The following is a 51,365-nucleotide window of genomic DNA, read 5'->3' as shown; positions in this document are numbered from 1 at the left end:
GATGGGAAAGGGTTCCAAACGTATTCTCGCTACTTGGAATCAAGGTTTAATATTCATTCTCGCCACACGGTGGCAAATGATGTAAACAAATATTTTTACATTGAAAATGAGAAGTTGAGGGGCCAATTGGCGGATCAATTTCTTTGTCTCACCATTGACACTTGGACATCGATCCAAAATTTTAATTATATGTTTTTGATTGTGCATTTTATTGATTGTCATTGGACATTGCAAAAAAAGTTATAAAATTTTGTAAAATCACCGATCATAAGGGTGAGACAATTGGAAAGGCCTTGGAGGCCGCAATAAAGGAGTGGGGATTGACTTAAGTTGTTACAATCACAGTCGATAATGCCTCGTCTAACGATTTCGCATTGGGACATCTGAAGACCTATCTTAGATAGGCAAATAAGACACTGATGGTGGTGAGTGTCTGCATGTGAGATGTGCAGCACATATTCTGAATCTGATTGTCACTGATGGTTTGAGGGATCTTCATGACTCGATTGCTCGGGTTAGACTGCTATGAGATGGGTGAGATCTTCTCCTTCGAGGTTGGAGAAATTCAAGGTTACTGCGAGATTTGCGGGCCAAACATTTAAGAATGGTCTCTGTACTGATATGCCTACACGATGGAACTCAGCATTTCTGATGTTGGAGGCGGCCCAAGAATATAAGCTAGCATTTGTATTATTGGGTGACGAAAACATCCAATATGTTAAATATTTTGATGATCACAGGGGATTGGGAAACCCGTAGATGATGATTGGGAAATTGTAACTATTTTTGTAGAGTTTTTGAGGCTTTTTTACGATGTCACCACGAGGCTATCTGGAACTTTGTACCTTACATCCAATATTGTATGTCAGCAATATGTAGGGTAAAAGAAGAATTAGATAACATGGTCGCGAGTGGTCACATTAGGCTGCAGGAGATGACATTGATTATGAGGACAACGTACGACAAGTATTGGGGAGATTTAACTAGGGTAAATATTTTGTTTTATGTAGCTGTCATCTTTGACCCGAGGTATAAGTTAGATGACATGATATTTGGATTGGGCCTTGCATACGGGCAAGTATGGGCTGAGCTTATTGCAGCAATGGTTCGAGAAACCCTTAATAGATTATTTGATGAGTTTTCTACCCTGCGAGGTGATAATATTGCGGCACCTACACCTACCCCCTCAGCCTCAGGCTCACATTTTCCTAAAGTCAAGGTTGGGAAAAGACGTAGATTGGAGTGGAGTGAGAGGTATGAGCAGACCCCTTTTCTCCGGAGTTCTGTAGAGGCTCAGTCAGAGATAGACAGATACTTAGCAGCAGAGATTCTACCATTTCACGAGATTTCGATATATTAAGTTGGTGGAAGGTAAATGCCGTGAAGTATCCCATCCTTGGAGAGATAGCCCGCACACTTTTGGCCATCCCTGTTAGCACTGTAGCCTCAGAGTCGGCCTTTAGCACCGGAGGGCGTGTATTAGATTCATTTCGGAGTTCATTAGCTCCTGCTCTTATGGAGGCTTTGATTTGCACACAGAATTGGATCAAAAGAACTCAAATTCATGTTCCGGATGTTCTTGATTATGAGGAAATCGACGTCGATGAGGAGGGTGATGATCAGCCTGGATCTGGTATTTATTTTAATTTAATTTTCTAATTAATTTCTTATTTTAATTTATTTATTTTCATTTAATTGGTATTCATTAATTTGATTTCAAATTTAATACTTATAGTTATACATGAGACGGCGTCTACGGCTACCTCCAATGCAGTATGACTTTGTATTGGACCCACCATTACCATGGTTTGCACAATTTCTCCCTTAATTATTTTTTGTATTTAAAATTTTGTTTCATCTTTATAACTTTTTAATTTTAATTTATTTTATTTTTAACTTATTAATATTTCAGGTTTTATAACTTATTAACTTTTATGATCTTGATTTTCAATCTCACGGCAATCGACACAACTCACCATTCAGTGAACTCACCACTACGGCTCCACCCCAAAATCAAATTGATCAAATTGAAAAAATTTGATTTTGTTAATTTACAATTAATTGTAATGTTGCTACAATAGTTAATTGTACAATTTGTAATATTTATTTTTTTAAAGGAGTTTGTAATAGTATAATAGTTTATTAGTTCTCTTAATTTGTATAATTGTAAACTACTAATTTCAGCTTAGTGCCTTAGTGATGATTATTATTTAATTAGTTAATAGTTGAAACTTAATATCTACTTAATAGTTTAATCTATGATTCTATATATATATATATATTATTATTTTCAGTTTTTAAATCTATATATTTTTTAAGTTAAATTATGGGCTCAAAGTGGCCCAAAAACCGATTATGGACCCAAAGTGGCCCAAAAATCGATTCTGGGCCATTTAGAGTCCAGAAAATTGTATTGGGCCGAAGGCTCACAAAGGGGATGCGGGGGTGCGGACTGATGGAGGTCCACCCCCACACCCCAGCAGCGGGACAGGGTACCCCGCCCCCGCCCATGCGGGGGCAGGGTACGGGGAAAAATTCCCCACGCCCGCATATGCGGGGGCGGGGGGAAGGGCGGGGCTACTAATACAATTCAGCAGGAATACCTCGAGAGGAACTCAAGACATTGTATTGAGCATTGCAGGGATTAGATCAAGCATGTCCTGTGATACCTCTGTATTTTATTATATTTTAATTGAATGAGTATTTTAATTAATTTAAATATTGGTGCTATTGTTTTAAATTTATTAGATTTCTTGTTAGTTTATTTTTATGATTTTTAAATTGTGAAATTTATTTGGATATGCTTCCTTAATATTAATTATTGTTTTGCTTTTAAGATGCTCTTTAATTTAAATTATTTGTTTGTGGGCTTTAAAATTATTGTGTTGTTGGATTTTTATTTTTATTTTATTTTAGCTAGTCACTGAATTTAAATTATTTTATTCAACTTACTGTTTTGAAATTCTTTTCGTTAGATCAATTTTGTGACCCAAGTTGTGAGGATTGGACCTCATTTCTTTCCCTCACTTTTGTTTTTCCCTTTTTCCTTTTTCCCTCTTTTTTTCTTTTCCTTCTTCTCTTCTTTTTCCCCTGCTTTTTTCCTCCACACCTTTTTCCTCCCGCACACGTAGCTCTCCTCCCTATCTTCTCGTCTATTTTTTCGACCACCCACAGCACTGCCGTGCACCGTCCATTGCCGTCACTGCCCCTCCCATTTTCTTCATCTCTGGCTAGCCACCTCACCCATCCATTTTTAGCTCCTCTCTCGCCGCCGTCAACCCCCACGCGCAGCTCCAAGTCGAGGCACCCTTTGTGCTCTAGCGCTGCCATCGCGCCGCCATCGACCACCATATTTTCACTACAACACCGGTGACCTCCCAGCTACCTAACCCACCCATCCTCAGCCCCGATCTGCCACCGATAAAGCTCCTCCATCTCCATTTCCAATTTGAGCTTTGTGGACTCCAACCGCCATCCACACCGCCACCCCCGGCCAACAACCACCACTACTAGCCTCACCAACACATCTAAGCTCTTTCCTAGCCGTCCCAAGTCTTTGTTTGCCCCCGTTCAAAAGTTGGATTTTTTAGACCTACGACCCTGTCCATTTTGCACTGTTACATTGTTGTGCCGCCACTTCTAGCACCTCAGTAATCCTTCGAAAAGTATATTATAGCACTGTAAGCATATTTCCAAAGAACTTTTGAGATTTAAATGTATTTTTGTACCAACTCATATTTACTGTGAACTAGTTGGTTGTGCCGGACTGAGTTCGAGGAGTAAGAGGGTCGGTTGGATTGGAGGATGGAGTTGTTGTGTGATTGGGTTATGTGAGGATTTGTTGGTTGTTGGATATTTGTGTCATGTCATGTATATTGCATATTTGCACGCATGTTCATGTTTGTAAATGAAAACTGGATTTTCACATAATTGCATACATGTTCATGCGTATATTTGAAAACTGAATTTTCATGTGAGAAATGGTTTTTGAGTGCACGTGTATCACGACCCCAAGCCGAGATGGGGCATTGTCTCGGTGGAGCTCCTCTAGTCACTCGTGAGCGGAATATACTGAGTGACGTCCCCTAGGTTGTCGTTAGGAGACAACGGGATCAGACGGGATTGTAACACTCTCGTGCCGACTCCGTGGCCCCTCTTGCTGGCGGGGGCTAGAGGATGCTTGGTCACGAAAGCGCTGGGCGCGGAACTGGGCATCGCTCGTTACGAAATCACTCGCACGGTCGTTACCCATAGTGTGACAAAGGGAGCCAGGGTGTGTGGATAGTCCCTAGGGGAGATCATGATGCATACGGTAAAAAAAATAGTTTAATGGGCTATTTTCTGAGAAAATGACGTGTGTTAGATAAAAGGATTTTATGTTAATCATTTTTTGAGAAAATGATGGATTATTGTTTTGGGCCATTTCGGGAAAAATGGAAGGAAATGTTTTAATGGAATGTTTTGGGCCAAAATGGGATTTTGGCGTGCGTTGGAAAATAATCATTTTCAGGAAAAATGATGTTTTTGGGTCTAATGCATATTTCATCATATGCATGCATAATAGTTGGTTGCATTAATACATTTTTATATCATGAGTTGTTTGGATTATTACTTACATGCAGTACCGTTTTATGGAATCGCCGATTTTGATGCAGATGATGCTGATGTTGAGCCTGAGGATTTGGCTCTGCCGGATGAGTGATTTGGGATCACTCGCTCGTGTTTGGGATTTGTTTCCCGCTTGTTGAAATATGTATTTTGGTATTATTATGTTTTATGGGATAATTGTATTACTCTTTAAACGCTTTGTGTTAAGTGGATTTGTATTAAACAAATTCTGGTACTTAGTCGACTTATTTGAATTATCCGCTGCATTTTTGTTGTACACTTTCTACATGTTCACACACTTGGCACTTATCGTTGGGATGCGTGACTCGTGTTGTCATCATCCGGGCTTCTCGATTCTCGAGTTTCCATACGTGGGGGTCGGGGCATCACATGTCCTATGAAAAATACTTGAGATTATCAGCCCTGGTTGGAAGAGCTCGATCTAAGTCTTTTGGAAGTATCTTGGATAAATTCGGACACAGAATCAGCAATTTCAAAGTGAAGTCTCTCTCACATGCAGCCAAAGAAATTCTTCTTAAAGATGTTGTTCAGGCCTTGCCTACTTATGGTATGGCAGTTTATAAACTCCCTCATAATCTGCTTAGAGACATTAATAAGGTCATGCAGAATTTCTAGTGGGGGCAGCAAGAAAATGAGAGGGGAACTCAATGGGAAAATCTAAGGCAGTAGGAAGGATGGGTTTCAGAGAGTTGGAAAGCTTCAATTTGGCCATGCTAGTTAAACAAGGGTGGAGGTTACTCCAAGATCCTCATTCACTTGCTTCCCAAGTGTTAAAACTGAAGTATTTCCTAAGGGTTCATTTCTTTCAAGCTAAATTGGGTGGAAAACCTTCCTATATTTGGAAAAGCATCATTGCTGCTCTATCTCTGCTAGAGAATGGCACTTCTTTGAGAGTTAGAAATGGAAGAGAGGTTCATATTTGGAAGGACAAGTGGATTCCAAAATTCACTACTTTCAGAGCATTGGCTAGCCATTGCCAATTCCAAATCTTGACTAAAACTTGAGGTTTTGGTTAAATCCTAAACCTTTGAAGAGGTTAATCCATATTGGACTAGCAATTTCAAAGTCAAAATAATAATATAATATTATATATTTTAATATATTTTATTTATTTTTTATATTTTATAAATACACTCCATATATTAATTAATAATTTAATTTTTATTGTCCAAACAAATTATTTAACATGAAGAAGAAAGGAAGAGAAAGGGGAGGAAGGGAGAGAGGAGACGTAGGAGTGAGTGAGAAAAGTGAGAATATTTTTTAATAAAATATTCTTTTAGTTGGTGAACAGTAACTCACCAAATATGGCTTTGGTTTTCTATTTACTGTAACTCATAACTTGACTTGAAGTGATTTGGCTAATCTAATGTAGCTAAATTTGGGAAAATTTAGTCAAAATTTGGACTTAACTGGAATTTCGCTAGTTCAATGCCAGTGCTCTCAGAGTTCAAAGTGCAGTTAAAGATCTAGATGAAAATGCAAAAGTCCAGAGTTGATTGATCCAGATACTAAACACTGGAGAGTTTCTCTAATTGCAGGGATTTTCTCAAGGGATGAAACTGAGAACATCATGAAGATTCCAATTAGTTGTACCAATCAACCAGACAAAGTGATATGGAATTGGACTTCCATTGGTCAGTTCATAGTAAGAAGTGCATACCATTTTCAAAAAGATTTGAAAGAACTATTAAAAGGTCAATCTTCAATCTCCAACAATAGAAGTGCAATGTGATGAATTCTATGGAAGATGAATATTCATTCAACATATAGGATATTTTGTGGAGAGCTTGCTTCGAGGGTCTTCCCACTAATTTGAACCCTTTAAAAAAAAGGGTTGTTGACAATCCAAAGTGCCATATTTGCTTTGAAAAAGAATCTGTAGTTCATGCTTTATGGTCATGTCCAGCAGCACAGGATGTCTGGAGCCTATGCTCTAAACAAATTCAGAAGAGAGCCTATTGGAAGAAGAATTTTCTAGAACTGTTTGAGGTCTTTTGTTCAGGATTCAAGATAGTAGTTGTGGAGGAGAATGTAGTGGTAGCAAGGAGAATATAGCAGAGAAGGAACGGGTTCATTTTTCCAAGTGAATTTAAGCTTCCAAGTGTGCTTGCTCATCATTCTAAAGAGGTCCTAGAGGACTTACATGATGCTCACTCAAAGAAGGCCACTACTACTGTAACATCTAGCAATCTGGTTCCAAAGTGGGAACCTCCCCCTTTGAACCTTTTCAAAGTAAATTGGGATATTACAACAAACAAGAATAAAGGTATTATTGGCATTGGAGTTGTAATAAGAGACAGTGAAGGTTCAGTGTTAGCTTGCTTACGAATGAACATATCTCGTGTTTAATCCTTTATTGGCAGAAGCCACTGGAGCCCTACATGCAACTCTATTTAGTCAAAGATGATGAGTTTTACAAGTTGGTCTACTCATCATGCGAAAAGGGAGGCTAATAGTGTAGCTCATACTTTAGCTAAATCAGCATTACTAGCTATTGATGTAACAGTGAATAAGGAGGAATGTCCTTCATGTATTGTTTCCCTGCTTTAAGGGGTTTGATGAATAAAAGTTCTTTTCAAAAAAAAAAAAAAACAAAAAAATACAGATCAATCAAAGGATCGCATCATATATATTGGAAAAAATACAGCAAAAGAGGAAGATGGGTGGCAGCAACGATTAGAGATTGTGGAATTATATGTATAGAGATGAGTATCAGAAATGTTTAGTTTCCAGTTAAATAGATTTAAAACAAAATAAAAAATGTTATTATGCCTCTTCTGTATATCGTTCACTTCGCCTCATGATTGACATGACATCACATTTTGTGGGATATATAGCGAACGTAAGATTTCAATCTTTCTCTTTTTGAATTATCAGATATTATTTTATTTTAAATATTTTTTTAATTTTTTAATAAACCACGTCACACCATCAATAGAATAAAGTAAACGGTATAAATGAACTGCATAATAGCAAATCTCAAACAAGAAATATATAGCGCCGTATAATACAATCTGTCATAAAGTATCAACTTAATTGTAACACTTTTTTCTTTTTGTAAGAACTAGAGTGATCATTTGCATGATTGACGAGTGAAAATGTGAATCGGAGTTGTAAAAGCACCTTACGCCATTTGCACAAGAGTTAGAGGATGTTTAGAAATAATTTACATCTCATCTTATTTTATTTTATTTTATTTTATCTTCTTCATAAATATCGCTCAAATATAAATATGACTTTCAAACTAATTATTACAACATTTTCAAACTAATCATTACAAATTTTCTAAACTTTCAAAAAAAAATTAATTCAATATTTTCAAATCTCAAAATAAAAATTATATTCTAATAATATTTTTTATTTAACTTATTTTTTTCTCCCACTTTTTAAAACATAATAAATACTCAAATTATCTCACTACTATTTCTTATTACTATTTATAAAATAAAAAATAGTAAAGGCCACATTACAGACGAAGAAAATAAAATAAGATAATATAAAAAACAGACTTTCATTGTTAATTTGAACCACGTCATCCTGTTGAAAATATCTGACTATTTTAACTTTCAACGTGAGCAGTACAACATGCTCTTTTAAAGCATTGATAATAGACTAGTCAAATATTAATACAAGTCTAAACTTTAACTAGATATGAGAAAAAGTTTCTACATTGGACTAGTCAATAGTTCAAAGTTTAATATTTGAGCTACAGTAAATCTTAAGTCATCTCCAAACATGGCTAGCTACTATTCATAATGGGAAGTAATATTTTATTATTTCATCACTTCCCTCTCTCTTTGAATGGTAAAACATGCATGGTATGCACATTATTTATTCTACTAATTGCAAATATTGATAGAGTTGATATATTATTTCTACAAAGCATGAAGATCTAGGAAATATATGAATTGTATTTACAAAATAAAAAATAAAAAATATATAATATTATATTATTATTTTAACTTTAAGATAATTAGTCCAATGTAAACTCATTTAGTCAAAAATTGATAGTATATCCAAAAATTAAGATTCTAGTTAAATTTTGCTCTTACACAATACACAGCACCCAGTTCAAGCTCCTCATGGTCAAAGATACAAGATACTTCTCCAATTTAAAGTGAATTAAAATGATAAGTACAATTTTAAACTAGCCAAGTCTCACACACTGATAAGTAAAGTTTCTTAAAAAAAAAAAAAACTCATTTTTACTTCCATCATGAGTTCTAAATATTATGTATCGCTTTTAAAAAGGAAAAAACCTAAGGAGACTTGTGCATGGTTATAACTAAAATTATCAGCCGAGGAGAAAATCCTTCGTTGAGGATATGAGATCAATTTTGCATTCCAAGCTAGATTACACAATCACTAATACTATATCCCAGCCCGAGAAAGTTTCGGATGCCATTTTTTGACGTGCTGCAATCAGGGAACCAAGACGTACCTGCGAGACAAAGAGCAAGCTGGTATAGTACTGGTATTTCTCAACCTCAGGAAAATAATAATAATTTAGAGAGGAAGATTTGTTTGGATCTTAATTTGAAATCATGGTTAATTTGGAATTTAAATGTAAATCCAAATGCAAACTTTCAGATTTCCCTCAAATATTTAAACTTCCATGCATGCATGTGTGTATATATATATATATATATATATAGAGAGAGAGAGAGAGAGAGAGAGAGAGAGAGAGAATTTTCTTCATGCACGTTCGTGTTGGAATAAGGAAAAGGATATCCAAGCTAGCAGATATTAGTGAAAACAAAGAGAACAGACATGTTCGTTCGCAGTCATATAGTTTGTCTTTGTCACCCGTTATGATCCTCAGCTTGAATTTTGCATACACTCTTCTATTAGAAAAAAGAGTATCTGAACCATCAAGCTTGAGAGAGAGAGAGAGAGAGAATCTTAGGATTTTTTATCTGAACGGTCCTACTTCTCTTGTCATGTGTTTGACGAGCGTCAGCCTCCTATATCCAAAGTATAAAAGTTTTATTAGAGACAGCCCAACCTACTTAAAACTGATATACACGCCACACAACTCCAACATTAATGTACGTACCATTTATGCCCCCCAAGAACGAACTGATCGGAGTAGTGTAATTCCTCATCTTTCAGGGCTGAAACTGAAAGTTTGTTAATCCTCCATGTGAAATAAGTACGTGCTTTGAGGTTCATTTATAATTGAAAAACACTCCCCCTTGAAAGTCCCTTTGATAACAAAGACTTCAACCCCAAAAACGCAAGTGTCATCAACAAGATAACCATTTGAAGGATCCTTCAGAGTATCGTGCGAAAGTAGATGTGCGAAACCCAATTCAGTCTTCAACTTATGAAAGCGTCTTACACTCCCATGTGCATCTATATATATAGGTCATCAAAATTAATTAGCAGAAGTGACAGTAGTTAAATACCAAATCCCAATTCAATAATATATACGCAGAAACTGCATGTCACTACAAAAAAAAATTACTTATTTATGATCAGTTATTTTTTATAAAAATAATTTTTTTTATTAAAATGAGTTTATCTTTATTGTAAATAATCATTATCGTCACAAATATTCATTTTTCTTATAATTCACACGACGAACATGCTTTAAAATTATTTGTAACCCATGCAAGTCAAATAATATTTTCATAATATATAGAATAATACATGACAAATAAAGATTGAGAAAGGGTACACAAGTTACGCATACTACTTTAACAAAAAAAAAAAAAAAACACACACACACACAATTAGAAAAATGATGTATGTACCTCTTTTTTTTTTTTTTTTTTTTTTTTTAAAAAAATGCAGTAAATTTACATATTCAAAAAGTGTATCATTAGTTTTGGAAGTTACCTTGGATACACAAGTACTTGTCTCTGATTTGATCAAAGACAGAGAATTTTATGTACGTGTTAACCTCCCAGCCATGTGAAAGCTCATCTGTATCTTCAATTGCCAGGCACAAAGAGATGTGACCCTTCTCTTCACCATTTCTATCCTGATTTGGGTGGAGTACCAATTTCCTAAAAAAAAAAGAATGGGACCATCTTTTTTACTCAAAAACCCAACAAAAAAAATGAAAACAATTAATATCTGAGAGGAGATCGGAGAATCTACAAAATTAACGCACCATTGGTAGCCGCCAACTTCAAACTGGGCCGATTCACATAATTTATCAATTGTCTTTACAATGGAATAATTCTTGATTTGAAATGTATAATGCGCTGGCCTGTGGAAGATTTCTGGTAGCTGATGATCTTACGACTCCTAAGATAGAGAAAAAAGAATATTGGCATACAAAAATAAATATATATGCTAATTAATATTCCAATAATTCTATGTCCAGTTACATATTGATCATCTGTGATTGATCAATATGAAGATGATCTATTGAATCCTCAATTTAGCCAACGGTTAAAGAGGTTCCAACCAATGGAGGGAAATGTTTTGGCAGTGATTAGTATAATAATCTATATATCCCGTATTTAGCATATCGATGTAAGATATATATACAGAAAATTGAGTAAGATTTTGATTTTGTGTACGTAGTTTATACATGCTGCATGCACGTAATTAATGAACACGAACAGAGGCTAAAACAAATCATTCTTGCAAAAACACAATTTAAAAAAACCTGTTCCTTGAGATGTACATCGAGCATGCTAAAACTTATACATTTAAATTCGCTTTACAGAAATATATATTTGCATTTGTGGAGAGAGAGAGAGAGAGATCAGAGAGAGAGAGAGAGTACCATTTGCATCAATATCGGCATGGCTAGTAGAATGGCAACTTTTATCTTCCATATTGTTCTGTGCGTGAACTCCTATTTTTCTTTGTGGTCAGTTGAATTAATGGAGAACTCGATCGTCTGATATTTTGAGGAAGCTCAAAAGAAAATGACCCGTTATGCAATATGAAGAAAGGAGTTGGGTTTGGGTGTGGGTACTCGATGGCCTTTTGTGTTATATCTCTCTCTCTCATAAAGCTCAAGGGGAGAAAGGAGATCAACTGATATATTAATTAACAGTACTGGAGATCGAGCTGCATGGAGTCTGCGGAGAGGGGCGTACGTGCTTCTACGTACATTGAATAAAAATTAAAGAGACCGAGATTATTAATGGTTTTGGAATGAAGTAGTTCTGATCAGAGACTTATAATTTAAGATCAATTAAAGAGATTGAAGCTGAAAGGGTGTATTATATATAGAGATCAGAGCAGTTTACCTGCTGGCAGCCCTGGGGTAGAGTGATCATCGAATTCATGATGATCTGGAGCCTCGAAAGTTGTAACAGTAACCGCAGAACAAGGAGAAGATCATGACTTGCTTGTTTATATTGATCTCGAATCAATAGTGTAATTTAATTGTATTTTGCACTGATCGTTTATTAGATATTAATTAATGGAAGCTCAAAGGACATGAGGATTCCTTGATTCATGCATGAAGGAGTTGCATTAATGTATCTGCATGCATGCGGCCGGGGTGACAAGTCTGATGAACATAACGCTTTATTTTTCTCAAACCTGCAAGGTAATAACTTTCAAGCTTCCCAGTAAAACTGATCTTTTTTATATATTTAAAAGTTAGATAGTTTTATTTGAAAACTTTTATATTACACGCCATCCGTATCACATAATTTAATTTCTCAAATTTAAATTTTAAATTTATCTTTTAAATCAAATATTTATAACACATAGATGATGTGTAGCGTAAATTATTCGAATAGAGTTATTTTTCTTTTCTTGAATATGTAACACTTCTTTCATTTACAACGTGAACTCAACATATATATTGGTATTTTTTACAACACAATAGCTGTTTGGTCGTCGAGAATGTGGTTATCAAATTCATGATGGAAATTATCGTTGTGTATTTTTTGAAAATACAGGCCTTAGGCTTTGTTTGGATCTTGAACTACTCTCAACTCATCATTACAAATTTTTCATATTCCAACACAAAATATAATAAACAATTCAACTTTTTCAAATTTTAAAATAATAATAATAATATTAAAAAATAATATTCTAACAATATTTTATCATCTCGACTCAATTCAACTCATTTCAACATCTAAACACACTCTTAATCTTTTGCGTATCGAAGCACATGAAGATTGTACTTTCTTCCAATGTAAAAAATTTTGTTTCAATGATAAGTTTATATAATATATATATATATATATGTAAGAGGCATACTATATGGACTTTAGGGGAAAATAAAAAGACTTAAGCCCCGTTTTAAAAGAAAAATTATTTCATCTCATTTCATCTTATCATTATAATTTTTTAAAATTTTTTTTAAAAATATTATAAACAATTCAATTTTTTTAAATTTTAAAAAAATAATATTTTAACAATATTTTATTTAACTTTAATCTATTTAATCGTTCTAATTTTCTAATGAATTTATTATGGAGAAAGTAAGGACAACAAAACTTAGCAATATGGTATGATATTTATTTGACATAAACGACATTTTTTTTTGAAGTGATATCAATGACATTAGTCATACAGATAAGGGCAAAGTATCGTTACTTGAAGCCCATTGCTGGGTTCTATGAATCATGGGGCCAACCAAAACCATCACAATTACGCGAAAAGGCGCAATATTTGCAGCTAATGGAAATCCTAATCCGACAAACCACTGCCAGTCTGCCACTGGTTAAGGTTAGACGCCGCCTGTTTTTTATTTTGGCACTGGCGCAATACACGAACTAGCAACACGTGCTGCGTTCTCAATGGCGATCTCGAGAAGAATGTGCACGTGTCGGTCTCTGACGAAACTTTAAAAAAAGTGGTGGTGTAAAATTACGCACAATATAATTCGTCGTTGGGAAATTCGAGTGACTAGACCAGTTGGTCCGTGAGGCGTGAACACTTCAGCTAAGAAATACAGACAGAAAAAGAGAGAGAGACCGTGAGAGAGAGAAGATGACATTGGGTCTGATCAACGCCAACCCCGTCGTTCACGCTAAGAAGGAACGGGTCGCTCGTACCGAAGATCCTCATGGAGACGATGCCGTTGATCCTCTTGAAATTTATGATATCCTTTTTTCTTTCTCTCTCGCTTTTGTTTTTTTTTTTTTTTTTATTATTATTATTGGGTTTTCTCTTGGGTTTCTATTTAGTTGCTGAGCTCAAGGTATTGGAATCGGTTCTGTGATTTTTTTATATGGAAAGAAAAAATTTGGAATCTTTGACTCCGATTGGTAAATTTCGTGAGGGATATAAGAGATCCAGAGCATCCGTACTCCTTGGAACAGCTCAGTGTTCTTTCGGAGGAATCGATCACCGTCGATGAGAAGCTCGGTCGAATTCTGTAAGCATTTCTCTGAGTTCCAATTTCATTTTTTGATGGCGGAAGTCAATTTCGGCGAGGAATCGAATTCCACTGATATTATTTGGACCTTGTTGATTTTTAAATTTTGGTGAATTTAAACTACTTTATTGTCTGAAATTTATTTATTTTTTGTTTATTTAAGGATAACTTTCACACCAACCATCCAGCACTGCAGTATGGCAACCGTAATTGGTCTATGCCTGAGAGTGAAACTGCAGCATTGTTTCCCTCCGCATTATAAGGTCAGTTTGAGTATTCAATTGCTGAGGCGAACTCAAATTTCTCTACTTCTTTTTGTAAGACCTTTACCACTTTTAAGAACATAAGAACAATTTGTTGATTTGTTATAGTCGCTGTACTCTTCTCTTTACTTGTCCCTAGTTTTAATAGTAGTGGGTGGTTCATCATAAATGCAATCAATACAAGTTCTTTGAATGCAAGTATGTCTTCCGACTTTACTTACAGAAGTAGAAGATCATAGCTTTAGTTGGATCATCTTTATAATATGGTATAGGTAAATGGCCTCTTATCTGATTGTGGAAAGTCCTGTCTTATTTTTATTTTTTATTTTTGTCCTCTGATTGCTGTTTCAGGCATAATGTTGAAGCTATGGTAATTTTTGAGAGAATAGTTTGTAATTAATAATCAAGAGAACTTTTTTTTGATAAGTTTTAATAATCAAGAGAACTGATGGGGTATCATCTGCATGTCTCAAAGCAATCCCCTTTTAGCATTGGGTTTCTTTTGAGAGAGAGTTGGAATGATAATAAAGGATCACATAATCAGAGTCTTTCGAAAACTTGTGATATCACTATCTTGCGGTGCACGGGACCAGGGTTTACTCTGTAGGGATGGGTCCAAAGGGCCTGCCTTGGAGAGGTTCCCCAACATAAAAAAAAAAATGTCACTATCTGATATATTATTCTTGCTATTCTCTCATCATTTGGTTGACAATACATATTTTCAGGTAGACATCAAAGTATCTCCTGGATCTCATGCAAATGAAGAATCAGGTGATTGCTGGACATTATGTTATTCAGATTTAAATAAAATTTTGTTCTTTTCCAAGAAGTCGGGTGCTATAGAAATCTAAGCCATTCTCCTTGAAGGGCTTATTGACATGCAAACGCTCCTATATTTTATAAATCTGGCATCTTGTGTTGTATCATTGCAGGAAACTGAAAATTCCATTGAGAAACTCTCAAGGTCATAGCGGAATTTGTCAATCCATATAATCAACCTTTTTTTTTGTCAGACTAGATATTGACCCTGAAGATGTCTTTGCTCAGATGCGATTGTGACATATTCAACCTTCACTGAAAAATCATGCATTATTACTTTATTTTATAGTGTATATGCTGCAAGAGAATTAATATTCAATCCTGGGTGTTATTAAGATTTCCTCGGTTATTTTAATATTCAATCCCCAAAGCTAATACAGATATTGTGTAATATGTCCTTTTGGTAGTTAATAAGCAGTTAAATGATAAGGAACGAGTTGCTGCTGCCTTGGAGAATCCCAACCTTCGCCAACTTGTGGATGAGTGTCTCTACTCCAATGAACTTTGACCAAGTACGCTTTTGCACTGTACAGGGTGAACTTCACCAGTTGCCAAATGCAATAAGAACTGTTCTTTCTTTCTGTATTATGATCTACATTTACTTAATGTTAGAAGCTCTTTGCGTATGTGCTTACTATTTGTTGGGTCCGATGGATGTAACCTAGAACTGCATGCTGATAGCAGACTCCTTAATGCACAAAATGCCCCTATCAATATAAGACTCTGATTATCATAAGTGGTTGACCATCTACAATTGCAAATAAGATCATTCTACACTCTACACGCTGCACTAGTCTATACCTTAAGATTTCGTTTTCTCGTCAGTTTTAAGGTCGTTTGTAATTTAACAAGCAGCTAAAGCCCCAACATGATTTTACTGATACAGCTTTCTAGTCGGATTGTAAATATGAATGCCTTAGGACCCGTTTGGATACAGAAACAGTTTTATCTTATCTGATTTCATATTATCACAACTTTCATTTTACAATCCGTTTCATTTTACAGAGACAATTTCAAATATCAAAATAATAATAATACATAAAGAATAATTCTACATACAATCATGAAATGTGTAAATGTCGCGTAATCGTTTTAAAAAAGAGTATGATTTACTATTAAAAAATTAATTTTTTTCACGTAAGTCTCATATTTTATTCATTTTTTTCAAAACGATTAGGTAGCAGTTGCAGAATTCAAGGTTACAAATATATTTTCTCATAAAAATTATATTCTAATAATATTTTATTTAACTTTCATTTAAAATCATTACATCTCATCTCACTATCTAAACGGAGTCTTAAAGTTTTGCAGTACATAATTTGACCTTTATAAACCACCACTTGATCGATAATTCACGAGTAAAATCTCAAGGTTTCTGCCAAAAAAAAATACATACAAGCGATACCCTATACATTTTGTAGCTCGTGTCAATGGCCTGTCATGAGCCAATACTCGTGTCGATGAGTCGAAAATATGACCAGAAAGATCTTTCACCGAGACAATAGTAACTAATAGATTTGTATTATAGGAAATGATAAAACATTAGTTTGCTTTTTTGGAGGTTGTTAACATTAGGAATAAGATTAGAATAGAAAAAACGACATTTTTATTAACCCCAAGGGGATGAACAAGAGCATCATTCCTGTTCCCGGCATAAGGTTGATACGAAAAGTCTGCATCTATAGAAACTCAGCTAGCAGGAGATGCAATGCGTTTGCGCTCCTCAATGGCATCCATAATGTGGTTGGGCTTCTCATCGAAACCCCAGAACTTAGCAGTTTTTACATCATCCTGGGCCATCAATCGGGAGAACTCCTCGTGGTCATATTTTAGGGTGGCTTTTCCTCCAAACTCGCTCGGAAGGTTTTCTATATCAAAAAATGTCTTCATGAGCTCTATACTATCTTTAATTTTTGGATATACAAACTTCACCTTCTGAGATGTCTTTGTATCCACGAAGTACTTGACGGCCTATAAAAATTAAAAAGCACAAAGTTAATCAATGCAATAAGGAAGATTAAATTGAAGGTATAACTGCCTCTATTCATCCTGCAAGCAATGGATATCTCCTCAAAAAAGGAATTAGCAGATTCATGTCCAGAATTGCAACTAGAAAAAAGGAGAATCAAAAAGGGAAAAGAGAGGAAAAATTACTCTCAGAGAGAAAAATAGTGGGAAAAAAAAAACTGTTCCAATGGATGGAGTGGCTACTAGATTGACAGTGGGAGATTTCTTTGTCAACACAGCAATTAGGTATGGCACACTAAGTGCATAAATAGAGAAATTAAGACCGAGCTAAAGCACACAAGTAATGCAGGTTCTAATCAATCCGAGTATGATACGAATTAGTGGATGCCTCCAAAGGGAGGAGAAGCAATGCCAAACGCAAAATGTACTTCGCCCAAGATTGAAGAGAAGTTCTCCAAGAATGACAATAGATTTATATATTGGCTTGCTTCCATGCCATGATTGAATGAGCATACCTTAGTTTTTCATGAAAGAAAGAAGAAGCAGTGATTGTCACACTTCAATCCAAAGATACCAAAAAGCGAAACGTTTATGTAATGGAAAACGAAAATGAAAACCAAGCAGGTGATCAAACCTTCCAAAATGCCTGAAAAATCCTTGGTGGACTGTACAGAAATACAACAGCAAGCCTCTCCGGATAGTGGTTTTGCAAGATGTAAATAATGTCACGGGCTGTTTTGACAGTGACATTGGTGTTCAATGAGAATCCAGTGAAATCTATCAACCACGACATTTGTTCTTGATTTTCAGGAAGGTTAAGGATAGAATTTTCCAAAAGATAGACTAGATGGCGAACATTATCTTCTCCTGATGTGGTGTTCTGACCAATAAGAAAAAAATGGTTAAGAGGCTGATGCACAAAAAGCCAAGAGATAGTGGCACACCTTATGAAATAAAATTGTGGTACCAACCTGCATCCCTGGCCTCATTATAAGAACAGTCCTTCCATCTCGATCATGAAAATCTGCTCTGGACACCTTGCCAGTCTCACCTTCATGGGCTACTTCATGCTGCACAATGACATTTTTGTAAGGGGAGGCTTAAACAAAATGAAAGGTCGTGAAAATATTAACATGATAACATCAACAAGCGCTACAAGTCATAGCCTCAGTCATCACATACATGTCATGCAGAAGGTGATACATGTATTAAAGGTATTAATTACAGGTTATCGCAACCAAGATTTAAATACATTTTTCATCTGAATTGTGTCATTTTGGAACTGACATGTCTACCAATGTTGAACTTGAAACAGTACTAAAATTGATTCCATCACAAAAGTTTTACACCTCAAGCAGGGAAAGGCTTATCTGCAGACTGCAGGGCAAATAATGTTTTTGAAACAAACAATACTGAGATTAATGAAAACAGTAAACAAGATTGCCGGGAGCAAACATCTGGTTTCGAAATAATTCTGTCTGTAAAGTTATGATTAGAAGCAGAAGATAACAACATCTATATGCCAGGACATTCTAACATTGATTATCTATTAAACAAGAACACAAAACACACCAAGTCAAAGCAGAAGTAATTAAAATAAAAGGTCATAAAATGGCATTAGATATTCTTCTAGTTTTTCTATGTTGTCGAAAACATTTAGTCAATAATTTATCATTCTCACCCAACGAATTTCTTCAGGCTTATAAGTAGATCTCCACTTGAGTGTCTCTTCCAACATTTTCTTTGCCTTATCAACATTCCAGTTCCGAGCTTCTAAATATCTCCTCAGGCATGCATCAGTGCAGAACTTCAAACTACGTCCAGATAGAGGTCCAAGAGCAGCCCTGAGTTCACTGACCTGTTCGTAAATATGCCTCAGTAAGTCGATATGTTCAACATGTTACGAGCAATCGCACTCATTTTGGATAGAGGCACCGTAATAGAGAGAAAACTTGGTCATATTCAATAAAAAGGAACAAGAAAAATCAAATATGTTTTATTTTAAAAAATTGCATTCTGCCCTAGAATGTCTGTCCAAGTAGAAGATTACTTTCACATCTTTCTGTGAGGAGTCATTCTCCTGATGAGTCTGAGAGTGCCTTCTCAGAAGATACATGCTGACTGCCAAAGGAGTTCACCTACAGGAAATAATATTTGACCAAGTCAACATAAAAAGTTCCTGTACAAACAGTTTTACTGTCTTTGGCCAATGTAATAATTGTGTCCACAATATACAAACAATCCGTAGCAAAATTGTATTTGGGACAATGAGTTGGAGAGAGTACTGAAGCCATAAGGTTAGACAACATAAAAAGGTGTTAGCTGTAAGCAAAATGCTGCCAGATACTGAAATATCTTATCTAGCGAAATACTATATCTCCATTAACCATGTGTACAGAGCACACTTTCTGATATCATTCATTTTCCACCATCAGCGATTCGATGTCATTTCACTCAGTGTTGTCCATATAACATTATCTGGGATTAGACCAAAATTTTTGCATCTGTCCAAATATAAGTCCTCAAGTCATCAACCATGCATAAGGAAAGAAGGAAGTTGGTGAGAACACGGTCTGGCTATGAGGAGCCCCCTCTCTTGACTAGCCACATCCGAAAGCAATCCACTGGCTGTGAATGCTTATTTTAAGGTCTCTTTGGTCAATCTTTCTTTCTTCTTTCTAATTATTGTAAGATAATAATCAGGGCTACTCCTTTTACTAATTAATTTATCAGCCTACTCGATTTGAATCCATATGGGTCACAGAATTTGGTTTTTCTTCATTGCAGCGGATCCAGTAGGTGCCATTCCGGCCTCTGTCTCTCGAGAAAACAATGATAAAAAGATCCTTAAGTTAACAATCAAGAATCGCAGCGAGAACCAGAAAAGCAACTAATAAACCCCCAAAACTATCCCAAAGTGGACCCGATTAAAAAAAATGCAGCCATGAAAATCACACGAAACCAAACCTTTTCGGCTTATTTATCATATAACAAAGACGCTTTCCGACTCAACAGAGACTTTTAAAATCCAATTCTCAAAGAAATATATAGACATCCTTGAGCACCAAAAACAGGTGCTTAAGCAACTTCCTGACAACTAAGAAAAGATTCAAAAGATCTAACCCATAAAACGCATAAAACGTAAAACTTTCAACTCTATGCTTGATAAGAGAAACAACAAATAAATAATGATCTAGAAAAGGCAAGGACACAAGAGTAAGTGAAGATCCATTCCGAAAACAGAGACAAGAGGTGCGCATGCAGATTAACATACAGGAAAAGGCTCAAAGGATTGTGTATGCATATGCTCTTTCAATACGAAACTATTTGCTGGTAACGTACCTGGCCTGCGAAACAGAGGAGACTGAGAGCTAGCTAGCTCCTTACGAAAACTTTATTTTAGACGAGAAGATCAGAGAGAGGCGGGGTGAGGTGCGTGCCGCGCGCTTCTTTCTTGGATAGTTTTTTATTTTTATCCTCACGAGGATGACGCCGGCATTGAATTCTCTCGCCGAGCTAGCTAGGGGCGTGGCTCGTGAGAGGAGCGGAGAGGGAGGATCATTTGCGTAGGTCTTGCTTTTGATTAAGTAGTGTGGGTGGGAAAGCAGGCTACATAACTGGTTCTCGGTGGACTTCAACGTAGGCTTGAAGTTTTGAGTAATGATATTCTCAACATATTTTATAATATATATTTAAAAGTGAAGGTATTTTTATAAAATATTTTACTAAATTAATTTTTATTTAAAAATATAATTATGTAATGTGTTATAAAAAGTAACGTATTTATCATTTTTTTTTAAGTTTTATACTTTAAAGTGGGGTATAACCAACCGCATAACCTCTCCACTCGTCTCCGATTTCACACGAAAACATAAGGAAGAAAGAAAATAGAAAACTGATATTTGTGTGCAAGTTTTCCCAATTTTTTTTTTTTCAGATCGGGTAAATCTTGAATTCATATAAAATTTTTTTTTTTTACGGTAGATTTTATTTTATTTTATTTCATATAAAAATATGTTTGTTAATTCATGCATATATTTTTATGTATTTTATTTTGCACATAACACTTATTAGCTTTTTAATTGTGTTTTTCACTTTGATTGATCAGTATTTCGTCATCTTTCATTTAGCTCGGTGTCAACTACCGCATCAACATCAACCAAAATTAAATATAAATCACACAAGTGTCAAGCACTAAAAATACAAAAAGGAATAGTGTTAGGAAAAAAAAAATATCGAAAGAAACATGCAACAACTACCTTTTGAAAAAATAAAATCAATTTAAAACGATAGCAAATGAATGGACTTTTAACCAGTGTTTTAAATTTCGTACCGTATCGATTGGTATGGTTGAAATTTTTCGTTTCGGCCGTCCGGCCGGTACAGGTACTATACCTATTCCGTACCGGCCAAAATACCGGCCGGGCCTCAATTTCGGCCTGTACCGGCCTATATTTTGGCCGGTACCGGCCGATATTTCGGCCTATATTTTTTTTTTTTTTAAACTACAAGCTTATTTTTTAACTCTCAATTTAGACTAGACTATTTATAATTTATATATATATGTATTTGTATATAATTTATTTATATATAGACTATTATTTTAGAATATAATTTTTATATATATTTATATATATAATTTATTTATAAATTAACTATCCTGAAACGTTATCCTGAAACGCTATTTCAAAACAGTACTGGTATCGAAATATTTTATTCCAGTACTTTAACCGATACAGCGTCTGATACGGTATTCAAAATATTACTTTTAACGCACAAAAACAAAGAATGGGCTTTATTATAAGAAAAATAGCGACTAGTCTAAGGAAAATGAAAGATAATAATGAAAAGCGTTTTTTCTTGGATAAAGCTAAAGTGTTTGGCGCTAGAATAGATTCAAAAACCAGAATCTATTTTTGGTTTCGTTAAGCTGGTTGGGATCAAGATAAAATTTATGAGGAATATTAGACCGGTTTGGATATAAGAAGTATTTTATTTTATTTCATCATTATAATTTTTTTAAATTTTTCAAAATTTTAAATAAAATATAATAACTAATTTAATTTTTTCAAATATTAAAATAATAATAATATTAAAAAATTATATTTTAATTATATTTTATTCAATTTTTATATTATCCTGATTCACCATCCAAATGATACATTAGTTATAAATTTAAAGTATATAACTCTCTATCTTTTATGATAAAATAGATTTCACTAAAAAAGTAATTTTCTTTACACTTTTTAATAAAAAATAAATATACTATATTTAAAATGTTTACAACTCATTAATCAATGTCAACTTCTTTCTTTTTGGAGACTTTTTCTCTGAGTGATCAATATTCAACGCGTCTAGCATCGTAGCAGGTGAGGAGTTTTCTAGACGGGCTCTTCTATTATTATTATTATTATTATTATTATTATTATTAATCAAAAAATATTATTTACATTCAAAAAAAATTATAAAAAATTTTATTTCTTCACGTGTCAATTATGATATATTAAAAATTATTAAATTTAAATTTAAAATTTAAATTTAAAAATAAAATTGATAAAATAAATTTTATAAATAAAAATATAAGCAAAAACTATAAATACATTTAGCACTATTATTATTATTATTATTTGAAAAAAACAACATCATCTTTTTTTTTTTTTTTGAAAATAATTTGTACAAGTTCTAAATAGATAAGTTTCATATAAGTCTTTATAAAAAAGTAGACTTCATTTTAAAAAAGTGTAAAAATAATGAGACTTATTATTTTATAAAAGACTTATATAAAATTTATCTATTTATAACTTGTATCCAGCATTATTATTTTTTTTTTTTTTTTTAAACAAACGTCCTCTGTTATTGAATTTGAGATAGAGGGTTTCACCTTCCATGAGTTGACATCTCAAGATCTCCAATATCTCCAGCGTGTCCTAGACTCCTACAAACATGTCTCACGCAGAACTCAACAAACATTATAATATGGAATTTCCATTACCTCGTGGGAATTCTTTTTTACGTGAAACATCAGGATTGACTAATGACAGTATTTGGTGAATCAGTCATTAGCTGCTCTTAAGTTCTTTTAAGTGATGTGTCGATTACGTTATCCGAACAAGAAAATAATAAAACAATATGGAGAAAGATTTACACATAATATTTTTTATAATATTTTTATAATTATGTTTTAAATGAGAAATATTTTTGTAAAACATCCTATAAAAATAATATTATTTTATAAAAATATCTTCATTTTATAACATTATTGTGAAATATATTATATAATGTGTTGTGTATATCATTACTCAAACAATATTAATTTAGGGCCACATCAGTTGAAAGTGGGTTTTTGTTTTTTTATTAACCTTAGAGCATTTACAATAGCTCATATAAAATATTTTTTTTTATAAAAATATAAAAAAAAAATTGATCAAAAGACTCTTCTAATAGATTTTATATTTTGATATTTATTTTATATTTTGTTACAGTAATCTTTTAAATGTAGAGAATATTATTCACAATTTTAAAATATTCTTAATTATTTTTTTCTCCTTTACAAATTCTTTAGTAATTAGAAAAAATATTTGAAATGAATATAAAATATTAAAAAAATAATATTTTAAATGATATAGAGAAAAAAATAGATAAGTTAATATATAACAATTAATATGTAAAATAAAAAAAATTTAATGATATATTTTAAAGAATAAGATGAAAAAACTATTGAAAATGTTCTAATTAGTGTTGAAAGTGATCTTGATGGAACTTTGAATTAACTCAGCTGCAAAAATATGACCAAATTCCCGAATGAAAGCAACTGGAAGCCTCGTTTTCCAAGCTGTTCTAGAAGTCAAATCCTCTTTGCGTTTGACCCTAGACTATGCTGTAATACGTGGTGATTGGAATTTCTCGTAGATGCCTTTTAATAATGCTGCGTTGGTTTTTCTTCCCACTGGGCCCTGCGCGTAGGGGTTGAAAACGTTAAATTGTAAGGTCCAACAACGGAGCTGCCACAATCTTCATTATACGGTAAGCAATAAATCCAGTCAAACATGCACATTAATTCAAAATGACAAAGTATTTATTTCGTCGTATTTATTCTTCTTCGATTAGGATGCAAATTATGGCATTAATTATTAAAAATAAATATTAAATAAATCCATATTTTCGATTTACATATAATTAATGTCAGTTTTTTTTTTATTGCACTTCGTCGAAAATAAAATTCTAAGAATAACTTCCTCAGCACTCTTTCATTTTTAATGCATATTAGGTAAGGTTAAGAAGTAGTACTGCAGCATGCCGTCTTCCACCAATAATATTGCAAAACTTTAATCTCAAAATATTATATCGTCTTCCAACCACAACAACAATTATTTAGGACCTATAGCATATATCTTATATATATATATATATATATATATATATATATAAAGTTGAGATTCGGGTGTTATTGGTAAGCTTCTCTTAGGGATGGTTTGTATTCGGAAGTCATCTCAAGTCATCTCAAGTCATCTCATTACTATTTATTACTATTCATCAACTTTAACTCACAAATTTCACTACTATTCATAACTCATTTCACTACTATTCACAATCCATCTCAACTCATCTCAACTCATCTTCGAATCCAAACGACACCTTAGAGTTAGGACAAAAATGGAGTCTCTAACTCGAGAAGGGAGTCATACAATATTTTATTAAGCAGTTAATACCGTTCAAAAAATCTACACGAGCATCAATAAATTATCTATTTGTAGGTATTATATTTTATATATTCAACACACTTTTCACATTAATCATTTTAAAAAATTATCGATGTTTTGACTATTTTTTTAAATTATAATGAGAAAACTGTTAAATATACTTTAAAAAAAATTTATAAAAAATTTACTTTTCCTGTTAAAAATCATGAAAATTGAAATTTAAAATCTGAATTTAAAAAAAAATAACAAAATAAATATTATAAATATAAACATAAATAAAATTATAACTACTTGTAGCACTTGTATGCAGGCTTGCAGCAGTATCCTCACAATGTTCCCTATACGTGTCGTCGCGTGCTTACTGCTTAGTCTCTTATTGGGCTCATATACAATCCTTACATTGGGCCCTATAAGCATCCTCATGCGTTTATTTTGTATTCATACTTAGAACTTGATTCATGAAGGAGTCCAAAAAATCTTAGCGACTTAAATTGGGTCGTACGATAGATGGCTTGGATACTGTTTTAGCCTTAATGTTTACCCACAAAAAAATTAATAACTTACATGAAGTATCCATCTCAAGATTTGAACCTATATCTTTAGGTTTGGCACCTTGAGATTTCACCATGTTTACTTACTCTATACAATAACTCCTCCTTAATTTGTTACATCTATATCTTTTTACTCTCTTTACAAATCTTAAGGTTTAAAATATGAATGTTAGATACAATCTTAATGTGTATAAATCTCGTACAAGACTTGCATATTCTATGACTGTACAAATCATTTTTCTCACAGCAAAAGAGAGAAGCACGTGAAAGAGTCTTATAAGAAAGTATTATTGAATATATAATGTTACTTGTATTATTCAAATCTTAAGGTTTAAAATATGAATAATGTTATATACAATCTTAATGTATATAAATCCTATACAAGACTACGACTGTACAAATTATTTTTCTCATAGCAAAAGAGAGAGGCACATGTAAGAGTCTTATAAGAAAGTATTATTGCTAGTGTTACTTGTGAAACTCGCACAAGTAACAATAAAAGTTATAAATCCTAAAATTTGGACAAAAAGATTTATAGGCATTACATTGTTTATTGACTTTTCAATGTAAATCTCTAATATCACAATGATAGATGAAACAATATGATGCCATCAATTTTGATGGCATTTCTTGATGGATATATCAACTCTTCAAAATTAGGTTTGTTGTTGTCAACTCGGTTAACGTAGTTTTAATTTTAGTGATAAGTTTTGGATTTTTTTCAGTTTAATTATTCCATTAATTTCCACTTATTTATAACATGGACAATGTTATTAGGACCGATATTTAACTGAAGGAAGTGTACCGATGAGTGCAAATGTAATTTTTTTATTTTTTTCCTTTTTTTTAGTCATTTGTTACACATTTTTAAATATTTTTAAAAGATAAAAAAAAATATCAATTCACTAATATTCAATTCTTTAATCATTAAATAAAAAAAATTAAAAATTAAAAATCCAATCGATCACTTTTATCAGTTTAACTAATATTTTTCTTATAACATAGAGGTGTATTTACCCGCTAAAACTGTTCTGTTTTAGGGGAAAAAAAAGAAGATAAAAAAAAGATAAAAAATCTACAAGAACAATAAGCAAAACAAATGAACAAAATGAGATGACTTTAAAAAATGAGTACTGCTATATAGAATTCACTGTAGTGGTGCACACAATGCACACACTACGTGGATGCATGTAGTCCATTTGTTTTTTTTTTTTTTTTTTTTTCAAAACCCACTGAGTCACAGACGCTACCCCTCTCTCTCTCTCATCATCTCTCCAACATCTCTCTCTCTCATCTCTCTCTCTCATCAACGACTCTCTCTTTCATCAACTCTCTCTCTCGTCGGCTCTTTCTCTCTCCTCGACTCTCTCTCTCATCCCTCATGCTCTCTCTCATCACGCTCTCTCTCTCCCTCATCTCCAACTCTCTCTCTCATCATCTCTCATCTCTATATTATCAAGAGCTGCTCATGTGACACATAATGTGTGTAATTTGAATGCAGCAAAACAATGGCTGCTGCTAAGAATTTTTCTTAAAAAATATGAGAAGGGGAAGTCTCGGTTATTCAAATTGTCCAGCAAACCAAGTCTGAACAACACTTGATTCCAATTCTAATTTAGGCGTTGACCAAAGATGGAAAGCGTATGATCATCATCATATGATGATCTGTTGGCCAGCAAGCCTGATGGGAGGTGTGGACAGTGTTTCTCTACCAACAATGTTAATATATATATATATATATATATATATATATATATATATACACACAATGTGTGCGCGTTTGTGATTCGTATCTTGTTTTTTATTTCTAAATCAGTGGGAGGTTTCTAATTCTATCTTCAAATCAATATCGTTCATGGCTTAAGGTTGCTGTCAACGTGTGAAAGGATTGATCGATATTGCTCCTGTCAACAAATATATTGGCTGTCTAATTAATTATTTTACAAAAGGAGAAAAATTTATATTTGCAAGTCTAATTATTAACGTACTAAATTAATTATTGGTGTGATACACTCCACAAATATGGAAAGATGTCATGTCAGTCGGTATGAAAAACTCTATACATTATCGTTATTATTTCATTATATAAGATGTGATACATTTATCACAATTATATTATTTTTTATTAGATAGTTATTTATCATCTAATAGTAATAAATGCGTCACATCTTACATAGTGAAATAAAAGTATAATAAGAGTATGGTCATGTATAGCACTACTCAAGTCAGTATAGAAAAATTTCCATAACTTTTACATTATAATATTTGATTTCTAAAATGATTTAATTTTAAACTTGTTATACAAATCAAATTCTACATATGAAGTTGTAAGTAGAACTCAAAAAGTATTAAAACTATAATAGATCTTATAATAAGTGACGTGTTTGCTAATCAACATGTATATTATGGCAGTTTATGTACAAGAGTTGAATACAACATATAGTAAACTCTAATTAACATGTCACTCTGACATGGGCCTATCTGCCCAAACTTCCGCTCCCTCAAGTCTATTGAGAATTTACTAAAAATCGCAACCTTTATCAAATCGGGTTATCAAATCGGGCCGTTACAAATACAATTAAGTTTCACACATAGAAAAGCCCAACATATCTCCCGTGTGCTAAGTTTGGTGAATGGCGAGAAGTACCGATTGTCCCGTGATTAATGTAAACGACGATGAAATGAATACAAGGAGCCATTTTATTTTCTATTGCATATGCTTAAAGATTATTAGCATTAGATTATGCATATGTAAATGTAAAATTTGTATAATATGACATGATTTTACATTTAACTATTTCACTCAAAATTTATTCCCACATTAGATTATCCATCTATTAATTAAAATAATAATAAAATATTCTAAATTTAATAATATTTTTTTTTCAATTTTTTTGTTCGATATCAATACTTGTTCCTTTACTGGTCTTGCTGCACTTTGTATAGAGGTTAGACTGGAAAAGCAATTAATTCACATTGAAAAAATTGAGTGAAGAGAGAGAAGAAGAAAATAATAAACAAACATTTGGTTGAGCTACACTATCAAGTCAAATATGATTAAAGGAGTTGAATCACTGTAAATAAAAACCATTTGATTTTACACTTGCATAATCCAATGCAGGCCCTTTTCATGTTTTATTAGTCATTTGAGCTTTTGCATTTGCATTTGGATATTTCAATGCGAATACTCTACGTTAATTTATAGATGCGCAGAGCGTATGCTTCTGTAATGATTTCAGATCTTATAGAATTAAGGGAACGTTCAAGTATAGTATGATGCATTACTCTTAAGCATTGAGTACTTGTGACTTGATCAAATATGTTAAATAAATTAAACTGGTAAGTATTATAAAGATTAGGAGGGTGTTTATATCTTAAACATTAATAAACTTGAAAATGACGCGTCGGATTTTAGGAACTCCACAACACATTACTTTAAAAACTCCAATTTTATAGAGTTTTTTTGTCCAATATTATTTTTTTAACTGTCGGAACCAAGAAATTCTATCAATCTTGGACCAAACTAATACTTAGACAAATTTTGAACTACTTTTTAAGTTCGTTTGTCTTGTGAAATGGATATTTTTATATTCAGGATTCTTCCATATATATAGGAAAGAGGGTTTTATTTTATGACAAAATATGAGTTTCCAATCGGAATTGGAATAAAATTTATAAAATATTGATCTCTTAAACAATTATTTTTATTTTAAACTTTAAAAATAACATGACCCACCGACTAAAAGAAAGTGGCAGCTAGCCGCCTATAAATGCCCATGAGAGTGGCCTGAGCAACCTCCTATATATGGCCATGGGTGTTTTTACAATTAACTACTAGAAAGTTAAGATGAGATAATTTAAAATAAAAATTGAATAAAATATTGTTAGAATATGATTTTTTTAATATTATTATTATTTTATAATTTAAAAAATTAAATTTTTTATTATATTTTATATAGGAATTTAAAAAAATTATAGTGATGAAATGAAATAAAATAAAACCGTTTCTATATCCAAACGGAACCGACCCTCCACAAGTACAAAAGATATAACTTCATTTGGATGCACAACTTAGTTGAGTGCACTTCATTTTTAAACTAATTTGAACATCCAAACGTTGTTTCATCCTCTTCTGAGTGCAGTTCAAAGGTGAGATTATTGGCTGGGCCCAACACCAGACAAAGTTCAGATTTCAAATTATTGTTGGACCCCACCTGACAAAGAACCTACTTTGACTGCAAGTGCAGCTTCCATTATTTGCCTTTGATTTTTTCTTTTTCTTTTGCTTGCAAGTTTGGCGCCAGAAGTGGGACAAATGTGTTAGATGAATATAATGGCGGGATCTAATTATTTTACAACTTCTTATAAATATATCTAAACTCATTTTAACATCTAAACACACTTTAAACTTATTTTAAGTGAGTCTCACAAAGCTCACTCAACCATCTTAATTTACTACTATTTATAAAAAATTCAGCTTAACTCAACTCAACTCAATATTCAAACGCAATCTTAAAATACAAATTTAAAGATAATGCATGCATGCCCAAGTAACGTTGAAAAAGTTTGTTAGTGTGAATAATGAGAACAGAAAAAGAAATTAATGTAACATCCATTATATTTATTATTTTCTTACATCAGCTCGGCCTCCATTATAATTTTTTAGTTTACTTAATTAGACTTCAATGCCATTTACCGATATGTTAACAGCTAAATTTGTGAACAAAAGCTACAATATTATTGATATATATATATATATATATATATATATATATATGCGCGAGCGTGTAAAGCGTTGGATGGGGTTACCAGCTAGTTTTTGAAGCAAAATCTCGTCGAACATTGATGACAACAAGCCCATAAGATGATACTCCCAAGTCCTAAAGCTTTTTTCTTGCTTCTGAACAAATACTCCCATTGGAAGATTTCATTGGATTCACACAGCCTCTCTCCCGTGTGATTCTTCTGAAATCCTCCCTTGATGCATCGAAACTCAAGCAATAAAAATTTACTCTCTTTATTTTTTGAACTACTTACAAAATTATTACTAGATTTTTATCATTTTATAGAAGAAAATTTTATTTACAAGACGGCATGAATAATCCACCTAATAAAATATTTACATGACATAATTTAATTTAAAAAATAAGTTTTAAAATTTAAATCTTACGAATCAAATATTATTATTTAAATGATATAGATCGTATACTCCACACGCCAACTTTAAAATATAATAACTCTTTATAAATAAATAAAAACTCATTATATTTTCAGTCTTATAAGAAATTCTTTTTGGATGTAAGAACCAGAAAAACTTGACAGTTTAAATTACTCTAAAGTTATCATGTTGAAGAATGTAGTGTTAAGAGAAATATTTTAATTATAAAAAAATTCTATAAAAATAAATTTATATGTTAACATAATTTAATATAAAATAAAAATACTAATGTTAAATTATAATATTATTTTTATTACGTAAAACTTTGTTAGGTAGCATACACTTTAAAAATAAAAATGGTAAGCGAGATCCGTGTAGTATTTTCTTCAAGTTTATGTTACGCGGCACCGTGTAGGATTTCGTTCTCCTGAACTGGATGACCCCACTCGTATTTCAAGGAAGAGAACTAGTCGTCACGAACCTTTTCCCGGCTTCTATAACAACCAAAGGGTCCCTCGCTCAAATCGTACTTCACCGCAACACCAGAAACTCAAACGAAACGAAACGAAACGCGCGACGAGGCCGGCTAAATGGAGCCTAGCAGAAGTTTCAGGCTCCAGAGAGGATCTTCCTTACGAATCGTGAGGTCTTACAGCTCAGCGCTAGTATCGGAGACTATCCCGCCGGAATGTGCCGGGATCGCCACCTACGAGAGGCTCTCAAATTCCATGAGGCTGAGTAACGAGTACAGTATCAGCCAACATAATAAAAAAGACAAAGATTGGGGGCTTCTCTGCAAGGTCTTCAGCTTCAGAAAAGCCTCCGCCAACGTAGAAGCCAAACGGGGGCCGGAGAATGTCAAGAGGAAGAAGAAACGATCATCGTGGCTTCCCGATCCTCAAAAGCGGTGGCCTGTGCAGGGGTGGTGATGAAATAACCAGAAGTCAAGAGGGTTAAGAGCGTAATTTACTAGGTGTCTCCGTCGAGACATTATGACGCAGAAGTTGGGGAAAAAACTCAATTAAATTAATTTAAAAATGAGCTGTCCTTTCTCATTATGCTTTTCTAATACATCTGTCGATTCCACTCTTTGTAATTGTTTTCGTTTGATTATTTAATTTATTGATTTGAGGTTTAAATTAACTTTTTTATGCAATTTTTTTAAGGGACATGAGCCGTAGTAGTGGAGGGTTTGAACCCCATATCATACACCTAAAAATCCCTAGGGACCATGATCGTGGGTGGTGCCAATCAATCGGCCAGACCATTGGTTTGTTGATTTGAGCTTATTTAATTGAAAATTGTTTAAAAAGTAAAGTATATATTTATAGACGGATCAATTACTTCCATAGATATCTATCAATCACTAAATTCAACATTTTATGATTTGAAAAGATAGTCAAATGGGTACTCTAATCTCTACACTACATATTGCTTATGTAATATAATTTGATTTGAAAGATAAATTTTAAAATTTAAATCTTATAAAAAAAATTTATCATTTAAGTGATGTACATAATGTGCTCTACACACTGTCTTAATAATAAAATAACTCTAGTAAAAGAATTAGGGCTGAATATCAAACATATCGGTGTAGTTTTGGTCTAAAACCGAAACCGCACCGACATGTTTTTAAGATGCCATTACTAATCGAAACAGACCAACAAGGAGAGAGAGAACCAGTCGGAATCCGACGATCGGTATCGATCAGTTCAGCGATTTGGAGGTCGGTTTTTTAGCCTTATGATTTCTACTTCTATCTCGACGTGCTATATTACAAATTCACAACAAATCAAATCAAAAGAAATTAGTCGAACTGAAAATCAAATATCAACCTACTCAGAAACCAAATCAAGCTCATGCACTAGAGAAACCAAGAAAACAAAACCACTCAAAACCCACAAAACAAAACCCAACACAATAAATCACTCAACATGCCAGATTTTTCCTTGGGCGGCGAGATGAGAGATAGAGGACAGTTAAATGAGAGGCAAACAAAGGGTGGTTGGTTTCTACTCGTCAGAATGGATACCTCTGATTGGTGAAGGGACATGTTGCATGGCATTTGCATCGAGATAGGCTACCGACTAGTGTGTGAGAGAGGAGAGAGAAAGTCTGAAAGAGAGAAAGATAACCGAGAGAAAAAGAAGGGAGGGGAGGGGAGATTGAACTATAAATCAAAATGACGTGATTTGATGTATTAAATCAAATAATATTGTTTCATTTTAATTTTTTTTTATAAACGGTATGTATAAAACGACGTTGTTTAACTTACTTAAGTAAAATGATGTCGTTTTACATACGATATATTTAAAAAGGACAATGGTTGGTTACATATCAAATGTGCACTCCAAATATGCAAACCAAAGCAAATAGTTTTTTTCTTTTTTCTTATCATTTTTCTTTTAAGTATTTTTTAAACATCCTTAATCATAAATGAAAAAAAATACAAATTAAATAATAGTTACTTCTTTAATCATTAAGAAAAATTAAAAAATTAAAATTAAAATATATGAGTAAGCACATTTGGTGGCATATTTGGAAGTCATACTACCAGTTTTCATTTAAATAAATATATATATATATTATCAGCCGGTTCGGCGATTTGAACCTGATTCATACCGCGATTGAACTGGCCAACGTCAGTTTGAAGCATTTTCTACCACCGATTGACTGGTTCTCTAACGGTTCCGGACTCTGGTGGTGGGTCCATGTCAGCAACGGTCAGTCCCATCGGTTTCTGTACAGCCCTACAAAAAATAATGCTAGATACAATCCTATGGTATGTAAGTCTCTCACACTGCCTTTGAAAAAAATGAAGTTCACCATTAAAAAAATAATTTTTCTATGTAGATCTCAGGTTTATCTTCTTCTTTTTTCAAAGGGAGCGCGCAGTACTATTACTGCACACCCTATTTACTACTATAAGTCTAATTTGTTAGGATGATTTGAAATTACCTTCTATAAATTTAATTTGAAATCTAAAATTCTAAGCAATTAAAATTCGATTAAAATCCAATACTAAATTCTCAATTTGGTAAAATCTAATGGTTAGTTTTGTCCCAAATGAAAAATTTAGATTTCAATAGCTCAAATGCAAATCTTCAATCCAGATTCATCCAACTAACTGTATTACAAAAGTTTGTGAAAATGTATTATTACTTATGATCAAAATCATGAGAAAGACTTGAAGAAGCATTTAATTATAAAGTGTAGAAAAAGTTGAACGGGTACATATATTATTAGAAAAATTTTACAAGTTACATTCTTATCTTACTCTCATCCCACTATGATGGACCCATGGTGGCATAGTTCATCAATCTTTAATCTATTTTTAGAAACATAAACGATGATGAAAAATGTGATGTTTTATGTAGTCCGACAAAAAAAAATAGAATTGCGGTTTATAACATTACTTTTTACACTAACTTCATTTCACATTAGATTGGTGTCAAGTTACGAGACAATTCTCCTACATCCGACTGCTTTACTGGAGCTTTAATAAAATTGATAGGAAAAAGTCAACCAGAGCTTCACCATTCCTCTACTTTTATATTAGTTTGTTTGGAAACACAAATGTTTTCAAATATTCTCATATATATTCTTCCAAAAAATTACTCAAATAAAAAATATTTCAATTTTAAATATTTTTATCAAATCATTATTTAATCATTAAAATTTTTCCAACTCCCAAACAACACAAAAAAATAATACTACTTTTTCAAATTTTAAAAAAATTATATTCAAACAATTTTTTTACTTTATAATATTTTTATTTGATTTTTTTCTCTTATTTCCACATGGCCTTTAAGCCAAAAAGACTAGTAAATGATACAATTAGAACCATTATAAAGAACAAATACTTCTTCTTCCCAATGAATATGAAATCTCATACACTACCTACCCTTATATAACTATATTTATCCTTATCATATGGGGTATCACAATCTCATTCCTTAAATTCCAAACGTCTTCTTTGGGCCAATCCATTGTAGTTGGCACAACTCAAGTTCCACATTTCTGGTTGAGATAGGCTCAGATACTATTTGTAACGTCTCAATAGAATACCCAAGCCACATGACCTATACTCTAAAAGGACTAGTCAGTGATACAATTGGAGTCTCATTGGAGCCGTTATAAATGGCAAGAAATTCTTATTCTCAAACAATATGAGATCTCATATACCACCTACCCTAATTATGCTACAACAAACATGGTCTTTTTTCACGAATTTTTTTTCCAAGATATACTATCGTGGCAAATAATTAGCTGATGACATGAAAGTTATTCGTGGGAAAAAAAAAAAAAAAACCCTTTTACCACGAGATCACGTCGGCAAGTAAAGTTTTGTGAGGAAAAACATTTTGCAGGGGAAAAAATATTTTTGCGGCGACAAAAATTAACTTACCTGAATTTTTTTGTGGGTGATTAGTTTTTGCAACAAGGTTATTATCTTTTGCAGGGATAATAACCCGTCACAAAAGCTAATCAAATTAAAACCTTAGGAAAATGCATTCTTTTCCCCTTATTCATTTCTTCCCCCAATAATCTCTCTCTCTCTTTCCCCTTACGATTGCGAGTCTCTTCCCCCCACCCAGAGCCAGCTCCTCCTGCCTCGCATGAAACCTCACCCAGTCAGCCACCCTTTTTCATTTTCCTTCAAAAAGCCTTAGCCTCCAAAACTCTCATCTCTCTCTCTCTCTCTCTCTCTCCTTGCGAGTCTCTCTAACTCTCGAGTCTAGCACGCCGTGGACCTCACGGTAAGCCTCTCTCTCTTCTCCCTTCATCTTCTCTCTCTTTTATCCCATCGTCTTCTCTGTCTTTGAGTTTATTTATGTATAATTTGGTAGTGGAAATGGAAAATGGAAAATAGAAAATGTGAATCTGTATAATTTGTGATGATATGATTGTGTAAAATTTTTGATGATACGGTTGTGTAAAATCTATGTAATGTTGTGATGATATGGTTCTGTAAAAGAGATCAATATATCAGGACGGTTGATGGTGGTTACAAAATCACTTGGCATCGATCACAGCTGATTAGAAACCCTACATCGAAAGCCACCCAGGCGATGGTGGTTGTCGCACAACCATTATAGATTACAACATGTCTGTCTATGTGGGTTGTGGTACTACCTATATATGATCATGCACATAGCTTTTTTGAGTTGTAATGAAATATATGTAACTATTAAATGATAATGTTATGGGTGATGAGTTGTGTAATAATTGTAACAAATTTTTTTTTAAATGATATATTTGATAAATTTATAAAAAAAAATTGTTTTAAACACACTAAAAAGTTAAAAACTGATCTAAATTGACCTATTTAATAAAAAGCATTTACAGATATTATGCAAGACATTGAAAAGCATTTTAGACATGTTAGGCTGGTTGTGACTAGAACATTATATACACATTGAATGTGTTCCATGTGTAGTGAATCTGTAGCATAAGGAGCAAATCAGTAATTCAATGTGTCAATTCCTTAATGATAATATGCGTTACAATATGTAGAAAAATCAGGTTTGCTCTTAGGCCCAGTTTGAATTCAAGAATCATTCCAACTCATCTCATTTCATCATTATAACATTCTTAAATTTTCACACAAAATATAATAAACAATTCAACATTTTCAAATCTCAAAACAATACTAATATTAAAAAATAATATTCTAATAATAGTTTATTCAACTTTCATATAAAATCATCTCATCTCATCTCACTATCCAAACCTTACCTTAGTGTTATTATAAGCATATGAAGATGCATTTTATTTCAGTAATTAAATTGAACACTTGGAGTTTGAGTTGAAAAGATCAAAGTAGGCAATAAGTTAAACACTGCCTGCATATGGTGTATTTGGGAGAGAAAAGAATATCAGAAATTGAAAACTGAACAAACATTGGAGAAGCTCAAAACTTTAGTTTTCAGTACTCTCTTCCTTTCGATAGCTTCAATAGACTCTAGTGGGCTAACTTTTTGTGATGTTTTCATATATAGATAAGTGATTCTATACATCATGTGTACTTATGTGTGTTTTTTATCTGAGAAGGTACTTTTTTGAGATGCATTATGCTCGACTGACTAACCTAGCATTCTCAACAACTCAATTATCAGTGAAAATTCTTTAAATACCTTTTCTACAGGTTTTTGAAGAACACTAAAAGAATATCTGCTAATGGCAAAACTAGTATGTACGTGAAGATTATGAGTCCTTAATATTTCTAGACTAAGAGGCTTTGCAAACAAGTATGAAAGGAGATTATCAGCAACCAATTCACGGATCACTACATGAATTGGAGCACACAAGAGCAGCAGTAATTTGTGCTTTAAGTAATGTGTCTAGAGCCAGAAATATGTATACATGTAGTTAGGCACAAGGATTTTGTTATGAACAATATTGACCATGTTGGCTTCTCTCCTGTACTCTTCTATTCGCAAACATTGCAGTAAAGCAGCAGGGCTTGATTGACTGGCCAGTGGAAAGATGTGTAAAATTTTTCTGATATGAATAATTTACATTTCTGATTTTTTTGTTGAAGTTCTTCAGGTGTTGGTTTAATTAAGTAAATAGAATTTTGTCGTTTAGTTGAACATTTGCCTATATCTGATATTCTTCTAATGGTTAGTTGGTATTTTGTACCTTCAATACAATGATATTATAATAGTTCGATTGTAAAACTTTGTGGGAAAGCTAGCAGTTTCTATAAGTAGGTTTTTTGAGAAAATATTTTTTAAGAAGAGTGAAGCCGATGAGAAATACTTATTTAGTGACTTTTGGTTAATTTTTACGAAATACCGACGTGGAAACAAGTATAATTGCCACGATTATTATTCATGGGCCAAACGATAGTTTGCAAGCATTTTCCACGACAGTAATCATGGGTAGAGCTAGATTCTACTACTTTTGGTCGTGGGAAATAACATTATTTCTCATGATAAAAGGCAATGTCTACATCTATTTGTCACGAAATTTTGGGTGTTTTATTTACCAATATTGTCGTGGGTGAAAGCATTTTTTTTCCATGAATAATATTTTTGGTGGAAAAAAACTCTTTCCTCACAAATTATATTTCACGAGTCTGCCACGGAACAAATTAGTAAGAAAAAAGTTGTCACTACGTCCATATTTTTTCTAAGCACAATGCCTCCTAGGGAAAAGCGCAATATGTTGTAGTGTCACTTATCATATGGGGTATCACAATATCCTCCTTAAATTCCTGATGTCCTCATATTGGCTAATACACAGTCCATTGTAAGTGGCACGATTCAAATCCCACATTTCTAGTTTAGATAAGTTTTGATGTTATTTGTAACATCCCAATGAAAGGTCCAAGCCATATGGTCTTATACTTCAAAAAAATTGGTCAATTATGCAATTTGAGCCTCATTAGTAAGAACTTCTTCTTCTCAAGTAATGTGGAATCTCATACACCATCTACGCATATCCTTATCATATGGGATATCACAACACACTACCATTAGAATTGTCCTTCGATTTACGACAAATAGCCACAACGCACCACCATGAAGCCGTAGTTTTTAGACCTTTTTTAGCGTCATTGTATATCATGTCCCTAAACTCAAGTGAACTAGAAGAAAGCATTGCATATCCCTAAACTCAAATAGCAAAGATATATTAAAGATGGTAAATCATTACAAAACAAATTGCGCAATAAATACTATACTTAAAATACTAATCAAAACATAATTATTATTTTATTATTTTTTTTATTGACACCGAATGTCTTGATTAATCCTAAGAGTACAAGTCATACTAGTCAAAATTATAGGCCAGGGGGCTAGGTACCCGTACCTAGCCCCTGCCTAGGTAGGCAAGGTTACTCGCCCGCATCAAATGGGCGGATGCCCACCCAACAACAAAGGTGGGGGGTGGGGGGGCCTTGGCCCCGCCTCCATAATATATATAATATATGTACCATCTATATTGAAAAAAAATCGTAATGATAAATATGTAACTTTTCTATCTCTCCTTTCAATTCTCTCATTCCCCGTCATCCTCCTTTCCTTCCTTTTCTCCTCATCTCTTATCCTGCTTCCTTTCATGCCACAATGGTTGTTCAGTGCATTCATAATCCTCCCTTCCTCTCATCTCTCCCTTTCTATCCTCACCTCTTATCCCCTCTTCTCTTCTCCCCTTCCCTTTTATGTCTCAATGGCCATTCACTGCCCTTTCTTGTCTCTCATTTCTCTTCTCCTCCCTCTTCTCTTCTTCTTCTCATACTCTTCTAAACTAGTTTCTTTCTCCATTGTCAGGGGTCATGACCAAGTCGCAATCTACAATGGTAAGATCACGGCATGGCCATGGGTCTCTACAACCCAAGACCACAGTCGCAGCTGTGGATTGTAAATTAAAGACCCCTGGCTGCTATTGTGGGTTTGCATGTTTTATGACCCATGGTTGCAACCATAGGCCAAAAATATATACCCATGGACCACGACTGGGGCATATATATATATATTTATGTAAATAAAAATTGTATATATTTATATATAATTTGTTAGACTTGTATTCACAAGATTGTATTGCCTTAGCCTCTTAGACCAATTTTTATATAGGAGGTCAAGGTAATACAATCTTGTAAGTACCAGTCTAACAAATTTAAAAACTATATTATTAGTTATTACTTTTTAAATTATGGTTATATTTACAAATTTTAATTTAAAATTTAAATTATATAATAGTTATTCTTTTTTTTTTTTTACACAGAAATAATTTTTAGGCCAAATAGGCCATGAGTACCTTTGGACTAGGTAGGGGGCGGGGCAAACATCTCATCCACCCCAATCCCTCGACACTGAGCTACCCTCACCTCACGGGTGCAAGGGTGTAAACACTACCCAGCATATGCGGGTAGCACCCCTATTTATTGATTATATTCTTTTTGTAAATATTGTGTTGTCAGATGTTGGTGGCATCAATGGCCATAAGAATTGTTTGCACCCAAGGGTTGGATCTCAAACCAAGGAGCATACTACCAAATCCAAGGTTCTTACTACTTGAGCAAATCCCTAGGGATTATTTTTTATTTTATGATTTTCTCGGGCATACTTTTGATTTTATCCTAGTCACTGCAGAAAAAACCAAATAAAACATCGAGTAACGTTCCAATCCAAACAAAACTAGGAATTATGCCACAAAAAGCAGCTGTAGAACTCAAGTCCTCTACCCCAATGCCAATGTTAAGAAGTTATACTTCACCATTCGTATCTTATAGTTTAGGCAATAGGAAATTATAGAAAGAGATCCCATACAACACGTTGACATAATTTCTTGATGACTTTAGAGTTACTCTAACAAGATCTTGACTCATAAGTAGAAAATAAAAATGTACAATAATTGTTTCAATAAAAATAGCCATGAAGACCTTTTACAACGTCTTTTGAAAGTACATATCAACTTTGAGTAACAAATATTAAGACATGATGAAAAAACAAGTGAACTTTGAAGAAACCATTACATTTATAGATGTTTCATATTAGAGAGAACAAGCAAAATGAAAATCAATCGCACAATAAATACTGAACTCAAATTGACAAATACTAGTCAAGACAAATTTTATTCTTTGTTTTTTTTCTCAGGCAAAGTTTTTTATTTTATTATCGTCACCACGAAAGACATATAATAAAACCTCAATATCCGTTTAAGTTCACACCAACAGGACCTGTACAACTTGAAACAACTCTTCAAATCTTAAAATTTTAATACAATAGGATGTTAATCAGATCCTATACCAGATGTTGACATAATTACCTCCACTCTCACAAGATTTTTTTCTCAACCGTAAAATGGTAAAATAATTGTTCATGGCACTTCCAAACTAAAAACTCAACCAACAAATACATTGAACTATTAAAATAAATGCTCACAATAATTGTCAAATGCGGTTCGGGTACCCGCTCAGATTAACCCTGGTAAGAACTTCGACCGGTATACAGTGACATCCAGGTTTTTAAAACCCAAAAATCCGGTACCCAAATTACACCAGGACTTACAACAATGTATCATCGGACCCAAAATCCATATTACGTCGAAGCGAAGGGGTTAGTGGCTGAACAAACAGACATAACACCAAGCGCACAACAATCTCATTGCAGAGTTCGAAAACAAGAAACCGTCGAATTAATAAAAAATAATTTGTCGTCAAACACAATTTACAAGGTCTACACAATGTATAGAAATAGCTAACCATCTACCATCAAATAAATAAGAAAAATAAAATATGCCCACAAACACCATTTTATGAGGTGTATACTCTTTGCACGATGTACGCATTGTACATTAAAATAGTTAACCACACGAAAAAAGGTAATAAAGATTTCCAGTTGGGCCATCATCATTGTTGCTCATCTGATGCCTCAAGATATAAAACCTCGCTACTTTCATTTTCTCTATGAAAGCCACAGAGAGAGAATACATATATTCAATTGTTTATGTATTTATTAATGCATGTAGGGCGAGACTTGAATCAGGATCTTTGGTGAAGTTGACCATGGTCGACACTGCCACCGTAACGAAGCCTCAAAGCCGCCACCCCCTCGCCAAGCCATGGAGAGAATGAGATGATTGAAGACAAAGATGAGGGCATCATGGAGGTCTGGGAGACGCTGAGCCAAAACTTTTTTGCAAGATCAACGATGTCCAAGATCCTTTTGTATTTGCGGTCAATTTCTCCAAGGTTGGGTGATGCAATTTTCTCGATCCAAAAGTTGCATCCAGAATCCAGTTATCAGTATTCCGGATAGGAAAAAAAAAATCTGACATGGTCGAACAATCTTCATTTCATGTTTGTTAAGGACTTGTAAGACTAGCTGTCATTTTAGTGACAAAAAATGTAATAGAGAATACATAGCAATTAATTGATAGCATAGGCAGACATTGCCAAAATTTTAAAATTTTGAAAGGTGGAGTTTATGTACTTTCACCTAAAATAAGCATGACCACTAGCTCAACATACTGGGCCTCCTTGCTCAATGTCTATTTATTAAGAAAAACATGTCATGATGATTTATGATAACTCTGAATAAATTAGGCCTGATTTGGACAGTAAAACCATTTTCAATTCATTTCATCTAAGCATTACAATCTTTCCAAACTTTTAAATAAAATAAAATAAATAATTCAACTTTTTCAAATACTAAAACAAAAATAATATTCTAATAAGATTTTATTCAATTTTCATATCAACTCACCATCCAAACCAGGCCTTAGTCTTCCATCAAATTAAATTGCAAAGATTAATAAATAATCTTCTACCAAATTATCCTTGCCAGCGAGATCTGCAGCAACTCAAAAGCTATATTAGGAATCGAACCTTAAGTCGTCTTTTGCCAATGGCCTCATGCTGCTGGACGCATTTCCAAGTTTTAAGCGACCAAAACGATTTAAATACGGGTATACAATTGATGATCTCAAAAGGTTGCAGAAATGCGCCAGACAAGTCCCATTACATGGTCGTGTCCTCTCAAATTGCTGAGATATGATAGATGACATAGATCATGTACGAGCCAAACAAAATAATCATGTATGAGCCTAGCAAAACAAAGTACAGAGCCTTAGCTATTAGGGATATATAATACATGACAGGCTCCAAATCAGGGTAACTAAAACGGTGCAAAATTCCTGATAAACGCTGGCCTCAACCTTTTGATCCATGACTTGTAAAGATTGATCTTCAAACCAAAACATCACATGGTTCAAAAATATGTCCTAAAACATATCTAAGCTTTAAACTCAAGATCACATGGTTAAAAATAAACCAAAACATGGATTTAGCCAAGGACATCAATTCTTTGACCTATCCAAATATCTCATTCCTTCAAAATTCATATCTTTGAATATAACATCAAATATCTTCTAACTAATATTCTAACATGTATATAACAGGCTTAGAATCCCCCAATAAAATTATCAAAGTCATTGGAATAGGTTTAAATCACAAAAGATCCAAACTTTCTTAAAACAGAAACTATTTTTCCTCTTCCAATTTTTGAGTTTTTAGATCTAAGAAAATCTTTCATCAAAATCTCTAATAATGCAACAAATCCTCAACCAATAATCATATACACATGTTAACAGTACTCCATAAAAATTTCGAACCAAGATCTATCAATTAGCTTGGTCAAAAACTCCAAATATAACACATTCTCCTGTTTATCGTCCAAAATGACCTTTATGGGGTTTAAACAACATTTGACCGATCAAACGATCTTCAAATGGAACAAATAAGGTATCCATGTAAACTAAACTCACAAAGGAACAACTTTCATGAAGAAAACTTTGTGAGAAGACACTTACACGAGATTTAAATCAGGCGTGCAAAAGAGCTTAAAAAAACTATCCAAGAATGTCTTTTGTGTTCTTTCAAAGAAAAGTGTAAAAAATAGATGATTTGCATGGGAGGTGGGTTGGAGGGCTTCTTACACAAGTTATGGAAGATGATAAGGCTGAAATGAATCTTGAGTGTTGATTTTTTATACCCAATATAATACACAAAAATCAGCAAATATAATATACAAAAATAGCACAAGATATTTCCTCTAGGTGGAGTATAATATGGAAAGAGTGAGGTGGCGTTATAGCCCTTCACTTCAAGTAACCTCTAGGCCCTCTTGAGCAAATCTGATCAGCCATGTGGGGGTGCAATTATTTAGTCAAGGAGCAATGCTAAGGTGGCCAAATTCGTGCTAAGGTGGCCATACTTAGATGATTTCTATATTCCTCCTCGCTCTTCAAGTAAATTAGGATGTCATCTATGAATACAACAACAAAACTATCCAGTTAAGCCTTGAATATACTGTTCATCAAGTCCATGAATGCGGCTAGAGCATTGGTTAACCCAAAAGGCATCACCAAAAACTCGAAGTGGCCGTACCTTGTCCTAAAGACCGTTTTCGGCACATCATGATCCTTGACTTTCAGTTGATGATATCCAGATCTCATGTCAATCTTTGAAAACATTGTTGCTCCTTACAATTGATCCAACAAATCTTTGATCTTGGGTAACGGATACTTCTTCTTAATTGTCACCTTGTTCAACTCTCTATAGTCTATACACATCCTCATAGATCCATCTTTCTTCTTCACAAATAGCACAGGTACTCCCTCCGGCGAAGAAATGGGGTGGATAAAACCCTTTTCCAAAAGTTCAACTGAAGAGTGTGTTCTACTTAGGAGTTTTTGACCAAGCTAATGGATAGCTCTTGGTCCGAATTTGGCCACCTTAACATTGCTTATTGGCTAAGTAATTGTATTCCCAACACAATATACAAAAATGATAAGGCTGAAATGAAGCTGGAGTGTTAGCCTTTTATACCCAACACAATATACAAAAATAACCCAAAATATTTCCTCTAAGTGGAGTGTAAAATGGAAAGAGTGAGATGACCTCTTGAGCAAATATGATTAGCCATGAGGGAGTGCAATTACTTAGCTAAGAAGCAATGCTAAGGTGACCAAATTCGTGGGGCTTAATGCTAAAGTGGCCATACTTAGATGATTTTTGTGTTCCTCCTTGCTCTTCGAGTAAATTAGGATGTCATCTATAAATACGACAACAAAACTATTCAGACAGGGCCTGAATATTCTGTTCATCAAGTCCATGAATGCAACTGGAGCATTGGTTTACCCAAAAGGTATCACCAAAAACTCGAAGTGGCCATACCTTATCCTAAAGGCAGTTTTTGACACATCATGTTCCTTGACTTTCAACTAAAGATACCTGGATCTCAAGTCAATTTTTGAAAACACTGCTGCTCCTTGCAGTTGATCCAACAAATCGTCGATCCTGGGTAACGGATACTTCTTCTTAATCGTCACCTCGTTCAACTCTCCATAGTCTATGCACATCCTCATAGATCCATATTTCTTCTTCACGAATAGCACATGTGCTCCCCACGACGAAGAATAGGGGCGGATAAAATCCTTTTCCAAAAGTTCAAGTGGAGAGTGTTATATTTTAAAGTTTTTAACCAAGCTAATGGATAGATTTTGATCCGAATTTGGCCAACTTAGCATTGCTTCTTGGCTAAGTAATTGCAACCTTACATGGCTGATCATATTTGCTTAAGATGGCCTAAAGGGCACTTAAAGTAAAAGGTTACAAGGCCACCTCACTCCTTCCATTCTACACTCCATCTAGAAAAAATATCTTGGACTGATTTTTGTATATTGTATTGGTTAGAAAAGACCAACACTCAAGCTTCATTTCAGCCTTATCATCTTCCATAACTTGTATAAAAAGCCCTCCAACCTACTTCCCAAGCAAATCATCTCTCCTTGACACTTTTCTTTGAAAGAACACAAAAGACATTCTCAGACAGCTTTTCTGAACTCTTTTGCACGCCTCATTCAAAGCTCTTGTAAGTGTCTTCTCACCATGTTTCCTTCATGAAAGTTGTTCCTTTGTGAGTCTAGCATTAAGACCCACGAATTTGGTCAACTTAGCATTGCTTCTTGGCTAAGTAATTGCACCCCCACATGGCTGATCATGGTGACTAATTGCAACATTCTATCTGAATTTCTTTCAAGGAACTTATAGGTGTTGCTGCCATTGAGGGCTAAGTGAACAGGATTGTGATATCGGATGACTGATAGTGCAGTGTAATTGCAGCCATTGAAATGCACTTTATCTTAGTTAGAGGCATTCAGAATCTAAAAAAAAAACCCTGTAACATACAACTACAATACTTTGTGCTGTATTATTTGAGGGCAACCAATCTTTTACAAATGAAAAATGCCAAAAACCCTTCAATGTCAGAAGATTTGAAGAATTCCCAGACTAGCCCACTTCCAACGATTTCCAATAAAACACAATTAATATTTATCTTTTCTATCTTTAAAATTACTAAAAAAATGTATGGTTCTCAAATTCTTCAACCTAAGATCATTTCTAAGGCACTTATCTTACTAATATGCTTTTTTTTTTTTTTACAAGTCATAACATGACTATATATGCTAATACTTGTTAATTGTATCTTGAGACCATTTATGGAGCACCTTGTCCAAGTAAAATAGCTTTTCCACAGTTAGATTTCCCAATATTGTATGTCCAAGTAAATATCTTTCTCTAAGACATAACTTCTCAAATCTTTTTCTTTTTTTCTTTTTTGATAAGTACGATAAAATATAAATACTAAAATCTATAGTTGAATGAATTGAATAGCCAAAGATATTGTTGTAAATAAAAAGGAAAATTTGATGGAGTATATATTATACCTCAAAAGCCACGTGAACTTGCGAGTGTTGTAAGGTTGTTGATGTATCTCAGCTATCCCTTTCATCTGGTAAGTAAGAAATCACGGGCTTCGCGAGCTAAAATAGAGACGAACACAGAAAGAGTAGCACAGGACAATGGAACACAGCGGTGGGGAGACCCCAGGACAACTCCCAGGTGATCTCCCCCTCAAACCAAAAAAGTCGAAGTTTTTTATTATAGTTGCTGTGACCCGCCATGCAAGAGCACCTGTCATGGCAAAGGTCGGATGACAAAGATGAATCAGGACTCAAGCCCACTCAAACTCGGGCCTTTTGTCCCAACTAAGTCTTATACATCCATTTACATCATCGAGTTACATATACGGGCAGAAACAAATGATCGTCATAGCAACGTCACCTCAGATGTTGCATATCATGCACAAAGCTACTTTGAAGAATCTGCTGCGACTGAGAAGCCTTCAAGTAATGTTTGTTTCCAATAAAATCATGGTGCGGGACACCTTTTCCACGTCTTCAACCTCCTCAAAAGAAAATCTAATCCCCAAAATGATTTAAATACAGGTATACACGATTGAAGATCTCAAAGGGTTGCAGAAATCCACCAACACAAATTCTCCCAATTACATGTGTGTCCTCTCAAATTGCTGGTACAACGGATGAAAGAGGAGAAGATACATATACGATTCCAAAACACAATAATAATGTACAAGCTTAGCAAAACAAAGTACAGCACCTAAGCTGTAAGCATGCATAAACACAAGACAGGCTCCTAATCAAAGTAACTAAAAAAGGTGCACAAGCTATTGATAAAAGCTGGCCCTATAAGTGACTAATTGCAACATAGTATCTGAATTTATTTCAAGAACTTACGTTGTTGCCGCCATGGAGGGTGTGATGAAGAAAATTGGGATATCAGATATGACGGATAGTGCAGTGTAATTGTAGTCATTGAAAAGCATTTAACTTGAACAGGTTGGAGAACATTAAATTGCAAAGATTCCTTTATTAAGATAAGGCATTCGACATTAAATAATAAACCCTATAGCATACAACTACAATACTGTTTGCTTTATTATTTGGGGGGAACCATAGTTTTTTTGCATATGAATAAATCCAAAAACCCTCTACCATGAAAACACTATGTCCAGAGTATTTGAAGAACTCCCCAAATAGCCCACTGCCAACAATTCCAATAAACCACAATTAATATTTTATGAATTCTATTTTTCAAATTACTAAGAAAATGCACTATTCTCAAATTCTTCAAACCAAAATTATTTCTAATGGAGCACCATTTTCCAGGTAACTATCCTTTCCATGGCTAAATTTCCGAATGTTCTTTGTCCAAGTAATTATCTTTTTCTAAGGCATAACTTGAATGAATTGAATAGCCCATATCCCGTTGGAAATAAAAGGAAAATTTGCTAAAGTATACCTCAAAAGCCATGAGGACTTGCAAGTGCATGCAGTTGTAATGCTGCTGACGTAGCTCAGCTATCTCTTTCATCTGGTAAGCAAGAAATCATGAGCGTCGCGAGCTAAAATAAAAACGAACGCAGAAAAGGCAGCACAGGACAACGGCACAAAGCGGTGGGGAGACCCCGGGCAAACTCCCGTGCGATCTCCCCCATCACAACAAAAAACGTAGCACTTTTTTATTATGTTTGCTGTGACCCACCATGCAAGCGCACCTGTCATGGCAAAGGTCGGATAACAACGATGAATCGGGACTCAAGCCAACTCAAACTCGGCCCTTACGTCCCGACTAAGTCTTATACATCCATTTACATCATCGAGTTACATATAACGGCGGCAACAAATGAATGTCATAGCAACATCTTCATTATTGTGCTCACACGTATCATGCACCTACGGGGGGCCAGCAACCAGGAACCCTTGCTGTGAAATCGTTTAACTCCGTGATAGCGAAGGTGTAAATTGCCTTCGGATCCAAAAGCTGCATGAACTGAACACCATGTCTGTCCAAAATTATCGACGTCCCTACAACGATCTGAGACTAAACAAAGGTACTTCCCGTCTCCTCTTGAATTTTACAATTTTCAAAGTCAAATAAGACCGAGTAGAGAGGGAAACATTCCAGAGAGGATTAACTTACAATGATATAACGAGGAAAAAACCTAAGAAAAGAATGAATCACATCCGTCAAAAGTGAAGCGATTACTCGAGAGATCTGGAAAAAACAAGAAAAATAAAGCCGATTAGAAAGTTATATATTAGGGATCGATTCCAAAGTCACATAATTATTAATCAACGACAGAAGATAATTAAACCGCATCCAAACCTTGAATCAAATCTCTCGGAATGAAGATTCCCACGCTGGGGATAGTCAAACCAAATATTTTGCAGAGTCAATCGGTTCAACCTCTTGAAGCTGCCGATGCGTAGCTCTCGAAGCGATCTAGCCGTATTTGAGAACAAAAGGCATGGCAGAGAAGCCATCTAGAAGAAATCAGCAAGAAAAACATGAAGGAATCGAGGCGGGGTAGGCGCAACAAGCGTCAATGATGGCAAGAAGCTTTCCCTTTTGTGGGTTGTTTTTTTTTTTTTTTCCTAAGGCTTTCTTATTTATCATCTTCACCCATACTTTAAGCTACATATTTAATAAGAAAGAAAAATAAAAATTAAAAAATTATATATAATATGTTGTTTGAAAATAATGGGTATAATTTTATTTTATTTTATTTTTTAAGGCAAGAAGCTTTTCTTGTTGAGGGATGCACCTTTATGTATTTTAAAATTATTTTTTATTACTTTTATTTTTATTATTTTTTATTTTATTTTATTTTTGTTAAACTTAAGTGGTTGCAATTATATGATGCAATGAGTGGTTGCAATTGGATAACAACTTGAAGATTGACGGGTAATTTGCGACCACGTGTAACTTGACACGTCGGTGTGCGTTGTTCGCACGCATTCCAGGAATTATTCCTGCTGAATGATCTTGTGAATACTAGATTGACCGCATACAACCGACAGACTGAGCAACAGGCTGGCTAACAGCGTAATTATCACGCATTTTAGGTATTAACCGTGTGAAAAATTCTTTGTTAATTGTTATTAGACTTCGGTTGTTTTTATAATTTCTTTCAATTTATTTTATTTTATTATTATAATTTTTTTAAAATTTTTATATAAAATAAAATAAAATTTTAATTTTTTTAAATTTTAACATAAAAATAATATTAAAAATATATATTTTAATAATATTTTATTTAATTTTTAATTTTAATATCAATTCATCTTATCCAAAAACAAAACAACTCGTTTACCGATTACGAGACTGCAATGTCACGACTCAGGTTGCCATCTCATTTTTTTACCATACTTTTCAAAAATATAACATTTTTTATGGCTAATTATTTCCTTTTTAAAAACAAAATATAAAACTAATAGTGAATATCAATTCGCCAGAATAGAATTAGGTCTTATTTAGATAATAAATTAATCTCAACATATCTCATCATTATAATTTTTTAAAATTTTTAATAAAATATAATAAATAATTTAATTTTAATAAATATCATCTCGTCTGAGTAGAATTAAGTTTTGTTTAGATAATAAATTGATCTCAACTTATATCATTATTACAATTTTTTAAAATTTTTAAATAAAATATAATAAACAATTTAACTTTTTTAAATTTCAAAACAAAAATTATATTTTAAAAATATTTTATTCAACTTTCATCTCATCTCATATTAACTCAATTCACTATCAAAATCTCTGCTTAGAATATAAATATCTTCACTCTTTTCGCATAAGCAAAATTAAAACCTTGTTTGAATACAAGAAGTCTCTCAACTCATCTCGTATCATTTTATCTAATCATTACAATTTTCTCAAACTTATAAATAAAATACAATAAAATTCTTTTTTTTTTATTTTACACACTGATTTTTATAATATATCATACATCAGCTTATATATTTTTTTCTCATATCATTTAAATATTTGTTTTAATTTTTTTATTCATTTCAAATATTTCCTCTAACTATCAATGAGTTTGCAGTACCCCATATCTTTTGATATTTGTAATATCTTCCCCCATATACAATGTGATATAATTTCATCATACAATTATTCTATTTGCAACTGCCGGCGTGGAACCGTCTGACGTGGCAGTGCCAGACAATATTATATTTATAAAAATAAAAAAAATAAAAAAGAAGAAGAAGATGAGGTAAAAGAATGAAATATGCAGAGAAGGAAACCGAAACAAAAAGAAGCCCATTGCTCGAGCTGAAACTAGAGGCCCATCCTCGGAGCGATTTCATCTGTGGTCGCCGCCGTGGACTGAAGAACATGTTTTTATGGTTGCCATTCGTCACATATTCTGGATCTGAGCCGCTGTCGACGTGGGTTGAACTTAATTTCCAAATTTGAGTAGTCGCGACTCTGCATCTTCCATTGCCACATTGAGTATTTCTTTTTCTTCTTTTAGATTTGATTTTCTATTGTTCTTCACACATTCTCATGTATATGTCTTTTACTGGTGAGTATGTTCCTTTTGGATTCATGTACCTGCTCTTTTGTTTAAGTTTCTCCCCAAACCAATTGTAAGTCGATTTTTTGGCTAATAAATTCCACCCCACGCTTCGTCCTTCCCTCCACTTCCTTTTTGTTTGGCAGGAAAGCTAGAAGCTTGGCGGACAGAGACATGGTAGAGGAACAACAACAAGAGACGAGTCTCGATCAGGTGGAGGAGGACTATGCCGTATGGAAGAAGAACACTTTGTTCCTTTACGATCTGGTCATCTCCCACCCTCTCGAATGGCTGTCTCTCACCGTCCACTGGGTTCCACTTCCGATCTCGTTGCCTTACCCCTCCAACCCATCTCTCGTTGTCCACAAACTCGTTCTCGGGACCCATACATCTAAAGGTTTCCCCAATTTCCTCATGGTTGTCGACGCTCTTCTCCCTTGCAATGACTCTAAAACCAACACAGTTTGCAATGCCGAGAACCCCAAGGTCAGTGTTCTGGTACTTCCAAAAATACATCTCGTGTGTTATTTTTTGGGTATTCAATGTTTTTTACATATTATGCCTTAGGTATGTGATATTTGATGAGTTTTGTTGTGGGTACCAAGTGTTTGTGAAAATCGTTAGGTAAACGTGTTTAATATATATAATTAGTGCGCACATAGTTAAAGGTGATAGAAAAGCTACTCACTTGTTGATCTTGTGCCAGAACACATACAGATTACATGATTGCATCCATAATCATTTGTTGATTCGATTGGTTATTTTCAAAAAACATCAATAACTTAATTGTCTAGTTCACCAAGGATTGTTAGCATTTAACCGTCTATGGATAAGTTAGAGGTATGAAAGTAGCACATTCTACCTTTAGAAACACGTTGTTAGCACCTTCTAAAGAAACTTGATAGAGTTTTACATTGCTTTGGAAGGCTTGGAATTCAGGTAAGTCGGATCTGTAGCAGATGACTCAAATTGAATTTTAGATCATTGTAAAATGAGTGAAACACATACCATGGTTAATTCATCTCATTATCTGATCATGCTGAATTTACCAGTCGACAATTATTTATTAACTTGAATTCACTTTGGGAAAATGCTAAAAAGTAACTAGCCTTTTGGATTATTTGGCTTTTGTACATTATGTTTTTTTTTTTTTTTTATCTTATATCAATTTATTTTTTAAAGAACTTTTTTGCTTATCTGTTTCAGAACATTCAAAATAAATG

General features: G+C 33.7%; 3 protein-coding genes and 2 long non-coding RNA genes across 6 annotated transcripts; 2 read left to right on the top strand and 3 right to left on the bottom strand.

Annotated features, from left to right (window-relative positions):
* Positions 1-6,782: 6,782 nt before the first annotated feature.
* LOC121238671 lies at positions 6,783-11,395 on the bottom strand. The gene is made up of 5 exons (XM_041135652.1): positions 11,375-11,395; positions 10,751-10,803; positions 10,474-10,643; positions 9,689-9,791; positions 6,783-6,855 (listed from the first exon to the last, which is right to left on the bottom strand). Exons 1-5 carry the CDS (start codon positions 11,393-11,395, stop codon positions 6,783-6,785), a joined length of 420 nt encoding a protein of 139 aa, XP_040991586.1.
* A 2,057-nt stretch (positions 11,396-13,452) lies between these two features.
* Positions 13,453-15,754, top strand: LOC121253191 (protein AE7-like 1). The gene is made up of 5 exons (XM_041153140.1): positions 13,453-13,663; positions 13,834-13,939; positions 14,103-14,202; positions 14,928-14,973; positions 15,429-15,754. The coding sequence occupies exons 1-5, from the start codon at positions 13,552-13,554 to the stop codon at positions 15,527-15,529; spliced, it is 465 nt and encodes a 154-aa protein (XP_041009074.1). The 5' UTR covers positions 13,453-13,551; the 3' UTR covers positions 15,530-15,754.
* Positions 15,755-16,523: 769 nt separating this feature from the next.
* Positions 16,524-20,618, bottom strand: LOC121253167 (phosphatidylinositol transfer protein 3). Its single transcript, XM_041153113.1, has 6 exons — positions 20,332-20,618; positions 19,040-19,127; positions 18,671-18,847; positions 17,961-18,059; positions 17,624-17,869; positions 16,524-16,992 (listed from the first exon to the last, which is right to left on the bottom strand). Exons 2-6 carry the CDS (start codon positions 19,103-19,105, stop codon positions 16,711-16,713), a joined length of 870 nt encoding a protein of 289 aa, XP_041009047.1. The 5' UTR covers positions 19,106-19,127; positions 20,332-20,618; the 3' UTR covers positions 16,524-16,710.
* On the top strand, positions 18,318-41,821 carry LOC121253185. The gene is made up of 3 exons (XR_005938370.1): positions 18,318-18,329; positions 24,262-24,269; positions 41,700-41,821. It is a non-coding gene; the product is annotated as an uncharacterized LOC121253185 (long non-coding RNA).
* A 2,727-nt stretch (positions 41,822-44,548) lies between these two features.
* Positions 44,549-48,249, bottom strand: LOC121253176. 2 transcript variants are annotated; one of them, XR_005938369.1, is made up of 3 exons: positions 47,941-48,249; positions 47,074-47,829; positions 44,549-46,282 (listed from the first exon to the last, which is right to left on the bottom strand). It is a non-coding gene; the product is annotated as an uncharacterized LOC121253176 (long non-coding RNA). The 2 variants fall into 2 exon arrangements; XR_005938367.1 differs by lacking the exon at positions 44,549-46,282 and adding an exon at positions 46,622-46,815.
* Between the last annotated feature and the right edge of the window lie 3,116 nt (positions 48,250-51,365).

This window comes from Juglans microcarpa x Juglans regia, chromosome 1D, assembly GCF_004785595.1.
Source record: "Juglans microcarpa x Juglans regia isolate MS1-56 chromosome 1D, Jm3101_v1.0, whole genome shotgun sequence".
Taxonomy (NCBI): Eukaryota; Viridiplantae; Streptophyta; class Magnoliopsida; order Fagales; family Juglandaceae; genus Juglans; species Juglans microcarpa x Juglans regia.
This window is presented reverse-complemented; position numbering and strand designations above follow the sequence as displayed.

Excerpts from the sequence above, each read along its gene's own strand:
- LOC121253167 (XM_041153113.1), bottom strand. The coding sequence starts at position 19,105 with ATGTATCTTCTGAGAAGGCACTCTCAGACTCATCAGGAGAATGACTCC. Across the intron at positions 18,848-19,039 it reads CCTCACAGAAAGATGTGAAA|GTCAGTGAACTCAGGGCTGC; the intron begins GTAATCTTCTAC and ends ATTTACGAACAG. Across the intron at positions 17,870-17,960 it reads TAATGAGGCCAGGGATGCAG|AACACCACATCAGGAGAAGA; the intron begins GTTGGTACCACA and ends CTTATTGGTCAG.
- LOC121253191 (XM_041153140.1), top strand. The coding sequence starts at position 13,552 with ATGACATTGGGTCTGATCAACGCCAACCCCGTCGTTCACGCTAAGAAG. Across the intron at positions 13,664-13,833 it reads TGATCCTCTTGAAATTTATG|ATTTCGTGAGGGATATAAGA; the intron begins ATATCCTTTTTT and ends TCCGATTGGTAA. Across the intron at positions 14,203-14,927 it reads GTTTCCCTCCGCATTATAAG|GTAGACATCAAAGTATCTCC; the intron begins GTCAGTTTGAGT and ends ACATATTTTCAG.
- LOC121238671 (XM_041135652.1), bottom strand. The coding sequence starts at position 11,395 with ATGCCGATATTGATGCAAATG. Across the intron at positions 10,644-10,750 it reads GAAGTTGGCGGCTACCAATG|GAAATTGGTACTCCACCCAA; the intron begins GTGCGTTAATTT and ends TTTTTTTTTTAG. Across the intron at positions 9,792-10,473 it reads CAAGTACTTGTGTATCCAAG|CACGTACTTATTTCACATGG; the intron begins GTAACTTCCAAA and ends TGAACCTCAAAG.